Source organism: Pinus tabuliformis, chromosome 7 (genome assembly GCF_031772625.1).
Source record: "Pinus tabuliformis cultivar Carrire ecotype Pingquan chromosome 7, CPIR1, whole genome shotgun sequence".
In the NCBI taxonomy this organism is placed as follows: Eukaryota; Viridiplantae; Streptophyta; class Pinopsida; order Pinales; family Pinaceae; genus Pinus; species Pinus tabuliformis.
Genome location: NC_142293.1, coordinates 1,540,790,639 through 1,540,862,727, shown reverse-complemented (window position 1 = coordinate 1,540,862,727; position 72,089 = coordinate 1,540,790,639).

Genomic DNA, 72,089 nt, shown 5'->3' with positions numbered 1-72,089 from the left:
AACAAGTGTGCTACATGGGTGGCGTCACTGGTTTTCCTGCAAGGGATGAAGTGTGCCATCTTGGAGAAACGGTCCACCACCACCATGATGGAGTCAAAACCCCGATGTGTTTTCGGCAGACCTAAGACAAAGTCTAGACTGACTGAGTCCCACGGTCTGTTTGGAATAGGCAAGGGTGTATACAACCCCGTGTTCTAACTGTGCCCTTTCGCCAACTGACACATTTTACACCTGGTTACATATCGTTGCACGTCTCTTCGCATCTTCAGCCAGTAATAAAAATGACTGAGCTAATCCAAGGTCTTATCAATACCGAAATGTCCAGCTAGACCTCCACTATGTTTTTCCTGGATGATGTTCTCCCTCATCGAACATCTTGGAACACACAATTGTCCTCCCTTGAATAGCAGCTCCTCCTATAAGTTATAGTCCAGCCATGGACTATTATTCCTCAACAAAGGATTCTGGCAGGCTTCATAAGCCTCCTTGAAATCTGCATCGGTTTGATACAAGTCCTTCATGTGTTCAAAACCCAACACTTGTATCGTGCTCTCTTGTAAGAGAAAAACTCTTCTGCTTAGTGCATCTGCTACCTTGTTGGCTTGACCACTGATATGCTTCAATACAAATGTAAAACTATACAAGTACTCAACCCATTTTGCATGTTTATGATTCAACTTATGCTGCTACATAACATATTGTAATGCAGAATTATCAGAAAACAAGACAAATTCATTACCCAACAAATAATGTCTCCAATTCTTCAATGCTTGGACGACCTGTATTTTTGTCTGCTTTCATTTAATTTCTCACTGAAGTAAGCTACTGGTTTGTCTTCTTGGCTGAGTACGGCTCCAATGGCTGTACCACTGGCATCACAACGAACTTGGAAAAGTTTGTTAAAGTTGGGCAATCTCAAAATTGGCCTTTCAGTGATCTTCTTCTTCAATATCTGGAAACTTTTCTCTACAACTTCAGTCCAATGGAAAGGCTAACTTGCCTTTTTGATGGTATCCAACATGGGTGCACAAATTCCACTAAAATTCTTTATAAACTTGCGATAGAAACTTGCCAACCTTTGAAAAATCCAAACCTCGAACAGACTCTTAGGGGATGGCCAGCTGATTATAGCTGCAACTTTTTCTAGGTCCATTTTCTACAATCACAAAACCCAAATATACTAACTCCTTATGAAAGAAAGAACATTTTTTTAAATTTATCAGCAACTTATTTTGCTATAACTTCTCCAAAACATATCTAACGTGTCAAAAATGTTCTTCCTTGGTCTTACTGAAAATCAGTATATCGTCAAGATATACAATCACGAATTTTCCAATGAACTCCTTCAACAGCTCATTCATCCAGCGCATGAAAGTGCTAGGGGCGTTACTCAACCCAAATGGCATCACCAGCCATTCATACAGACCTTCATTGGTTTTGAAAGTTGTTTTCCATTCGTCCCCTTCTCTTATTCTAATCTGGTGGTATCCGCTCTTTAGATCTATCTTCGAAAAATATGCTGCTCCACTCAAGCAGTCCATCATGTCATCCATTCGTGGCAATGGAAACCTATACCTGATAGTAATTTTATTTATTTCTCTTAAATCTGTACACATCCGCCACTCGCCTCCTTTCTTGGGAGCTAAAACTGTCGGAAGTGCACAGGGACTTAAACTTTCTCGTATCAATCCTTTTGTCCAACAATTACTGTACCTACTTCTTGATCTCTTTGTTGTCCTTAGGACTCATCCGATAAGTAGCTTTGTTTGGTAAACTAGCTCTGGGGATGAAATCTATGTGGTGACTGATACTTCACTTTCGTGGTAACTTATCCGGTAAATCATCCACCACAATGTCACTAAATTCCTGTAACAAATCCTGGTTTCTTCAGGTAAGTCAGAAAATCCAGTATGCAACATCACTACTCTTGGTCTCCTTACAAAGACATACTTTATCTCATTGTCTTCAATCTGTTTTAAAAATTCTTTCCCCCCCATCAGCAACACTTTTGTCCCACTAGTCTCTGCTGTTTCTTCTTCCTTGATGGGTACTAGTGTATGCTTAATCCCATCCTTGACAAACTTTTAGCAGTTTGTTTTTTCATCATGAAAAAATTTTCATTCATACTGCCATGGTCTACCTAGTAGAACATGACACACATCCATGGGCATGATATCACAAATCACCTTGTCCCTATACTTGCCAGTATGGAATTACACCTCACACTGCTTGTCGACTAGCAGTTGATGTCCTTTCTGTAACCAAGACACCTTATAGGGAGTTGGGTGCTTTAACATTTTCAAACCCAATTTCTCCACCATCTATGTTGCAACCAGAATATCAGTGCTTCCACTGTCTATAATCAGCTTGCAGCATTTTCCATGTAACTTACACACAGTCCGGAATAATGCCTTCCTCTGGGTTTGGTCAATTGTCTTTTTTGTCGATTTCAGCAGTACATTATTTAAGACTAAGGCCTCTCCTGTCTCCGATACATTATCTTCCTCTTGGGGTGGTGCCTCTGCTTCCTCTGTTTGAGCAACATATGCTCCTCTTTGTCCAACTTGTTCACCTTCAGGACACTCAAAGGACCTGTGCCCCCACTTGTGGCACTTGTAACACTAGTAGGCAGCTCCTTTGCCTCTGCCATTACCTCTTCCTCGTTGGTATGGCCTTCCTCCCTTAGTGCTACCTTCCTTTTCTATTGTCACTGAGGTCTTGGAACTGCTACCTTCTTCACTGTTGTTGGTAGTCCTACCTTTGCCAAAGGATTGTCCTTCCCCTCTACCAAATCCACATCCTCTTCTGGCGTTCTGCTTCCTAGCGATCTTTTCTTCTGCCTTCAAGGCACTCTGGTATGCTTCCTCTATGGTTTTTGGAGAAAGAATACTTATCTTGTCCAATATATCCAACTTTAGGCCATTCACAAACCTTGCTATTTTTTCTGGGGTGTCTTCAACGTAACCTGCTCTCAGATTCACCCGGTAAAATTCTTTGGTATATTCTTTCACGGTCATTCCTCTCCGTTTCAAATTCTACACCTGTCGATACAGAGCAATCTGGTAATCTTTGGGAAAAAATTTACCCTTTATTTTGGCGACCATTCTGGTCCACTTTTTAATGGGTAGCTTACTTAATCTTCTCCTCTTTGCTTGGACACTGTACCACCATAAGGCCACATGTCCTTTCAACTTAGTGGCAGCAATTTTAACTTTTCTATCTTCGCTAATCTCCTCACATTCAAAGTATTTGTCTAACTCACTGATCCTGTCCAACAACACTTTTGTGGACAAACTACCATCATAGCTTGAAATCTCAGGCTTTGGCTGACTACTAGCCAATAAAACCAACCTTAACAATCTGATTTTAGGTCCTTCCTCATCTGATCCATCTCTCGTAGCTGCAGCTTCTTCCTCACTGTCATCCCCCCATTCTGGATCCCTTCTCCTTCCTACTTCTATTGCTACCAAATGGGCATTCAGGATCCTAATCTCTTCTCTCAATCCTTCATTTGCTACTCTTCGAATAGCTCTACCACGACCTCTTCTTCCGACTTCCATTTTGTAAAAAAAACAAATTAACCCTAACCTGCTCTGATACCAAAATTGATGGGACCAGCCCTGATCACTTAGGAATTATGATTTAATGTGTGATTGCATGGATGATTTTGTGATTGATTGGTTTTATTGCGCAGTATAGGTGAATTAGTGCTGTGAGGACAACCACCCTGTCCTCAGTTCTCGCTTCTCCCACCTCTTCACTATGCCAAAGTAACCCTAGTCTTGGTCATTCTGTTGATGTTCCGCTGCTCTGTTGCTCCGTCGAGGTGACGTCTCTGCTACTGGTTTCAGGCCACTGGTCCTTGAGGGATTCGGTTATCCTGTTCTCAGGATGGTTCTCCATGAAGGTTTTTGTCTGCAAGCTCTGGTTATGCTGATGGTTAGCTGTATGTTGGTCTCTACTTTTCCCCGGCCATATGGCTCAGCTGTGGCTGCGATGCTCCTCTGTTTCTTGGTTCTATGTGTCGATTTGAAGCATAGCTTCATGGGCATGAAACCCTCGGCTTCTATCCTGTGTTGGCCGACTGTCTTGTGGCTCTACGGGCGTTACTTCAACTATACTTTTGGGTTGCCTCAGCTCTGTAAATTTGTTTGTTGCTGTGTGGTTTCGATTATGCTTTTGCCTTTAAGGTCTTCATCTCGTTGTTTGACTGTAAGCTCGTCGTTCTGTTGCAGGTCATGGTCGTGGGGTGGCTCGACTCTCAGCTTTCATCTGGCATTTGAGCAGAGATAAGCTCTCCTCCCATGTTTTAATTTTCTGCTTCGTTTTCTACTGTTACTGATTATTCTTGCCCCTTGTGAGCAGTGGGCGCTCTGTGCCTGTGACCTTGGTTCGCGGCTTCTTTCCTCCGTTTGCAAGGCGCGACTCCTCTTATAAGTGAACTTGCCTTAAATCCTTGGCACTGTCTTCAATTTCTTTTCATGGCTCTATTACTTGGATTCTAATGGCCTTGTTTGGTGGCCACAGCAAGTGAATAGCTGGGCTCACCAGTTGCTGGTCTCGTGCCCTGACACCTACGCTCTTGTATTGAGTAGGGTCATGCCTTCTCATTTCTTTGGTTGTTTGTTTCGACGCGTTTGCTGCTAGTAGTCTTCTGTTGTAGAGGGTTGTGGCTTCGGTCTCACTGTTTTATGGTTCTATGTATTTATGCCTCCGAGTTTTTAACTTATGAAACTGTATTTATGTCAGCTCTATGGTGAACTCGTAGTTGTATTTGGCACTGTTACGGAGGACCTCTGTTTCGTAGCTTGTCTGTGTTTTTATAACTTTATCTTGGATTGTAAATTTTTGACATCTATATATACACAGAGATTTTTGAACAATAAATAGTAAATGGAAATGATACAAGTTCTGTTGGTACTTGTAGATATTTGTTGTATTTGATTCTTCTGCAAACCCTCTCTATTGTTCTATGGGACTCAACCATGTTTTCTTCTTGCCTTTGTGATAATGTCTGCTCTCTATCATTGTTAGGAAATGGGTAGATGAATTTAATTAAATAACTTTAGGCTGCAAAATATATTGGATCAGATTTTCTTGCTTCTCAAAACGATTGCATGCTTCTTTTTTATTCAATACTATGATGAATGATTACAGTGGCTTTTTCCTTTTCCTCTTAAAGATCACTGTACAATTATTTAAACTGTCAGTAGTTACATTTTAGTTATTCATTGATAACTGTTCATCCTTGTCTGTATTCTAAAGTAAATTTGAAACAAAAATAAATAGCCTTAAGCTTAACATAAGGTCCTAAATGTTGTTAACTAGAAATTTAAATAGAATTAAAAAAAAAACTAACTGAAACTCCTTTTGGTTTGCAAAGACAAATACTCCAGCCATGACCTCCCTCAGCTGGATGCTCCTGCATCATTGTTATTCTTGATTAGTAAGATAAATGTAAATTAGAGTGACCACTTACAAATTAAAAATTAGAGTACTTTCTGAGAAAATTTTATAATAATAATTTTAATAAAAAATATGTAATTTTTTTTTTAATTTTAATAATAATAATAATAGAAATAATTGATAGTTTTTAAAATTAATTATTTAAAAAAAATCTATAAAAAAATCAAGATAAAATATAATTTATTTATTATTTTAATAAAACATTTTTAATTTATTTATTATTTTAATAAAAAAATTTTATATTAATCTTTTTTAAGGTATTATTTTTAGAATAAATAGTATAAAGTAATTTATTAAACTCTAATCATATTTATGAATATAAGTTTCAATTAATTATATTTCTCTAATATAAAACTCAATTTTTCATTTTTATGAGCATTACCCCATACAAGAAATGATATATGAATTATTCAAAATAATATTTCAAAAATAATATCTAATACGTTAATTCAATCTTTTAAACTATTTAAAACTCTTAAACATCTTTTTAAATTTACTAAATTACATCTATGTGTGCTCAATGCTAACTCTCTCAATAATATTAGTTTTATATATATATATATATATATATATATAATTTAAAACTTATTATAGTACACCCTGTGTGCTTCCTATTAACTCCCTAAAGAAAAATCCACACATGCTTTTAGGAGAGAAGATTTGTGTGGTAATATATCAAATCAGTGATTTTTCAATAGAGAAGATTTGTGCAGTAATATATCAAATCAGTGATTTGAAATGGCTTTGAGAGAACATAGCCTTATTAATATTAATATTAAATTATATTAAATTTATATATATATTCCACACATGCTTTTAATAGAGAAGATTTGTGTGGTAATATATCAAATCAGTGATTTTTCAATAGAGAAGATTTGTGCAGTAATATATCAAATCACAGTGATTTGAAATGGCTTTGAGAGAACATAGCCTTATTAATATTAATATTAATATTAAATTATATTAAATTTATATATATATATATAATTTAATTAACTGAAATTTCAAAAACCTCGGAAAGAATAATAAAAACATTCTACTTGAATAGAATAAAAGGTTGAAAAGAAAATTCAACAAAATATTTTGGACGTTTACGTGCTTTTGGGAAGTATTTTTGGAGGTCTATGCATCTCTTAAACATTGAACCGATAAAGAGTTCTATTCATTTTGAAAAGCGTAATAGAATGATACATTAGTATTAATGAATTATTTTATTACTTTATTAACTAAGACACCAATATAAAGAAATTTGTAACCACATTACGCCATTGAATATCGCTAATGGATTTCATGCCACATTAAAACAGAAATGTAAATTTTGGGTATTACATATTTGTTCTTTAGAGAAGGGCTGAAGTTGTGCCCAAAACCTTAGGGTTCTAATGTCATAAGTTATGTCAAAGGAGGGATTGAAAAAAAAAGTAGCAAACCCTAGACTAAATTGTAATAGACAAGATGCTGTGAGTGGCCATGAAATCATGTAGGATAGAAAGATCCTTTAGACCCGCAACAGAGAAAATGGATAGAAAAAACCCCAATGGAAACTCAAATAATTGAAATAGAGTGTTTAATAAAATTGCAAGAACACAGTTTCTTTTAAAACATGAAAACCTTCGGTCGGACTAAAGGAATTGCTTGAAACATTGTTATATTCAAATTATCTATTCAACAGAATCTAAGGTTTAGAACCCCCATTCCTAAAGCCCTACACGCCGACTAGCCACAAGCAAGCAGAAAGGCACCTGGTGTTTAGGATATCATAATAAGATAGAACTTGGACAACCGCCAAAAGCACCCCTACAGTGTTGGGGGTCTGGGGAACCCCACTATTACAAGAACTGTCCTCATCACGCCAGAAATGGAATTACAACAAGTGTTCAGGAGGCTTCCACGATTGGAGATGTGGCCAGAAACATTCCCAAGATCAACATTGCCTTGGAGGATCATCAGGTAGAATATCAGCCTGCTATGGTGGAGTTTGAAGGTAAGATAGCTAACCAAATTGTGTCTATTTTGATTGACCCGAGATCCATTCTTAATTATGTTAGTCCAAAAATAGTCGAAAAATGTCAATTATCGAGTATGAAATTTAAAACCTCATGGCTGGTGAAATTAGCCACAGGGGAAAAACATAGAGTGACAACCAAGGTAGAAAACCACCCTGTGGAAATTTTAGGACAATCCACCAAAGTGAATTTAAATTTTTTACCTTTGGGTAACCACCATGTGGAAATTGCAGGACAATCCCCCAAAGTGAATTTAAATATATTATCTTTGGGTTCTTATGATGTATTAATCAGAATGGATTGGATGGAAGGACATTGGTCCTTAGTAAATTGTAAATATAAAACCATCATTTTCCTCACAGAGGAAGAAAACAGGGAGAAATACAGGGTATTAAAAGAAATATTAAATTACGGTCAATCACCGTTAACCAATTGAAGAAATGTGTCCGGAAGGGTTGTCAAGTATATGCGGTTCAGGTTGGATATGCCAACTCGAAGGATAAATTATCAACTTTGGGAGATATACCTGTGGTTCAAGAGTTTAGTGATGTATTTCCCGAAGACATACCTAGATTACCGCCAAAAAGAAGTATTGACTTCACCATAGAGCTTGTTCCTGGGGCTGCCTTGGTGTCAAAGACACCTTACCGCATGAGTATCCTTGAGTTGACTGAACTCAAAATGAAACTACAAGAATTACTGGATAAAGGGTACATCTGACCAAGTGTGTTGCCTTGGGGAGTGCTCATGTTGTTTGTTAAGAAGAAGGACAGGACGTTGAGATTTTGTATTGACTATAGACAATTAAACAAGTTAACTATCAAAACTAAATATCATCTATCTCAAATAGATGACTTGTTTGACCAGGTCAAAGGCGCCACTATATTCTCTAAGATCAATCTACGATTGGGGTACCATCAAATTTGCATCAAAGACGAGGATATATGTAAAACAATGTTTAGAACATGTTATGGTCACTATGAGTTTATTATGCTACCGTTTGGGTTAACTAATGCCTCAACAACTTTTATGAGTGTTAGATATAAGACTTTTGTGATCCATAATGTAGAAATAAGTCTTTTGGATTAACCACATTGTTAGAATTTGGCCGATATTTCAAACCAAGGTGGTTCATCCTCAAGATGAACCACATTAGTTGGTTCCAAACGTCGACCAAATCCTAACAATGTGATTAATCTGATAGACTTATTTCAACTTTTATGAGTTTAATGAATGGGATTTTTCATCCCTACTTGGACAAGTTTATTCTAATTTTTATTGATGATATTCTGATTTACTCAAAGAATGTAGCAGAACATGAGGAACATTTGAGGATTGTTCTCCAAACTTTAAGAGAAAATCAACTCTACACCAAATTCAACAAATGTGATTTCTTTAAGGAGCAGATACAATATATGGGAGATGTGATATCTTCTGCAAGAATTTTTTTTGACCCCGAAAAGATTAAAACCATTTTAGATTGGCCTATTCCTAAGAACATAGCAGACATTTGGTCCTTTATGGGCTTAGCAGGTTATTATCATAGATTTATCGAGGGGTTTTCTAGAATTGTGTACCCCATGCCATCCCTACAGAAAAAGGATGGAGATTTTAAATGGACAGCGGAATCTCAACTTAATTTTGAAACATTTTTTAACATATGCCCCTATCTTGAAAGTAGTTGATCCAGAAAAGGATTTTACTGTGTGTACAAATGCCTGTCGGCAAGGAGTTGGAGGAGTTCTGATGTAGGATGGTAAAGTGGTGGCTTATGAGTCAAGGAAGCTCAAGGAACATGAACAAAAATATTCAGCTTATGATCTAGAACTCACTGCAGTTGTGCATGCATTGAAGGTATGGTGCCATTACTTGTTGGGGAAGAAATTTGTACTTATGACAGACCATAGCAGTCTAACCAATTTCTTTAAGAAGTCCAATTTAAATGCACGCCAAGCTTAGTGGACAACATTCTTGAGCGAATTTGACTTTGATATAACAAACCTTAAAGGAAAGGAAAATCGAGTGGTCGATGCTTTAAGCATAAAGTTTCAATGCATGTACGAAATTTTCTATCACAACATAGAGTTTGATGTGACAGAATAGCTCAAGGAAGTTGCCCTTAAGGATCCCAAATATAAAATTTTATGGCAGAAAATTAAGCAAAAGTAGGATTTGGGAAAACAACTGAGTATGGAATAAATGATAGAAAAAATTTTATTTTTAAAGGAAGAGTGTATGTTCCCAATTAGGTAAGTTTCAAACAAATGTTATTAGATGAGTTTCACCGCAGTCCTTATGCCGCTGACCCAGGTTATCAGAATTTGTTCTCTGCAATTAGGAAAATATATGTTTGGCCTGGAATGAGTAAGGACATTATGTTACACTTGGAAAAGTGTTTTGAGTGCCAATAGGTTAAATTCGAGCATCAACACCCTACTGGACTGCTCCAATTACTCCCTATACTTAAGTGGAAATGCGAGATGATTACATCCAAGGAAAATTTTAAGGATGGGAATTTATTTTAAAGTTTGAAAACCTTGGCGAATCTTACTAATCCCTAATATGCAAACTATAAAATATTTGGTTATACTTTTGTAGAAATATTTAAATTTCTAATGATTTTATATAGGCTCTATAAAATTTGGGCGGTTTTTAAGGTAAAAAACAATTATACTATAAAATTTGGGCAATTTATTTCTAGAAAAAATGGAAATTTTCAAATCACTTTTTCGAAAAAAGCATAGAAAATTACGCAACTTGAGAATATTAGCCCCTAAAATTTTCCATGATTACATTGGACTTCATAATCGGACTTCACTCGGAAATAGCATGACTCCATCATGGTGGTGGTAGACAAGCTAAGCAAAGTTGCTCATTTTATTTCTATTAAGTCCACTTACAAAGTTGTGGAAATAGAAAACATGTTTATGAGGGAAATATTTTGATTGCAAGGAATGCCAAAAGTAGTAATATCCGATAGAGATGTAAAATTTACATCTGCATTCTGATAACTCTTTTTACAGGGCTAGGTACTCAGATCCAATTTAGCGCCACTTATCATCCTCAGACATATGGGAAAACAGAGTGGGTTAATCAAGTGCTAGAAGACATGTTGTGAATGGATGTGATGCAACAACCAACCAAATGGGAGGACTACCTCCATCTGGTTGAATTTTCCTATAACAATAGATACCATAAGTCGCTGAAGATGAGCCCTTATAAAGTGTTGTATTGAAGAAGGTGTAGGACTCCCGCTGGGTGGCATAAACTGAAGGATAAGATAATCCTCATACTTGAAATTTTAGCAGAAATGGAGCAGGAGGTGAATAAAGTTCGACAAAACTTGAAAGCGGCTCAAGACAAAAAAATAAAAATATGCAGATAAAAGGCGAAGTTTCAAGGAATATCAAGTCAGGATCATGTTTATGTCCATATAAAACCCAAGAAAATCACCTTGTAGTGGGGTACTTGTGCTAAATTGGCACCCTGTTACTATGGCCCTTTCCAAGTATTTGGAAGGATAGGACCAGTAGCTTATCAGTTTGTTCTTCCTCATCACATAAAAGTACACAGTGTATTTCACATATCACTATTAAAGAAATATGTGTATGACCCCAGGCATGTTATTAATTGGAAAGATATGCAAGTAAGTGTGTAGAAATTTGAGTTATGTTATACCCAACAAAAATAAATAACTAATAGCGATAATGATGTTTTGGCAGGTCGAACTAGATGAGGAATTCTTGGTAGAACCTCCGTGTATTCTCGATCAGAGAGAAACAACTTTACGGAAGTGAGTTATCACCCAAGTTAAAGTGCAATGGAAGTGATTTAGCCTGGAGGAAGCTATCTGGGAAGATGAAAGTATACTGAGACAAGCTTATCCTACTCTATTTCATGGGCTAGAGTAGAGAACGAGGATGGTGTTTTTCCTAGGGGGAAGATGTAACACCTCCTGGATAGTAGTCAGACTATTTATTTATTTTGGTTGGTAAATAGGACTCTGAAAAGAACAAAGACATTTTAGATGGACATTTAATGGTAATAATATTGTTTTTATTTTATGGAAATGTAGAATTCAAGAAGGCAGACTGCAAACGAATTCCAACCCGTTACACCTTTCTTTCCTGGAGAAAAAGAGATCTCAATGGGAAGAAAGGGTTTCAGTTTTGGATTTTTGGGAAAAAGCAGAAGTGGAATAATCAAGGAATATCCAGAGTTGGACTTGCTCCAGTGGATAACCTTGTTACGAGAAGGAATTAGAGGTTGGAAGTCTAGATTGTAGTCTTGAGGTCTGTTGCCTGATTCCATAATAAAGATAATTGTTGCCTGTTGTCTGGAGTGGAAGCTCGGGGGTAGAAGAGGACGTCATTTCCCTTCTTACAGTTGGGTGGAGAAGGTCTCACCTAGTTGAATTCGTGGATTTTCTATAGACAGATAAGTATTTCAGATTTGGTTAAGTTTGAATTATAAATTTATGAATGAATATATATATATATATATATATATATATATATATATATATATATATATATAGAGGGAGAGAGAGAGAGAGAAAGAAAGAGAGAGAGAAAGAGAGAGAGAGAGAGAGATTTATTGTACTTGTTAATTTAAGTATAGATTCAAGTATATATGTTCTACTTAACTGGGTAGTCTAAACATGTGATAAGTCTATGCTTTCTACTGTAAGTACTGTAATAAGAAAACACGATGAAATGTAAAAGAGAATATTGAAATAGTAAACCCTAAAGTTTTACTTCAAACTATGCATAAACTCATTGATTTCTTAATATATGATATTAATTCCAGTGTTTGTCTTAGTAGGTTTTGTGCTGTAAATGAATTGTGGACCTGAATAGGGAAGGGTAGAATGTATGCATTCCTAGGCAAAATCTAAAAAACGGGAAATGCAGTTTCTACTGTAGGAAAATATAGATGTGCGCCATGACTACGTTAATGCTGAAAACATTCTTGATTTATAAAAATAGAGGTTGATGTTAGGTAATCGAAAGGGTTAGGGTCGGGCTGCCACTTTCGAAGCTACCAAACCCAGTCCCCTATGAATTTGTTAAAGAAATGAATTGAATTCAGACACTAATGGATTTCATGCCACATTTAAACAAAAATCTAAAGTTTGGGTATTACATATTTGTTCTTTAAATAAGGGTCGAAGTCGTGCCCATAATCTTAGGGTTCTAATGTCATAAGTTATGCCAAAGAGGGATTGAACAAAAAAAGTAGCAAACCCTAGCCTAAATCGTAATAGACAAGATGTAGTGAGTGGCCATGAAACCGTGCAGGTTGGACAGGAAAAACCCCATTGGAAACTCAAATAACTGAAATAGAGTGTTTAATAAAATTACAAGAACAAAGTTTCTTTTAAAACATGAAAACCTTCGGTCAGGCAAAAGGAATTGCTTGAAACATTGTTATATTCAAATTATTCGTTCAACGAAATCTAAGGTTTAGAAACCCCATTCCTAAAACCCTACACGCCGACTAACTGCAAGCAAGCAAAAAGGCACCTGGTGTTTAGGATATCAAAACAGTGAAGCTGCCATCTGAAACCCTTCTGAAAGCTTGCCTTTAAGTTGAAAACCACGCAGAGGGTAAAAAACCTAAGCAAGTAATAGAATGCTTGTATATAAGTTATTAACTTAATGCGTATGATTATAAGGAAGGTGAAAGGGTGGTAGAAATTACCTATGACAAGAATTTCGGCTTTCCGAAACTTTGAGATTTCACCTACACATTAGATCTGAAAATGTTGTACACCCCCCAAAAGAAAGGTACTTAAACCGTAACATGCAACCATAGAAAAAAATTAGCAGACTATCAGAGATTCTGAGTTTTACAACAAATAAGAGAAAAATGACTCTACGCAAAGGTTACCTGTACAAGTGGGTATTTCAGAAAACTCCATCAAAATCCGAAGAGACCTTAAGAACGAAACCCTTTGCAGAACAGAGCAATTGGTGGATGAAATGATTACCCCGTGAGCCTTGCTAAAGATTAGGCCATAGAAATGAAGAATAATCTTGCAAGCGATACAAATCTCGCAGTAAAACACCTGGTATCTTGCGGAACGACCCTTAACAGTAGCTTCAATGGCCCTGGGTTGCAGAGCGTAGCCTCGGTGGAGTGCATGAGGCAAAGGACAAACTGAGGGCGCGGGTACCAGAGACCAGAACCCTAACCACTCGCAAATGGGTTCACGTCGTTGGAGTAGCCTTGGAGGGATCAACGCTTGCGAGATGTCTGCCATGGTGAACCCTATTTGTATCCCACCAAACCTCCCCGATGCTTCGATTAACCATTCTAAAGTTCGGGTTAAGGGATATGGGGGTTTAACGAGGTTTACCCATTAAATTGTATGCAAACATTATTATATTAGATCGTTGATCGCCCTAGTCAATTAAAACATTCTAATATGTTGCAACAATATGGTTATGAGGGTATGGTAATTATTGGGTAGGTGTTGCAATAGTTAGTTTAGGGTAAAGTAAATAATTTTTTTTATTTACTTGTATTACGTTATGGTTTAAATATTTACACAAGAATAATAGTGTTCAACAAATTGAATATCGATACAAAACTTCTATTAGTGTTCAACAAACTGAATAACCTCAAGTTTGTCAACATGCTGGACCGTCTTCTTTTCATAGACATTTAACTTCAAATGTGAATGCTGGACCAATTACCTTCCTCTAAAACCAATATTCCTATTATTTTATGTTTTTCTTAGACAACCTTCAATGTTGTTGTCAGTAACTCTTTCAATGGATATAATAATCTACAAAACTTCTCAATATATTTTTTGATGGTATAATAATAAATTATGTCATACCTAACCCTCACGCCGTAGACTACACATGGAGTCCAAATTAGTTCTACAGATAAAAAGTTAAAAACTATCCACACAATAAGTATTATCCAAATCAAATATCACATTTTTTTATATTAGTCCCTCACACACACATTTCTAACCGAGAGTTACATTCATTTCTATATTATTATCTTACATATATACATTTACAATATAGAGGTGGTCATGTCTATGGTATCACGTCACCACAACCATTTTTTTATTTGAGATTCATAAATATCTCAACATACTCTTGGAAAATCTATGCACATTTATGCATTATCTATAATGTGATAACATTATATATTTTAGAATTTATATTTTAATAGTAATTTATTTATTTATCATATTATATATGTGTAATTATATAGAGTAGATTTTTATATGTAATTTATTTTTACAAGAAAGATTCACACCATGCATATTTCATTGTATTTTATATTTTACTATTAGATTTATTTTGGTTAAAAAAAGTCATATATATGTGTAAAGTTTATAATGGAGAATTAAAAGAATTATTTAACCTTTGCTTTCAACTTTATAGTTGACTTTGTCAATTACAGTTTTTAGACACATGTACTTACTTGGTATGTGAAGAAACTACAACTTTCTAAATAAGTAGATATCAACATGCAAACATTGTGTCTCTCAATTCTAGTTGAGAAAAACCCAAGTCCTCATGTAATCAGTGGCTAATCAGTGGCTAAGTGCTTACTTTAGATATTAAATATTTATTTTAAGTTTATTTGATGATTTATTTTCTTATAATTAATATGTAAGTTAGTATTCTTACTAAACTTTTGGTAAAAATGTATTTTTTATTTTACTTATAAGTAATTTTACATAAAAATTAAAGATAAACTCATCTTAAAGAACATATCATTTACACACATCATAATCGCCTCAACAAATATGTGATTATTGAATTCTCTAACAACAGTGAACATCGTATTTGTCTTTATTACACCAAAGCCATGGGGTATGTTCCTAGACCTATATTGTTAGAAAAATCTTATAAAAATAAAAACATCCTAATAACTTTAATTAGGAATATATAAATTTAGTTCATCTTGGAAATATATTATTCAATGTCTCCACCCCTTTACCTAAATATCATTAATCATTCTTAATTTAATATATTATTTTTATATATTAATTACTTTTTACATAAGAGGCAAGTACTAAAGAGAAAAATTGTTGGAAGTAGTGCTTCCATGTCATGTGTAGTAGTCATTAGGAGTTACCCGGAGTGAGTCTAAAGTCTTTGTTTCCAATGTGTCACTTGTAATGGTGATGTAGTTGTTGTAATGGTGATCTAGTTGTGTTGAAGTTAGTGGGTTGTGTCTTATATATTTGTACCTGTGATGATCAATAAAAAAGTTGAAGAGTGTTTTGTGCTGTATGTAATCACTCTGTCGGCTGTCACTCAATGTTTCTAATATGGTATCAGAAGCAAAGGTCAAGACTGTAATTTTTGTGTAATGTTTTAGTGTGTATGGTTAGTGTGTGCAAGTGTGAGAGACATGATCTCTTAAACAGGACTGTGATCGCTGGCATCATGGTCATATGAAGGATGGTGGCCATTATTTCGTTTTTTTTTAGGGTATTGAAAGTCAGAGCACCTTGATTCCCTCGTGGTCCATGTGAAAGGAAGATATGAACAATGCAGACATTATTCTAGAGCATGAAACAGTTGATCTGTACAAGCGTGTAGCGGCCAGCAGCGGATTCTGTTGGAATGGTAATTCCAACTGCAGGTCGCAACACCGTGCAGGCGGATGTGGACAATACAGCAGCAACCCAAAAACCACGGAACGAAACCACAAAACCGCCCAGACCATATCGCACCGCCATCCGGGGAAAAGCAGTTTCCGTATGTTTGGCTCCGATGCGATTTGGTGAAGACGCGTGGCTCTCACCTGACATCAGCCGACGTCATTTTCTCGGAAGCTAAAGTCCTGCTGCAAACTACCTTCCGATATCCACTCCAGCCGTCCGATCTCCTTGCGTGTTGTCAGCCGTCGATCCTTGAAGGTGCACGGACCTGCGTCAATTCAATGCGTTGCGTGGAGTGAATGTCAAATTTTTGGTTGACCATACGTTTTTTCTTAATGCATTGTCATAGGAGTAGGTGAATACTTAAGTTTTACATACGGCAAGTGAGTTTTTTTTGTTGGCATTATGGCCAAAGTGTTGTCCTTGATGGCAACCCATTCAGGTGGTAGTTCACTATTCTTCAAGTCAGCAGCAGAAGTTGATGATCAGCTCTCATTTTATTGAAAAATTATGAAGGACGCAGGAAGCCAGTTCAGAAAGTGCGTCCCCGCAGGTATACCATGCAGAACCCGCGTCCAAGGACGCAGGCCAGCCGTTCAGGGGGTGCGTCCACCCAGTGCACACATTTCAAGGCAGAGAAAAGCACGTGGGGGTTTCTTGTGTAGTATCTAGCCGACGGTTTTATGTTTCTATGGTGTCGGCTCGTGGTATTGTTCCATGTTTTAAGGAGGAGCTTGCCTATATAAAGCAAAGGAGATCATTTGGATTTGGCAAGTCTTGGGTTGAATATCTTATGAGGGCTAGATCTGGTCTAGATCTAAACAAGGTGAATCTACTGATGGACCGAGATCTCTTCGGCGCATGTTCAGATCTATCTGGGTTACTTCTGAAGTCTTGAAATCATCTATGCCCGAAGGGACACAGGTGCAGTAAGGGTTCAGGTGCGTCCGGGACGCGGGAGCGAAGAGTTTCAGGTGTGCCGGACGCAGTCGCAGAAGGGTTCAGGTGCGCCGGGACGCAGGCAGTTCAGTAGACTCAGTGCGAGGGACGCAGGCTAGCAGTTGAGCAGAGTGCGTCCGGGACGCAGGCCAGCAGTTAAGCAGGGTGCGTCCAGGGACTCAGGCCAGCAGTTGAGCGGGGTGAGTCCGGGACTCAGGCTAGCAGTTGAGCAGGGTGAGTCCGGACTCAGGCTAGCAGTTGAGCAGGGTGCTTCCTTCTCTTAAAATCTTTGTTTATCATTGTTGTGTTCTGGGTTTGGTCCTATTATTGTTGATCTGGTTACTTCAGTTGATTGGGTGTTTCAGAAGGTTGTTTGAGCTTCAATGTTGTTGTTGGGTCCAGTATGAAAATTGGATGAAATGTGGCCTTTCAGTTTATGGGTTGTGCTTCAGTGTATCCAGTATGAAAATTGATGAAACGTGGTACTTGAAGGAGAGAAGATTGTAGGCCGACGCCTACGTACTAGTATCTAAGCTAGTACAAGAGCTAAAGGAAATCTTTGGAGCATTGTAGCAGGTAGTAGCCTGCGTACTAGTAAATGGATCGGCTAGTACAAGAGCAAAGGGGGTTGTAGCTCCCGTACTGGTATAAGGCTGCACCAGTACAAATATTGTAAAAGAATTTTCTTATTAAGAAGAAGATTGAGATGACTTGCAGCAGGTGGTTTTTCTCCCGCATTGGGTTTCCACCTTACATCATTGTGTTCATGTGTGTGCCTTATGTGTGATGATCTACTTTATGTTACTGCATCTGTTAACTGATAATATGGTTGATAATGTTCTAATGCACTCATTGAAGATCGATTAACTTAATCATAAGAAGTTGTGGAAGTAGCATATATGAATCTGATTATGGAAATGAAAAAGTTTTATTAATATGATAATACTGATTCACCCCCCCTCTCAGTATTATTTCCAACAATTGGTATCAGAGCAGGTCCTTTGATAGAAGCTTGATCGCTTGAAGGAGATCCGTGGAACAATGGGAAAGAAGCTTAAGAAGAAAGCTCATAAGAAAAAGAAGTCATCTCAGAAGAACTATGATAGTGGAAGAATCGATTGGGGATTAGGGATAAGAAGCTCTTCAGATTCAGAATCAGATTCAGAATCATTATCAGGTATGAATGTGTTATCATCTGATGTTCCAGCTATATTTCCTTGTGAAAGAGATGAAATTGATAGCGAAACTACTGAATTTGCTCTTATGGGTGAACAAGAAGGATATCAAATAGAGGCAGAATTTAAAAGGCTGACAGACAAAATTAGAGATCAATAAGATCTATTAAACAAAAAGGAATGTGATTTCAAAGAAGAAGCTACCAAACTAAGGGCACAACTAGAAGAAGGAAACAAGGTAAGAAAGCTACTCAAGGACAAGGAAGACCAATGTCAAAAATTGCAGCATGAAGTGACATCATTAAGAAAAGAAGTCAACGAAAGAATGACAACCATCAAGAAACTCAAAGATAGATCCAGCTACTATGAAAACCTTGAAGCTACAATACTCTCACTAAAAGGAGATCTTGAAGAATCAAAGAAGCAGAATACAGATCTACTCCAAGCTATTGCAAAACAAGAAAACGAAGTCACCAGCTTAAAATCTCAACTGGAATGTGCCTTCCGAGTTCGTCAAATGCAGCAGGATCTGTATGAAGAACAAGAAAAAGAAATTCTCAAACTAAGGGAACAAATGGAAGAAGGAAGGAACGCTGAAGAAGTTTTGAAAGAAAAATCTCTTGAAAAGGAAGAACAGCTTCAGGTTGAGGTAGATATCTTGAAAAGTAAACTAGAAGAAAAGGATAAGCTTTTACGATTTCAAGATAGCTCTAAAGTATTGGATGATATTCTTAGTAGTCAAAGGTCCCCTACTATAAAGACTGGTCTTGGTTTCCATGAATCTATTGAAGGTGAATCTAGTTCACAAGGTGAGGCAAGAAACTCTAAAAGGAAATCTAAAGTGATCAACGAAGAAGTAAAAGATCAATCTCATCATCAACCAAGGAAAGAGATTCCTCAAAGAAAATCCTTTACTCCTCCTATGAATAATGTTGAATGTTATGTATGTCATAATCTTGGACATGTTGCAGCTAGATGTAGAAGAAGAAGAGTTCAAGACCATTATGCAGAAAGGTCATCTCAATCAAGGTACTTTTATGGATATTGCTTTGCTTGCAATATGTTTGGTCACAAAGCTACTGATTGTTACAGGAGGAATATGAAACATGTAAGATGTTATGCATGTAACAAGCTTGGACATATAGCCAAGGAATGCAGGAACAAAGTTTGGGCACCATATCAAAAGGAGAAAATGTCATCATCACGCTTGAAGATATGGAGGAAAAAGGAAGTACAGTTAGGAAAGGATGGCACAGTACAATGTACAGACATACCAGAATCAAAGGAAGCTGAAAGTACAGGACGCAGTGCAGTAACAGGAGACCTGCGTGCGGACGCAGGCCAGACCAAGTCCAGGTGCGTCCAGGACGCAGTTCAGTAACTGAAGATCTGTGTGGGGACGCAGAGCGACTGAGGATCAGGTGCGTCCCTGAAGCAAAAGGACGCGGCGCGATAGTAATTTTGGGTGCGTCCCTGAGTAAAAGTACGCGGTGCGATAGTGTTTTTGGGTGTGTCCCTGCAGCAACAGGACGCAGCGCAGCAGAAGATGAAGTGTGTACCTGTCTCAAAGCATTTATTGGCTGATTCTTCTTGATATTCATGATCAGATTTAACAGATGGCACTGGTTCAGGGGGAGCATATGTCCTAAATTCATTGTTGGCATTATGGTCCTTGATGACAATGCTTATGATTCATCTTGCTATTATGAGTTGGTCACATGATCAGATGTATGGTTGATTCTCTAATGATGCTTGCATGAAGTCTTTATTATCCTTGGCACATATATGGATGAGGTTGGCTGATTTCGTGGATGATTATTCAAAGTCGCATTGTTGGAGACATGATGATGATGAGTTACTCATATGCATTTCATGATGATGTTGACATGAGCATGATGCATGATTTCTTTCTTGGCACAAATGGATAAGGATTGTTGGCTAGGTACAGGGATGATTATTCATACATATGTTGATTGATGATGATGCTTTCATTTGATGGCTCTTGATTCATGTAGATCTGGATGGTTATGAGTTGATGTTGACAGATACTATGGAGCAGATTATACAGTGCTGTTGTTTGTCATGATCTCTAGATGTTTGGAAGGTCGTAGCAAGACTCATGTTGTAATAGTCTATCTATTATCGTCATCTCTTCAGGTCATGTAACGGCCTATGTCCCCCCACTATGCATGGGATGAAGATGTAATGTATTTGGTACTCATATTTCTGATGTATTCCCACTTGGTTGGATGGATGATCTTTATTGTGATGAGTGATGGATGTATGTATTGAGTCTTTTGGTAATAGGAAGGTCATTTATGATATATAATAGAGTCATGTTCTTCTTGTAGAACACCTTTTTGCAGACCTTGCTTACAGTCAGGGGGAGCTTGACCATGAAAAAACACCATATAGCAGAGCAGACATCTCAGCTGGTTCTCAGAAAGACCATTATCAGATTGGAGCACCATGACATATACAAACGGGGAGCTCATTCAGAGACTTCAGCAGATCTGGTTCATAGTCAAAGGGAGCATGTTCTTAGGGGGAGCATACCCCTTTGCCCTTGATGTCAAAGGGGGAGAGTGATTTGGTGTTGTTGCCATCAAGTCCAAAGGGGGAGATTGTTGGCATTATGATGCATGTGTTGTACTTGATGGCAACCCCCCTCATAGAAGACCATCTCACTTATATACTTTCAGAAGAGATATCAGATGTAACATAATACATAGATGCAGGACAGCTCAAAGGAATCAAATGGCAAGTTCTTAGTAAGCTTTGCCATCAAGTCCAAAGGGGGAGATTGTTGGCATTATGGCTAAAGTGTTGTCCTTGATGGCAACCCATTCAGGTGGTAGTTCACTATTCTTCAAGTCAGCAACAGAAGTTGATGATCAGCTCTCATTTTATTGAAAAATTATGAAGGACGCAGGAAGCCAGTTCAGAAAGTGCGTCCCCGCAGGTATACCATGCAGAACCCGCGTCCAAGGACGCAGGCCAGCCGTTCAGGGGGTGCGTCCACCCAGTGCACACATTTCAAGGCAGAGAAAAGCACGTGGGGGTTTCTTGTGTGGTATCTAGCCGACGGTTTTATGTTTCTATGGTGTCGGCTCGTGGTATTGTTCCATGTTTTAAGGAGGAGCTTGCCTATATAAAGCAAAGGAGATCATTTGGATTTGGCAAGTCTTGGGTTGAATATCTTATGAGGGCTAGATCTGGTCTAGATCTAAACAAGGCGAATCTACTGATGGACCGAGATCTCTTCGGCGCATGTTCAGATCTGTCTGGGTTACTTCTGAAGTCTTGAAATCATCTATGCCCGGAGGGACGCAGGTGCAGTAAGGGTTCAGGTGCGTCCGGGACGCAGGAGCGAAGAGTTTCAGGTGCGCCGGACGCAGGCGCAGAAGGGTTCAGGTGCGCCGGGACGCAGGCAGTTCAGTAGACTCAGTGCGAGGGACGCAGGCTAGCAGTTGAGCAGAGTGCGTCCGGGATGCAGGCCAGCAGTTAAGCAGGGTGCGTCCAGGGACTCAGGCCAGCAGTTGAGCAGGGTGAGTCCGGGTCTCAGGCTAGCAGTTGAGCAGGGTGAGTCCGGACTCAGGCTAGCAGTTGAGCAGGGTGCTTCCTTCTCTTAAAATCTTTGTTTATCATTGTTGTGTTCTGGGTTTGGTCCTATTATTGTTGATCTGGTTACTTCAGTTGATTGGGTGTTTCAGAAGGTTGTTTGAGCTTCAATGTTGTTGTTGGGTCTAGTATGAAAATTGGATGAAATGTGGCCTTTCAGTTTATGGGTTGTGCTTCAGTGTATCCAGTATGAAAATTGATGAAACGTGGTACTTGAAGGAGAGAAGATTGTAGGCCGACGCCTACGTACTAGTATCTAAGCTAGTACAAGAGCTAAAGGAAATCTTTGGAGCATTGTAGCAGGTAGTAGCCTGCGTACTAGTAAATGGATCGGCTAGTACAAGAGCAAAGGGGGTTGTAGCTCCCGTACTGGTATAAGGCTGCACCAGTACAAATATTGTAAAAGAATTTTCTTATTAAGAAGAAGATTGAGATGACTTGCAGCAGGTGGTTTTTCTCCCGCATTGGGTTTCCACCTTACATCATTGTGTTCATGTGTGTGCCTTATGTGTGATGATCTACTTTATGTTACTGCATCTGTTAACTGATAATATGGTTGATAATGTTCTAATGCACTCATTGAAGATCGATTAACTTAATCATAAGAAGTTGTGGAAGTAGCATATATGAATCTGATTATGGATATGAAAAAGTTTTATTAATATGATAATACTGATTCACCCCCCCCCCTCTCAGTATTATTTCCAACATTTTTTATATATGTGTTAGTTGTATGTTTTAATACGTATGTTTTCGTATTATGTTTTTGACATATATATGAGCCATGTGAAATGCGCTCTAAGTGGTAGCGTTGACCATTGTAAAAAAGAACAATGGAGCAGTAAAAAAAAGAGTGTGCTCTGTATTGTGTTAATTACACATGGGAGGTATGTAAGTGTGAAGCAGTGAAAGAGCAGAGCGCAGCGAAAAACAATGTATTGAACGCACAGCAGTGCGAAGAAATTACAAGGAACAGATTGTAATGTTTTTGTGTTGTATTGTAAAAACAGAGGAGTAGCAAAAACCATGTGTGGTTTTGCACAGTAGTGCATGAAGAAAAGAAACGAAGTGGAGCGCATGTGTTTTGAGTAATTTTTTTTTATAGGTTGGATTTGCATTGAAATGCAAATGAAAAGAGTGCTCAGGTATTTTTTTTGAGATTGTGAATGTAATGTAAAGATTACTGTATGTGTAATATATTTTTACAGCAGTATGTGTAAAAATAGTTTTACACCAGCAAATGTAAGAATGGGTTTTACTGCAGTAAACCCAGCACAGTAATTTCTCAGGTGAAAACAGAGTTTTTGATGGGTGAATGTAAGTTTTGGTAAATCCCTCTCAGCAAAGAGGATGAATGTTGTTTCAGGCTTTATATGTTGATCAATAGAAATAATTTTTTTTTGGCTGTGTAATACTCTGTTATGAGTCATTTGGTTTTAAGAGGTTCCCTGTGCAAAGATCCTGGAACAGTGGAAACAGAGCATTGGCTCTGTGGTGTTTGTTTGTCTGGTTTTGGTATTTTCCCATTGAAAAATACCCAACAGTGGTATCAGAGCTAGTCCAGGCTCTTTGATGGTGACAGAGCTGGTTCAGGCTCTTTAAAAGTGTCAAAGAAGCTGAAGGAAAGATTCTTGTTGCAGCAGAGAAAGCTTCTCCAGCAGTGTGAAGTTTCAGCCAAAGGGATTCAGGTATTTCTCAAGTTTTTGAGTTATTATTAAAGACAGTCAGTTGTTTCAAAAAAAACACAGTCAAGTATTTGAAGCCTATATAAGAATGGCAAGGTCAAAGAAGAAAGCCTCCAAGCCTGTTAAAAATGTGTCTCTCCCCTCTATTAAACTAGAAGGCAATCCATTAGAATACATTCTATTTGAAACCCCAAAGTTTGATGGAAACTTTGATGTATGGGAAATAATGATGAGGGCTTTCCTAATGTCTGAGGGGATTGAAGTCTGGGAGTCAGTGATTGATGACAACAAATGGATAAAGAATCCATGGAGTATGATGCACAAGCAACAAAAACTATCTTGGATGGACTCCCTGATTCTGTGAAGAGGAATCTAGGAAAATATACATCAGCAAAAGATATATGGGACAGACTGCATGACCTTCATGCAAAGGGAGCACTGACCATGAAAATGAGTCAAGAAGAAAGTCATGAACCCATCATAGAAGCTGAAAATGAAAAGCTTGACCTCATCAAGCTTCAAGTAAAAGAAAGGGATGAAGAGCTTTCCAAGCTTAAGAAGGAGCTTGACCAATGCAAGAAGAAACATCATGAAGAAGTCATATCCATGACAAATCAGCTGAATGAAGCAAAGAAGCAGGTAGATGCCTTGACAAGTCAACTTGAACAAAGGCACAAGAGAGTGAACAAACTTGTAGAAGAGATTGGACAGTACAAGGTAGAGGTCTCCTCCCTTAAGTCCGAACTACAAGAAGCCAAGAAGCAGGCACAAGGAGCTGAAAAGAAAGTGAAGAGCAGTCAAGCAAAAGATGAAGAAATCTCCAAAATGAAGATTGACATTATCTCTCTCAAAATAGTAGCAGCTGAAGCTACTCGTAGTAAGGAAGAAACTGAGGGACAACTAGCAAAGAAAAATAATGAATGTGAAAAGCTAGAAGAAGAGATTGTCCTCCTCAAGAAGAAGGTTGAAGGGATGAACAAAATAATGAGGAGCTCTCAAGCATTGGATGACATGCTTAGCTATCACAGATCCCCATTTGATAAATCAGGACTTGGGTATGTAGGTGAATCCTCAAACAAGGATGAGGATGCTTTAAGCAAAGGAGATGTGAAGAAGCCAGAAAGAGATGGTGATGCTCCTAGTTCCAGCAAAGGCAAGGAGAAAAATGAAGGCTGCAATAGAAGAAATCCTGCTCCAAGTAGAAAACCAGCTCCAAGAAGAAATGTAGCTGATGTCAAAGAGGTAAGAGGTAATGGTTATCATCAAAGGATCTCAAGGCAACAAAGCTTCAGAAGTACATCAAGGAAACCTCTATCTCCCAGGTACCAAAGTTCATTTTATGGTTATTGTTACTCTTGTTCAAACTTTGGTCATATGGCAAGAGACTGTAGATCATTTCATGGAGATAGATGTTGTGGTCCCCGACAATCTCCAAGAAATAATTTCACAAGTAGAAATCATGAATTCTTATTCATGAATAAAGTTGAATGTTTCAAGTGTCATAACATTGGGCATATGGCACGAGACTGTAACTTAACATGGGCTCCTATGCAAGCTAGACCCATGCAAAAGAAGAAAGTTACACAAGTATGGAGAAGGAAGGAAAGACAATCTGAAAACCCCTTGAACTCCCGAGTGGATCTAAATTTGTTTTGAGAAAACTTGCCAAAAGAAGACAAGCATACATTAAAGGGGAGCTTGTAATTTTTGTTTGCTGAACTATATTAACAGTCATTTGTTGATGGAGGATGTATTGCAGCGCAGCAGTTGCAAATGAAATCTTTGTTAATCCCTCTAAAAGGTAATATGCAGCAGTGATGAAATCAGCAATGTTTTTGCTTTGTGTTTATGCAATATGCACAGAAATGCATAAAGAAGAAAAGATGGCAGCGCTGAAATGTAAAGAGCAGCAGCGAGATAAGAGAAAAATGCAAAGCATGGAAACCCTCACAGCAGTGGGAAGACAGAACATAAAACAACAGTTTGGAATTTTTTTTTGGAGCACATGGATTAGAATGAACAACAGTTTTGAAGTTTTGCATGGCAATGGAAGGTAGTTTCCTTCTATGTAATGTGAGAGAATATACTCACAGCAGAATGAGTGTAATGCACAGCAGATGAAATGTTTTGTATTGGGAATGAAAATGCAAAGCAGTGAGAAGAAAATGAGAAGAAGGCAAAACGCAGCAGAGCGTAAATGCCCAGTGGCTGAGAATGCAATGAAATTCTTTCACACAGCAGTAAAAAAAATGTAATGTTTTTTTTATGCAATGCAGCATGCAAAGAAATGCATAAAGAAAAACAAGGACAACAGATTTTTAATGCACACTGGATGTATAAGAATGTGTGTGGCAGCAGAAAGCCAAAGGAATTGCACAGTAGTGTATTGTGTAAAAAAAATGAAGACTAAGATTGTGTGAAGCAAGGGTGCATGAGAAAAGGCAGCAGCCTGTGTTATTTTTTGTGTGGAGAATGAAGTGCCAAGAGTATGGGCACAACAGTATGATGAAACAAAAGGCAGCGACAGTGCAAATTGCAGAGGCAATGCAGCAGCAAGAAGTTATGGACAGCAGCATGATGGCAAGAAGGAGAAGCAGACAACAATGCAAATAAGAAAATGCAGCAGCATGAAGTTTTGTTGAAGAAATGAAAGGTAATGGACAACAACACATGTAAAAGAATTTTTTTACAACAGTATATGTAACTGTAATGAATGTGTTGTTCATTGAATCGAAATGCAATATATGCAACAGCAGTGTAAATTTGTAAATTGGGACAGTGTAATTGTTCCAGAAAAGACAGAGTATTTGTCTTTGAAAAGTGCACAAGCAGTGCAGGTGTAGACACAGCAGTGTGGGGTAGACACAGTAAAGAAGAGGGCACAACAGTGCAGCAGAGAATATGGATCAGCATAAAAGAACAATGTAATGAGTTTGCACACACAGCGGTGCAATGAATGTTTTGTTTTGAAACTGCATCTAAAGCAGTGTTTGGCAGTAATCCCTCCATGAGAGGAAGTGAAGTTCTTGGAGAATCCCTCTATCAAGAGGATGATGCTTTTCAGCATAGTCACAGGTGAATCCCTCTGTCATGAGGAAGGTGCTCTTCAGCACATTGTTATGGTGAACCCCTCTGTCATGAGGAAGGTGCTCTTAAGCACAGTTTCAGGTTAATCCCTCTATCAAGAGGAAGACAACTTTGTTGTTTGTGGAACTGCATCAGAAGCAGTTGGTGAATCCCTCTATGTGAGGAAGTGTTTGGGTAAGATTGAATGCCTAGCAGTTGAAATTAAAGGGGAGTGTTGGAATGGTAATTCCAACTGCAGGTCGCAACACCGTGCAGGCGGACGTGGACAATACAGCAGCAACCCAAAAACCATGGAACGAAACCACAAAACCGCCCAGACCATATCGCACCGCCATCCGGGGAAAAGCAGTTTCCGTATGTTTGGCTCCGATGCGATTTGGTGAAGACGCGTGGCTCTCACCTGACATCAGCCGACGTCATTTTCTCGGAAGCTAAAGTCCTGCTGCAAACTGCCTTCCGATATCCACTCCAGCCGTCTGATCTCCTTGCGTGTTGTCAGCCGTCGATCCTTGAAGGTGCACGGACCTGCGTCAATTCAATGCGTTGCGTGGAGTGAATGTCAAATTTTTGGTTGACCATACGTTTTTTCTTAATGCATTGTCATAGGAGTAGGTGAATACTTAAGTTTTACATACGGCAAGTGAGTTTCTTTTTATATATGTGTTAGTTGTATGTTTTAATACGTATGTTTTCGTATTATGTTTTTGACATATATATGAGCCATGTGAAATGCGCTCTAAGTGGTAGCGTTGACCATTGTAAAAAAGAACGATGGAGCAGTAAAAAAAAGAGTGTGCTCTGTATTGTGTTAATTACACATGGGAGGTATGTAAGTGTGAAGCAGTGAAAGAGCAGAGCGCAGCGAAAAACAATGTATTGAACGCACAGCAGTGCGAAGAAATTACAAGGAACAGATTGTAATGTTTTTGTGTTGTATTGTAAAAACAGAGGAGTAGCAAAAACCATGTGTGGTTTTGCACAGTAGTGCATGAAGAAAAGAAACGAAGTGGAGCGCATGTGTTTTGAGTAAGTTTTTTTTATAGGTTGGATTTGCATTGAAATGCAAATGAAAAGAGCGCTCAGTTATTTTTTTTGAGATTGTGAATGTAATGTAAAGATTACTGTATGTGTAATATATTTTTACAGCAGTATGTGTAAAAATAATTTTACACCAACAAATGTAAGAATGGGTTTTACTGCAGTAAACCCAGCACAGTAATTTCTCAGGTGAAAACATAGTTTTTGATGGGTGAATGTAAGTTTTGGTAAATCCCTCTCAGCAAAGAGGATGAATGTTGTTTCAGGCTTTATATGTTAATCAATAGAAATAATTTTTTTTTGGCTGTGTAATACTCTGTTATGAGTCATTTGGTTTTAAGAGGTTCCCTGTGCAAAGATCCTGGAACAGTGGAAACAGAGCATTGGCTCTGTGGTGTTTGTTTGTCTGGTTTTGGTATTTTCCCATTGAAAAATACCCAACAGATTCACTGAAGTGAGATCTAGGTTTATTACTCTTGCCGCGTTGAGGAAAGACGAGAAGTGATTGGATCAGCGTATCTATTCAAGCGGGTAGCAGGGGGAAATAGATCCATTCTAGTGTGATCTGAATTTATTTCTCTGGTCGAGGTGTGCAATAGGACTTGCTTTCTATTTGCACGTGAAGGTTCATTGCAATTCACGTGAGTGTGAATTTACCCCACGTTGCTGCCTGAATATATATAGACAACATGCTATGCTTTGGGGATCAGATCTCGACGTGGGCAGCGTAGGAATTAAAAAAAAATCAAGAGTTTATTGTTGGGAGTCATTATCCCCCTTAAAGGCTCGTCTTGATCTCCTTTCTGAGATCTGAGCCACGTGAATCTCTTTGCACTACGTGAAGCTCTGTAGCGTGGAATCTAGATCTCGGTTCAAGACTCTGGAGCAACAGATCTATGTTGCGAATTTATTTTCCACAACAGATCCATTGAAATCTGAGAATAAGAGTACGAGTTGAGTTTTCCGATCTCTGCTCGGAAGAAATGCGATGAATGGTGATTCGGTGAGAAATTCTCCGTCCATGAAATCCGCTTCCAGCAAAGGAGAGAAATCAGAATCAGTAGCCCCTTCAAGCATTATTGTCTTCCTGCATTAAATTCTCTGGAAATTCAACTCCTCTAACATGATGACCTCCAGTACACAACGAGTCTATAATTTCGCTGCGACAACCAGATCAGGCCAACTTTCGGACTGCCACAGCCAGATCCAACTGCCTAAGGAATATCTTCCACCACAACTTCCTCCGCGTCAACAAGGCTCACAACCATTAGGAGTGAGACTGTTAATTATGAATCATAATTTAAAATGCTTTGGCATTGTCAGCTTGTGGAGGCTGATTGGTATAATTGATCGAGTCTATAATGTCGCTACCACAAACAGATCTGGCCAACTTTCGGACTGCCACAGCCATATCTAACTGCCTAAGGAATATCTTCGAGCACAACTTCCTCCGCGTCAACAAGGCTCACAACCATTAGGAGTGAGACTGTTAATTATGGATCATAATTTAAAATGCTTTGGCATTGTCAGCGTGTTGAACGCTGATTGGTATAATTGATTTTTTTTTTTTTTTTTTTTGGTTTGGGTGCGGTGTAAAATGAAAAATAAAATAAAAAATTAATTATAAGATATTGGGATGGTGTTTGTGTGTTTTTTATTGGTTATAAAATGGATTGATGGTTCTTAAACTGGGAGCTTCAGTATTTGAAACGTCAATTATTGTGTGTTAATAATTTCGGTTATAAAAAGGGTTGGTGGTTTTTAAAATGGAAGCACATTCAGTATCCAGACCTCCATCTTATCAATTGATGCGAAATATCTAACAGATGGTGGTTGGTCATAGCCCCGAGGAGCCGAGTTATCAATATTGTTGATCTTGCAAAGTTCATCAACGATGGTCAGAGGCGGTTACGTTTTAAACGGAGGTCAAGTGACAGGTCAAAGATGTGGTGGTGAAAGAGTGGAGTTTGAGAGATTCCAGAGTGGATGTGAGTGCTAATGACGTTTTAAATGGAGGTCAGGTGACAGGTCGAATATGTGGTGGTGAAAGAGTGGAGTTTGCGAGATTCCAGAGTGGATGTGAGTGCTACTGAAGACCAGTTAGAGAGATATCATATTGTTGTTGTAATATGTTTTCCTTGTAAGTATTAACGGAGGGTGTTGGAAGTAATGCTTCCATGTCATGTGCAGTTGTCATTAGGAATTAGGAGGAGTGAGTCTAGAAGTCAATGTTTCCAACGTGTGAGTTGTAATGGTGATCTAGTTGTGTCGAAGTCAGTGATTTGTGTCTTATATATTTGTACCTGTGATGACCAATAAAAAAATTTAAGAGTATTTTGTGTTGTGTGTAATCACTCTCTCGGCTCTCTCTCAATTTTTCTAATAAACACTCCATATTACACTTCTTTAATATTCTATATACATAAATATAATTAGCATAGATCCATATTAAGTACGGATCTAACATGAACCCAGAGGGATCAAATTTCTTCATGTGCCAACTTCTTTAGAGTGAAAAATACAATGTGTTATTTGTCATTGTTTAATCTGTATTTTTGAATGCTAAATAGAATATATATAATAACAAATAAATGTTTTGACCATAAAAACTTATTTTTTCATTATATATACATAATTTGTTTTAAATGATATATAATATCAACTTAATTTACATTAAAATATTTTACATCACATGTACACTGAGACATTGTATCACGCTGACATTATTGTTTTTTGTTTAGAACATATTTTTTTTTTTTGAGGGAACAGAGGGACAGACTTACACATCCTCCTCATATTGGGCTCTAGAATGAGCCTCTCAGTTCAATGATATATATAATATCAATGTGATTTACATTAAAATATTTTACATCACATTTACATCTAGACATTTTATCACGCAAATTAAAATGGTTTTTTATTATTAATATAGTTTTACTTCTATTTATTTATTTTTATTATAACTGAGATTATTTTTTTTAGAACATAAATTTTATTTTTTATTTTTATTTTAAAGGGAATAGACGAACCGAAGACTTACAGATACTTACACATCCTGCTCATATTGGGCTATATATATAATATCTCTTACATTAAAATATCTTACATCACATGTACATCTAGACAATTTATCATGCAAATTACAATGGTTTTTTTATTATTAATATAGTTTTAGTTCTATTTATTTATTTTTATTATAGCCAACATTATTTTTTTTAGAGCATAATTTTTATTTCTTATTTTTGTTTTAGAGGGAATGGACAAACATACTTACACATCCTCCTCATATTGGTTCGTAAAATGAGCCTCTCTGCTAAATTATAATGATTAGTATAGTATTAGTATTAAATATAAGCTAAAGTTACTTTTGACAAACTCACTCATAGGGTTTGAACCGGCTTCCTTTAAAACATAACAATCAATCACCAACAAACCCTTACCCTTACCCTTACCCCATGGGCATTAGTATTAAAATTTATATATTATATAAATGTGTAATAATATAATATAAAAGTTTTAAATTTAATAAATAAAATATAAATATTTATTAAGAGTTTGTAATGAGAAATTACTATTTTAGAGAATTAGTTTAAATATTTGTTAGTGGAAAAAAATTGACAATTTCTTATATTAATTATTGATATTTTATTTGTGTTATTACCAGCATAGATTCATTTTAATCACGGATCTACCAAGTGCCCGAAGGATTACATCTATTGATATGAAAACCTCTTTTAGAGTCTATAGATTTAATCTCTCTAAGCATGTGATACCCATATGAAAATAACTTAATATGATTTGTTTTATTGAAAGATAATAATGATGCAATCAATACTTGTTAATATAATAAATAAATAGATAAATAATTGGTTTGATAACTTCCTACCTAAATCACTTGTGGAAAAAAACACTTTATCTTATAAAACTATTATAGTGGTGACGTATTTTGAATAAATTATATGATAAATAAATAATTTATAATAGTGGTGACCTATTTTGAATAAATTATATAATAAATAAATAAATAATTGGTTTGATAACTTCCTACCTAAATCACTTGTGAAAAAAAACACTGCATGTTATAAAAATATTAGAGTGGTGACGTATTTTGAGGAAATTGCTTCCAGGATTAACTAGAATTTGAGAAAAGTATTAAAGTCTAATTTCCTCAATTACCATTGCATATAGTAGCATGAAAAAACCTTGGCCAACGTGCGAAATTAGAGAGTATTTTTGGGCAATTATTTGCTATGTGAAGGAAAAGAAACTAATTTTTCTAAATATAAATAAGGGCTACATGGTAGTGTATTTTTGGCAATTATTTGCTAGGTGGAGGAAAAGAAACTCATTTTTCTAAATATAAGTAAGGGTTACATGGTAGTGTAGTCTTTGTCTCACAAATTTGGAAAAATATATTACTTAATTATTAACCTGAATCAAGTCATTACAAAAACATTTATTTAAATTTATGTATGAATTTACATGAATTCAATCTTTATGGCCTTATCTTAATGATTTTTGGTAGTTGATTTACAAACAACTAAATGAACTTGAACCATGGATGACATAAAAACTGCTTATAAAATTATTATGATAGCATAGTGAAGCATGTAATCCAAATTTTTTCACCTAGATCCATGTATGACAAGTATTTTGAAAAAATGATTAATATGTTTTGTTATTCAAAGGTTTAGTTGTTGCATATTTGATTCTTACCTTTCACTTATATTTATTGCAAATTAAAAACTAAAAAATCAATTATATTTATTGTGAATTAAGAATTTTAGTATCAAATATGCTACTATGTTACCTATGCTTCCATGATATGTAGTTTCTATTACATTACATGTAGAGAATTTTTGACTTGATTCCATCAAATGATAAAAGAGTTTGTATTTATTTTATTAATTAAACAAAACACTGATTTAAAAAAGGAACATGTTTTACAAATAATTATTTTCCTTTTTAATAAATTATTACCTACACTTTGTAGATTCTTGAAAGTATATGGGATTAATAAAATCAAAATGGTGGTGAAGGTAAGTGATTTTAGATAACGATTACATAGTTGGAGGCCACAAAACTTAGCTAAATATCTGGTACAGTTCAGAGAGAACTTATAAATAATTGTCCATAAAATCTTTCTAAAGTCTATATGCTACTATAAAAAATCAAAATTTCATTTTATAAACCAACCATATTTTTAAAAATATATTTTTTATCAAATTAAAAAATAAACATATATCATTTTTAAAATGAAACCTTATATAAAGTAAAAGTCAAAGTTAAATTATTAATAATGAAAAGGAGCAATGGATCACTAAATAATATACCCTCTACTAATAGTAAGTTTCATTTGCTTCTCTCCAGCTAGCTTCCCTACAACCAATATTGTAGTCTGGTACTCAATTTAGAGGCTTAGGCACTTAAAGACCGACATACTGGAGAAATGGTAGAGAGTTTCCAAATATACTAGGTTTGAGAGAGTACAAGAAGAAGAGAAATATTAGCCAAATAAACTCAGCGATTCCGTTGACGATGACAGGTCTCATTACAAGTTCAAACTTCACAGCTTCTCTCTACGTGGGGAATTTTCTCAATTGTACAACTATTCTTTACCTTACACAATTTCATAATTAGCTTTCTAGCATGTCAATTAGCTAACAATTTTGGGCTAAATTGATATAATTAGGTACAATTTAAACTAATTTATTTGACAACTTTAGAGAGTTTGTTTCACTACATTAATCTTAACTATAGATGAGCATTCTCTAGTTTCATTTAGGGATAGTTAAGAATGACATTTGAACTAATCAAGTATTTCTTTTAGCATTTGCTTTAGTGAGACTACATTTGACACAAACAGATGTCTAAACTTGATTAAGGGTAATTATTTTTTTACAAAACCATTTAGGATAGGGTTATGTTGCACTATTCTAGAAGATATAATAATTAGTGTTATAGCTTCTACCACTAGAAGTGGAAAATCTATCTAGTCAGTAAAAAAAATGTATATATATAAAATTAACATGTACTACATTTAATACTCATAAGAATTCAATATTACATTTGTATTCAAAGCACAAGCAATTTGACAGACAATTATGAGTCAACGATTTAATCACTTTTTTTATAAATAAATATTTTTATTTTTCTTAAAAAGGAAAAACTAAGTTGAGAAGAAATAAACTAGGCAATGATTAACTTGGAAACTTTCTCAATGTGAATACTACTAGGTTTACTCAATTTAAAATTGAAAATACAAATAAAAAATTGAGTCAGTGACACATGAATGGAGAAAGTTGTCAATATTATTACAAAAAATCTAATGGAAATTTCTCATTTTTGGATTGTTGTAATCCTTTGGGATTTTTTTGTATATAGTTATGATTAGGTATATAGTTATGGATTAGGTATTTCCATTTTTTTTTATAGTTATGGAGACATAATTGTCCCTTTCAATTATAAATGTAACATTCGGTGATTAATAAGATAATGTAGAACACATCATTTTGGTCATGGAATTATCCACACTCTATAACAATGGTATCATACACTGTATCAAACTCCATTAGTGACCAAGAGAAACTGGTTTGAACGTTTTTTGAAGAGCAGTTGAGCGGTTTCATGTCATATTCAAATTTAATATTTGAATTGTTGACCAGCGGGTCATTGATTTAACATTGGATTTTCCAACACGGCGGAGTGTTTCAGCATTGAATCCGCGCATCGAATCTGACATCAAATCTGAGATCCCCTTTCCTGGTGGGTGATGCCCCTGACCAGTTCGTCTTCTTGAATCTCCCAGGTACTATCGATGGTGTCCTGAGGAGAGTCGATGGTGTGCAGAGGTGAAATTGCCATGATTGTGGAGCCTCTATGGTGTTGTGACAAAGAAAGATTGCCAGTGTTTGGAGTGTTGTAGAGAACCACCTAGACTTCCTTTTTTGCACTTATGGTTGATCAAACTCAGCACATAAATTGTGGCATTTTCATAGACTACCACAAGTCCAAGGGCCAACAACTGTGTTGAAGACCATGACATTGGAGAGAAATCATGTGAGGTTTCACCGAGGGTTACAACCGAGACCGAGATCTGAGGCATGCTCAGTGTAAACTCATCCAGTGTTGTGGTGTTGTGGCAAAGCATTGAACCCTGTGTAGAGGTGACTGCCTGTGTTTGCATTGCAGAGGTGACTTATTTCGTCTGTGTTGTAGAGGTGACCACCTGTGTCTATCTTGTAGAGGTGACTACCTATGTTTGGATTGGAACAATGTGATCAGGCTTTGGAGATGAGCCGGTGCAAAGGTGAAATTGCCAGTGGGAATATTTGGTTTTTCAAGATCATCAAGACCACCAATTGTTGTTTTTTTTTATTGGAGAGGACAGATGAATTAATCTGTAAGCTAAAAGAGAGTTTAAAAAAAATAAAAATGTGCCTATTTTTGTGTTTGAAACAAAAAAAAAAGTAAAAGAGTTATGTGCCTCTGACCAAAACATATTTTTTTCGTTGTTTTTCTATAAATTTATCTGCAAAATTTGAACTCTTTGGTATCTTTAATTGGGATTGTTTTTTCCGAAAAGGAAAATTACTAGGCATGTTTTAGGAATATCAAAAATGCACTTATTTTTAATGATCTATGGGATGGAGTCTGTGAAGGAAAAGAAGGGAATGCACCATATCAGCCTAATGAGGAGAAATAATTAACGATCTGGAAAAGTAAGGATAAGAAGGCTTATGCCTTAATTTCCACTTCAGTCTCAAAATTAAAAGAGCTTTATAATTCACATTCTGAATTGGAGATATTACAATTATTGTTGAGGTTATTTAATATGCAAATGAAAGATAACAATTTGTTAAAACTTTCTTCTGAAATTAAAGCCATCAATCATGGAATTGAATCTACTGCAGTTAAAGTTGATCTACAACCTACTACCTTTATAAAAGCTCTTTACCCTAATTATTCACACTACTTGGAATCTCTCCAAGCTAGTGGGAAATTAAAAGTTTTAGATTTTGAAAAATTTGTAGGGAAATTTGTAGAAAGAGAGAAGGATTTTGGAAAGAAAGAAACACTACATACTTCAAATATTGACACCTTATGTCTTGCTCAAAAAGACAAAAAACCTCAAGAAGAATCTGTCAGAAATACTAAGGTTAACATAGGTCACGATAGGAAGAATTATAGAGGCAAGGGGGATAGAAATGTTCAGGAAGATAGAGAACAGAATGATAAACAAAGAAATTTTTATGATAAAACAACTGTAAAATGCTTCGGATGTGGTAAAATTGGACATATTGCTGCAAATTGTAGAATTCCCTAGGAGAAAATTAATGAAATAAGAGAACAAATGCTTGAAAGAAAGATCAACTAATTCCAGAAAAAGGACAGTGTTCTGAGAATGCACATTATGTTGTTGCTCATTGTAATTTTCATATGGAAGATATATTTAGTACCTCTTTTTCTTCATGGCATGACAATTGGATTTCAGACGCAGGTGCCACCTGTCATATGACCTTTAGAAGATATTTATTTGAACAATTCAGTGATAATATTGATGGAGTAGTGTATTTTGTTGATAAGTCTCAAATAAAACCATCAGGGATTGGTTGTATTCAATTAAAAAATCCCGGACTTTCATATTATACTTTGAATGATCTTCTTTACATTCCACAGTTCCAAAGGAATTTATTGTCTCTTGTACAAATAAGACAACAGGGACATTCCTGTTATAGACATTTTTGTGCCTTACAGCATGGAGCATGAAATGTCAATAATCTAAGGGATCCAAAGTCCCTAAACATGTTGTTCCTACCCCTAGAGGAACAAGGTCAACAAACCACAGCACTACAGATCAGTTCTCCACTGAAAAACACTCAAAAACAGGTCAATTTTGGATCAAAGCAGCTGCTCCACTAAGCATCTGCGCTAAATGTCAAAAGCTCTATGGTGTACCTGCACTGCATAGCAAGTGCAACAAAGGCTACCTGCGCTGGGCGTACTTTGACATGTGGAGGAATCTTTTTTCAATGTGCCAGTGCCCAGGAAGCTTCCAAAATGACACTTGGATCAGAAGATTCGCCTAATGATGAGTCAAGAGGTTCTAAAACTCCAAGTGGAAGGTAGAAACTCCGAGTGGACTCAAGGACTGAAGAACAACTGGAGTTGAAGAGGACAACAAGTCACACATCAAGCTGACTTATCTTCACTCCAAAACTCTATATAAGGATCTCATCCCATGGGATCTGGAGGCCGGAATTTTGTGCAAAGAATTGTTGTTGGTTTACAGTTGTGAGTATTGGGTGATTGCTTGAGGGAGGTGAAGAGGAGATTTCTTTCCGTCGGGAAGGTGATGCTGGATTGGACCTCTCACGGTTGTATCACCGCCTGAACCTTACTTCCTTATATTAATAAAGCATTTGAGGTTCTTCTATTCGCATGTGTTTCAATGGTGTATTGTCTTACTTGCGTATTTGATTTATGCTAATCCTTGAATCAATTATGAATGCATGCTTCTTGTAGTTTCCTTTTCTTGTCTTGTTCGCAGGATCTTGTGTAGCTGGGCCCGTGAGAACACTTGGAGCTGGGAGCGAGCGGCAAATAGAGGAGATTGGATCGACCATTTGCGCAAGACATCGGTAAGTGGATCTCTTCCTTTCATCTCTTGCATGTCATAAAGAAGTAACTTTAGATAGCTTTGCTTCAGCTGTTGCTAAGGAACTATCACCCTTAGAGTGGGATAGGGTCATTTCGTGTTGGATACTTTTCCCCACAACAGACTGGCGACTCCACTAGGGATCGTGTCTTGTTGGTAGCTTGTGTTTCTTGCTATTCATTTCCTAAACAAAGGGAGTACCGAATCGAACTGCATTCGAATCCTTCGAATGCAAAGTAGAGGGCAGCTACTCTAGCTCAGTGCTGGGCATGTTTATGATTTGAAGAGCTGATCCACAAGGACTCTTTTTAGCTCTTTGTGATAGTGTTCATCTTCCTTAATCATCCTCTAGTGTATACTTGGCTGATAGCCTCTGATTTGGCCAAAAACCATTTATTTTTGAGCAAACTGTGACCCGGAATCTGAGAGAGACGAGAGTTGTCTCTTCAGTGCAGCTGCAGCAAAGGCTACCTGCGCTGCAACGCAGGTCCCGAAGGGGCTACCTGCGCTGCATGTTTGATTAACAGTGCAGTACCTGCGCTGATCCAGTTTTGCCTTGTGCAACTGGGGTTCCCTACTGTCTGTTGCCCAGTTTTCAATATTGTTTTTGCAGCCTGTTGTCAACCTGTATACCCAGCTGAAACTACCTTTCTTTGCCTTCATTCCGCCTCAGTTGTATGAAGAAACCGTGATTGTTCTTATTGTATTTCTTACTTTCATTCACAGTTTCCCGTAGCGAAAGTGAACTAGTCTTGCTGTGACCTCTTGGATCTAGGCCTGTAAGAAAGTGTCGTTGTGATTCTAAGAGCTAGTTTATTACTGTTCATAGCTGCTTGAACATTTGCTTTCGTTATATGGTTCGAATTTCAGTATTTCTTGTGTTGAAACGAGTGAATCTTAAGGTGTTCTTTTGATTATTGGACAAAAACTTGTTTTCTTTCACTTGAAATTGAATTCGAAATTGTACAACAGCTTTCTTTTTGTAATACATCAACATTAAGAAAGAAGAAAAGAAATACTTGCATTGTGCATGTGCATTTTGACAGTTTGCATGTCGATTTAGGAAAAGTGCATCAGTGTGTGCTCTATGATCTATTTGAAAAGATGATGTCTTTCTTTTCCCTCAGTAGTTAAGATTTTCATAAGTTGAAAGAATTGAAAAAGCTTGCTTATCATTCTTAGACTGCATTTAGGAGTTGTATCATACATCACGTGGTGATCCATAAAGGCGAACTGCTAAGCAAGATCAACCTAAAAAGAACTGAATTTATCTAACAACGCTTTGAAACATAACGAAACACAGTAGAGGTCTAGGTAGAGACGTGTTCCGGCGTCGTTAAACATAGTGACCGTCGATCTCTACGAAGGTGGGTGATTCCTCCTGAGGGACGATAGCACTAATACGGACTTGTGCCCCCGCGTACCGTCGCGTATATTGGGGGACCCCTATAGGAGCAAAGCCTTTATCCATAGGAAGCCGTGTCGGCCGCCCTACTGATCGCGATGCAGTGAACACAGCATTCACGAAGATCGACCACTCGTACCGTAAAACGTATTCTGTGGTTTCGCGAAAGGTTTGGCACACCCTCTGCCTAGAACTCCAGAGTAGTTTCTTTTGGCCTTTTTCAAACTCTATAACTGAAAAAGTCCATCCGAGCATTTGTCACTTCGGGCTCGTTAATACATCGAAGGAGACTAGAGTCATCTTTAGCTTTTTCTCGACTCTTAAAAAGTGAAAAAGCAAGTTGTGTCTAAAGCGTCGTCATATAAAATTCATTTTAAACGGAACATAATTACCCCTTATTCCTGCGTTGATCTTAAGGTTGAGAACATGGAACACACCAACCAAGGGATTCCACATGATGGGAACCCTAGCCCTTTCTCCTCTTGGGGAGAAGTTGGTGCGCCCTACATGGCCACGTTGTCGCTTCCAGGGCTGACGATTGGCCTGCCAGTTTGGCTATTCTCAACCACTGTAGTTCAGAACACCACAGTTCCTGAACAGTCGAATCAACAGTTAGACCAGTCTAGAGCTGCCCTCCAACCTTCCACTTCTTTTAAGTCTTCCTCCGATCCTTCCCCTTCGAAAGGTAGAGCCGCCGAAAGCAGAGCTCCCACGGAGAAGAAGGAGACCGATCTTCCCTCTTCGAAAGGTAGAGCCGCCAAAAGCAGAGCTCCCACGGAGAAGAAGGAGACCGATCTTCCCTCTTCTAAAGGTAGAGCCGCCGAAAGCAGAGCTCCCGTGGAGAAGAAGAAGGAGAAGAAGAAGAAGGAAAAGAAGTAGAAGGAGCCAAAGGCGCCTGAGGGCAAGCAAAAGGCATCTAACAAAAATCCACACACAGCACGGACCGGGCCCAAATCGCCATGTGTCATATGTAGAGGAGACCACTTCCACCGTGATTGTCCCAGTATTCCCCGGATACTAAGGGACTGGTCCCCTCGTTTGCACAGTTCGGAAGCGTCAACCTCTGACAGCCAGGTTGAATGCTTACCATCGACCAGCGAAAGTGAAGGTTCTAGACGACGAAGGGGAATGAGATTCCCTTGCAAACTGTGTGAAGGCAATCACACCCTCCGCCGTTGTCCCTTTTTAGACGAAGCAAAGAGAGTTTTGGAAGATCAACCGGTTGCACCGTTGCTACTTCCTCCTGGATACCAAAAACTCGTGCCAAGTCCTTCGTTGGTCGAAAATACGGCTGCCCCGCTCATAGGGCCAGCTGAAGTGTCAGTCACTGAAAATGAACCTACTGAATCCGGACTGGACGAAAGTCCAAAGGTCGAAACGGCAGTTGACCCGGTTCTCCCTTCAGAAGTTTCATCTTCAAATACCACAGTCACTGAGGATTCATCTTCAGCTGACACCCCTACCGAAGAGAGTAAGGATGACACCGTCCAGATTCTTTTCATCAACACCGATTCTGATGAACATCAGGGCAATGTGCCCACTCCTTTATCGCAGGAAGGAGCATCGTCAGGATCATACCCGGCCGTGTATTCGGTCCCACCACCAAGCAACCTGGTTGTGTCCTTTGATTGGAACCAACTAGGCAGACCCCGGTTACCAGCCAGTATACCATTTAGAATTATAGTCCAAATATACAAAATGGTGATGGCTGGGACTATCATTGATGAAGGGGCATCTGTGAGTATCCTGTCCTCTATTGCTTGGAAAGCACTGGGTTGCCCAGCGCTTTTGCCTGAGATAAGGAATCTCTCGGGTTTTGACAAAGGAACCAGTCGACCATTAGGGATTCTACCTAATGTGCCTATTACATTGAAAGGGAAGGCTGTCAAGATGAATTTGATGGTCATCCAAGGACCCTTGGATTATAACCTACTCCTTGGACGAGACTACATATATTGCATGGAAGCAATAGTCTCCTCACTCTTTCGAATAATGTGTTTTCCATACGAAGGAAGAATGGTCAAGCTCGTAGACCAACTTTCATTTCCGGGATCACGCATCGCAAATAGTCACATACCTATCCTCAATGGTCTTTTCGATCAAGAAAGGTCTCTACCTCCGGTTCTTCTTCCTGATGAGTGCGAGTGATTCGGGAAAGTAGGGCCGGAACCCAGGGGGCATGCATCCTGGTCTGCTGGGGTCAGAAAAAACTTTGGGTGTAAAGTAGAATTTCCGCGGGAGAATATGACTAGTCCGTACCCCGTCCCCTCCTTCATCTTCGTAAAACAGAAGAGCCGGCAAGAGCTCTCATGCAGAAGAAGGGGCAGTTAGGAATGGGGTTGTTCTGGAAAAGGATTCTTTTGTCAAGGTTACTTGTTTGACAAAGGTCATTCACCTTTGTCTAAAAAAGTAGGCTCTGCCAAAGAAGGGGATCCGTTTGCGGCAGCAAGTAGTAACCATCTTTGGATAAAAGGCAAGCCTCACCCATTAAAACAAATGATTTAAAGGATAAGTAGGGGCAGCCTCCAAAGAAAGAGATTCTATTGCTGCAACAAATTGTAACCATCTTTGTGTAACCTAATGATAGACATCGCCGAAGAAAGAGTTTCATTTGCGGCAGCAAACAAAACCATTCTTTGGGTAACCAGAAAGAGGTAAGCCTCACCTGTTGAAAACAAGGGTTTTTGACGGACAAGTAGGGGCGACCTTGAAATTAGACTTACACCTGGGGGCATGCAAACCTCTTGGAATGCAAGCACGGGCGGCTATTTTGTTTTTTAGTTTTTTAGGTCCCCCCTTTAAACCTGTAGGTCTAACCCGTTAAACTCGTAGGATTAGCCGATACCCAGCTTGCATAAAGAGAGGATATGGAGCAAAGCATAGCGAGATGAAGCTCCTTAAAAAATGGCGAGCAGCCTACCAGGAGACCTTCCTACTTTATGACTGGTAAAAACGAGCAGTTTTGGCAAAGTTCATGCTCGTTAAAAAATAAACGCAAGGAACGAGCAGTTTTGGCAAAGTTCATGCTCGTTAAAAAATAAACGCAAAACCGAGCAGTTTTAGCAAGAGTTCATGCTCATTAAAAAATAAATGCACATGTGAGCAAGCTTTCCCCAGAGTTCAAGCTCATCAAGAAAAAATGAACCGGTAAATAACCATTTGAGACCGTAAATTCATCAGCCATAAAAGCCTTGGTCGTGTTTGTGCACCGTCACCTCCACTTTTCATTTGGCCGATCATTCACATCCACTTGATTGTTTACCTATTTTGAGGAACAGCTGCGAAGAGTGACTTCACCTAGCCATCCTTGTGACACTGCCGTGATTGGAAAATTCCAACCTGTACCTGGAATCTGCTGCTATCCCTGTTTATCACTCGTTCCTTAGAATACGAGTCTTCTTTGAGCTCTTTTCACTGACTCGTAAAATATGAAAAGTTTGCCGAGTTTTGGCCTTCCAGCTCGTTAAAAGGACCGGAAGAGCTATCCCTCCTCTAGATTTTAATCTTTTTGGACCTGAGGGATTATTGCACAAAAAGATCGAGCGCTTGTCTAGTTCGGCTCGATAAAGATATCAAACATTCATCCCTTCTGTATTGTTTTATACTTTTTCGGACTTAAGGGATTAGATGACGAAAAAGGACCCCTGGAGTCCACTTTATGTACCCTTTTCAGACTCTCTAAAGATGAAAAGGACCGAGTTGTCTTTGTCGCTGGGCTCGTTAAAAATATTAGATAGCGACAAACTTGTCTTTAGACGAGAATGAGTTTCCCTATCGTTAAGCTCGTTAAAACATAGCGATGGGCTTGCCCGAAGGGCAGGTTATAGAACAAGCATATGTTATCCTCCTCAAGCTTGACAAAAATAAAGAGGTACTGGTCAGAAATGACTGGGGAAAAATTGGGAAGAACCTCAAAGCTTAATGGTAGCAAGTCGCTCTTGAACATGACACTTTTGCCTCCGTAAAAATCGGGTTGGGTTATTATCATTCACCGGTCCCTTCACCATGGTCTCGCCATACCATCCATACATGGGGTAATGCTACCGATCCATCACATCAGTGTCGTTATATGTTCAAGAGATGTCATTCAGAAAGTGTCAACCGGGTCCCATCCACTACCATACATCATCTTTCATCCTTCCATGACCGCCACCCTGAATCATATTTCACAGATCGTTTTCACCATCATCACTAGCTCCGTTCCGTGTCACTGATGTGGGATTCATTAAGGCCCTCCTTTGACGGATCACTTCTTGTCGACATCAGCTCACTATCCAAGAAGTTGATCTAGGAACACCCCCTCAGTACTTTGAAGCTTGCATGCCTCAATGGCAAGTTTCTCACTTCCGGTGATAGGTATACATTAATGACCTTCGACCGGGAGACTTTGCGTGGTGTTCGACGCCAGATCCTATATTCACGCCACGTGAATTGTGCTGCAGTACCTTGAGGGTCATCATCATTATCGGTGATTCCTCGCGCTTGTTAACAGTTTACATTATTGACTGGTAATCAAGCGATGTCTTTCCATGTTCGACTTCAGGAAATTCTCACATGGATCGACTTGTACTAGAGTGAAGATCGGACAAGTTTGAAGACCCCGGATCTAGTTTCATCCATCCGGGCTGCGATATATATTCAGGAGATAAAAACATAGACATGTGCAGCAGATGATCATCCTACTAAAAGGATGATAATTAAAAGCAGAGAATTATCAGTCTATTATCAGACGATCGTCTGTTTATGTACAACAAATGTATTTATAAAGCTGAGCATGGGAAATGCCCACATCAGCTAGATCATGAAAAGAAAGTATGAAAAGATAATGTATTGTATTGTATTTTGTTACAGGTCACCTCTCGACGATTGAATGAACTTCGGATCCTCCTAATAAAGCATTTCACCCGATAAACGACCTCATACTTTAGGGGGCAACTGTTATAGACATTTTTGTGCCTTACAGCATGGAGCATGAAATGGCAATAATCTGAGGGATCCAAAGTCCCTAAACATGTTGTTCCTACCCCTAGAGGAACAAGGTCAGCAAACCACAGCACTACAGATCAGTTCTCCACTGAAAAACACTCAAAAACAGGTTAATTTTGGATCAAAGCAGCTGCTCCACTAAGCATCTGCGCTGAATGTCAAAAGCTCTATGGTGTACCTGCGCTGCATAGCAAGTGCAACAAAGGCTACCTGCGCTGGGCGTACTTTGACATGTGGAGGAATCTTTTCTCAATGTGCCAGTGCCCAGGAAGCTTCCAAAATGACACTTGGATCAGAAGATTCGCCTAATGATGAGTCAAGAGGTTCTAAAACTCCAAGTGGAAGGTAGAAACTCCGAGTGGACTCAAGGACTGAAGAACAACTGGAGTTGAAGAGGACAACAAGTCACACATCAAGCTGACTTATCTTCACTCCAAAACTCTATATAAGGATCTCATCCCATGGGATCTGGAGGCCGGAATTTTGTGCAAAGAATTGCTGTTGGTTTACAGTTGTGAGTATTGGGTGATTGCTTGAGGGAGGTGAAGAGGAGATTTCTTTCCGTCGGGAAGGTGATGCTGGATTGGACCTCTCACGGTTGTATCACCGCCTGAACCTTACTTCCTTATATTAATAAAGCATTTGAGGTTCTTCTATTCGCATGTGTTTCAATGGTGTATTGTCTTACTTGCGTATTTGATTTATGCTAATCCTTGAATCAATTATGAATGCATGCTTCTTGTAGTTTCCTTTTCTTGTCTTGTTCGCAGGATCTCGTGTAGCTGGGCCCGTGAGAAGACTTGGAGCTGGGAGCGAGCGGCAAATAGAGGAGATTGGATCGACCATTTGCGCAAGACATCGGTAAGTGGATCTCTTCCTTTCATCTCTTGCATGTCATAAAGAAGTAACTTTAGATAGCTTTGCTTCAGCTGTTGCTAAGGAACTATCACCCTTAGAGTGGGATAGGGTCATTCCGTGTTGGATACTTTTCCCCACAACAATTCCATTCACATATTTGATGGTAAAGTGGAAATTCAAAGACCAACTGACAATAAAATTGTAATGACTGGTGTGGAAGAAGATAAATTGTTAAAGTTGAAAGGTATGTCTTTTGTTGCATTGAACACTAATTATTTGGTTCAACAAAATGATAATTTGTCATCATATTTATTGTGGCATACGCGTTTTGGTCATATTAATTATGAAAGTATTAGAATTATGAGACAACGGGGGATTAAAGGACTTCCCACAGTTCCAAGAAAATTGACCCCATGTAATAATTGTATATTGGGCAAGCATCAAAAACAGTCTTTTCAAAATTCTACTTCTAGAGCTACAAGGAAATTAAGTCTCATACACTCTAATTTATGTGAACCTATGCCTATACCTACTGCGAATGGAAATAAATACATACTGACTTTTATTGATGATTATTTGAGGATGTGTTGGGTTTATCTACTTAAAGAAAAATCACAAGTTTTTGATGTGTTTAAAAATTTTCATCTCTTGATCACAAATGAAGCTCAAATTAATATTGGTACTATAAGAAATTATAAAGGGGGAGAATATACTTCACATGTTTTGAAAAATATTTGCAAGAGAATGGCATCAAACACCAGACCATAATACCATATAATCCACAACAAAACGATGTTATAGAACAAATGAACAGAACATTTCTTAATATGGTAAGGTCAATGAGGTTTTTTAAGAATGTAAAATTGATGTTTTTGGGAGAAGAAGTGCTCTTTGTAGCTTATATTAGAAATTGGTGCGCTTCTTATGTCATCAATAACAAAACTCCATATGAAATGTGGTATAATTGTCTTCCTGCTATTAAAATTTTCATAATTTTTGGTTCTCAATATTATGTGTTGATTCCTAAACAACAAAGAAATAAGTTGAGTGAAAGAAGCAGAAAATGTATATTTTTGGGGTATTATATGACTTCTAAGGCATACTAATTGTATGATGAAGAGAACAAGAAGTTTATTTTGTCAAGAGATGTAATTTTTCTTGAATTTGATAAAGATTCCCTCACTACTCGTAGACAACTTAATCAGATAGAAAATTTGGTGACTCAAAAGTTTTATTATGAATCAGATAATATTCTTCCACATCCTGAAGGGAGGATTCCTATGTTAGATTAGTCTGAGGAATTTCCTTCTCTCAATGATGATAATTTTGTTTCTAAAGAGAAATTTGTTGATTCTACTGCTGAAGGAAAATTGGTTGATGCAAGTGTTTCTACAGAGATGATAGGGACAGAAATGGCAAGAACTGAGACAGATGAAGAATGTGAGAAACTTCCTACACAACCTTTGCAAAGATCAACTTGTATTAGAACATTTCCAAAGAAATACGATGAGTTTAAGATAGGAAATTCTCGAGGTAGATATTCTCATTGTGAATTTAATTTTTCTATGGATTGTGAACCTACTTGTGTTGAAGAAACTGCTAGTTATGATCATTGGAAAGATGCAATGCAAAAGGAATATGATGCTCTAATAAAAAATGGCACATGGAGCTTGGTGATCCTCTTGTTGGCATCAAACCCACTGGTTGCAAATGGATTTATAAAATTAAGTATAACGATGATTGTTCACTTGATAAGCACAAGGCAATACTTGTAGCAAAGGGATATGCACAGAAAGAGGGTATTGACTATATTGAGACATTTTCTCCTATAGCTAAATGGGGCACTATTAGATCTCTATTTTCCATTGCAGCTCAGAAAGAATGGAAAATTCATCATATGGATGTTAAAACTGCCTTTTTAAATGGATATTTGAAAGAAGATGTTTACATGTTTCAACTAGAAGGTTTTTTTGTTAAAGGGAAAGAACAAAAGGTATGCAAATTAATGAAGTCTTTATATGGCTTGAAACAAGCACCACGTGCATGGTATGAGAAACTAACTGAACATCTTCTTAAATTAAATTATAAGCATCTTCACCTAGATGATGTAACCCTTTTCGTTGAGAAAGTTGGAAGATCAGTTGTATATCTAGATGTATATGTTGGTGATTTGATGATCACAAGGAACAATGATGAATGTATATCAGCTATTAAAAAGGAATTGAAAAAGTTTTTTGATATGATAGATTTAGGTTTACTTCATTATTATCTTGGAATTGAAATCGATCAAAAACCACAACATATTTTCATCTCTTAGAAGAAATATGTTGGAAATTTATTAAACAGATATAGTACGATGGATTGTAATCATGTTGCTACTCCAATGGAGAAAAATTTGAAATTCACTTCAAAAGAAGGCAAACCATTTGAAGATCCAATAAAATACAAGCAACTTGTTGGAAGTTTGATTTATTTATCTATTACTTGTCTTGATATAACCTTGGTTGTTTGAATATTTTCCATATTTATGCATCATCCTTGTGAGGGGCATTGGGTAGCAGTAAAAAGAGTTTTGAAATATTTAAAAGGAACCCAAACTTACGGCATCAAATATTACAAAGTTTGAGACTTCCATCTTGCTGGTTATTCAGATTCTAATTTTGATGGAGATAAGGAGAATGGAGTCTCTACTTCTAGTTATTTGATGAATCTTGGATCAACAACCATCAGTTGGAAATCACACAAGAAATCTATTCCTGTTGATTCTAGCACCGAAGCCGAATATGTTGTAGTAGCTCAAGCCACTAAGGAAATCATTTGGATTCAGAAAATACTCGAAGATTTGCAGGAGAAACAAAGGGCTTCAACTCCTTTATTTGTCGACAACTCTTCTACATTTCAATCGGCCAAGAATCTAAAGTTTCATGATTGAACCAAACATATCAACACCAAGTATCATTTGATTCAACATCATGTAAAGGCCAAAACAATTCATCTGACACATTGTCCAACTTCTAAACAAATTACATATATCTTTACCAAAGCATTGGGGCATGAAAAGTTCGAAAAGTTTAGATATTTATTTGGTATGTCAAATGTCCCTTCAGATTAAGGGGGGAATTGTTGTAATCCTTCAGGATTTTTTGTATATAGTTATGATTTGGTATATAGTTATGGATTAGGTATTTCCAGTTTTTATGGAGACATAACTGTCTCTTTCAATTATAAATGTAATCTTTAATGATTAATAAGATAATGTAGAACACAAGATTTTGGTCATGGAATTCTCCAGACTCTATAACATGGATAATAAGTCATACTATTATACCATAATGGATTTGACCTTTTGTGTTGGTATTTGATGGACTTTCATCACCTGCACTTCTGAAAGGTGAGTAATAAGCATCTAGTTAAATGCTTTGTAAATGAGGATCATCATATGTAAAATTACAACCATGGATTCAATATTCTTTGCTATTTTTTGTCGAACCTGCATCCCCTACATCTGGGCAAGGTGATCAATAAGTATCACCATGAATTTAATGTTATTTATCACTTTTTAGTTGTAAATTCACTTATTAAAAATTATTAATATTTCAAATTTTAAATTTAATATGGCATTTCATATTTTGTAATTGAATTTCGTATTTAGAAAGTGATTTTTTGTTACTTGCATTTGTTAAAGTGCAAATGCTTTGATTTTCAGATAACTGGTATTATATAAGTACATTGAGATGGATTTTAGACCTTTTTATATGGTTTGAAAATCTAACTAATAGAATTGAAATTGTTTAATTTTAGTCATATTTTCAAAATATTTTAAAATTTATAAAATCAAATTAATTCAACGTAAAAAAAAATGAAATGCTTTAATTTTTTTAATTACAAATTTTCATTGGTTTAGATTACATAAACAGATGAAGTTATGAAAGCACATTCAATAATATACAATTTCAAATAACTAAAGATGAATGAAAGCATCACCTTCTATATATGATTGCACCATGGAACCAAAAAAGACTACAAGTGTTGATAAAGATCTTTGTAGCTATGTAGTGCTCGTTGCAGGAAAATTTTGTATCAAGCATCTCACGTACCAAGATATGGTTTTTTTTTTTCTAAATTTAAATTTATATGTATGACAAACCATGTGCATGTTTCGAAAACCACAATTTTCACTATTTTAATTACATTCCACATTCTCACCTATTTTACAAATTTATACTAATGGTATTTGCATAACAATGTGTAGGGAATACACCTATTACAAGTTTTTAGTTATAACGAAACTACAATGATGACATATGAAGTTATTGTTGTTGCATAAAAAATGGCTAAGAATTTCCATTCATAGCGATTGCATCTGGTTACCAGAATGTTGTACGGTTTCATGGTGGTCCGGGTCCAGATCCGCATGGAACTATTTAATGATATTGATTCTCAACCCATCTACCCTCAGAGGTTTTTTACCAGTCCTTTGTTGGCATTTTGCCTCTAGAAGGGAGGAACCAAAAGGTTGGTTAATTATTGTGCCATGCTTCATCTCTTTTTGATGGATTGATTGGACGTCGTCAGCTCTAAAATATTTTGGTTGTTCACTTTGGGCAGCCTGAAATTAGAAAAAATGCAGGCCAGTCTTATTATCATTATCATCAAAGAAAAGAAAGAAACAACCTGCAAATTATGTTAAATTTTTTAATATGAATGAAGAGAATGAACGTAAAATTAAATTTGGGTCTTACTTACTTGTAAAATCTTTTGGCTAGGCATGCATAATCTCAACAATATGCATGACAATATCTCTTTGCTTCCACACTCTAGGATACTAGCATGCCAAGAATTCTCAAGCTCGTATTAAGCTTGACAATGGTAAAGCAAATATTAGATGAACACTTTTCTTATGTTCATGCAATTTTGTTAGTTGGTTACTTTTTAATGTTGGTTGATGTTTGAATAGAAGTAGGTGAAAAGAATGATTATAGTAATGATAGTGATGGAAGTTACACAAACCTTGGGGGTGGCATAGAATTTGATTGAAAGAAATATAATTTCATTATGCTCCAATGCACCTGTCATGAAGGTGGAAATAAGGCCTTTAAAATATGAGCCAAACTGATAATGAAAAATTGATTTTTTTAATATTGTTAAAAAATACATATATTTTTTATAAAGTTAAAAATCAGATAATATATTGGTCAAATGTCAACTAATGGGTTGTCAAAAGCAAATTGATTGCTAGAGTCCTACCTTGGCGGGGACTAATAAGTGATACGTTCTTACCTGGGAGCACCTAAAGGTGGTATTAAGAAGAAGTATCAAGAAATGATGAATTCAAATTGAGAAAAGAGAAGTGAGGTAACATAGAAGTAGACTCAAGGGAAGCTAGCAAGAGATTACTAAAAGTTGGAATTGTGGGGAACATGGAAGGTAAAAATTATAATACCTATTTACACATATGTTTATTTTTCCTTATTACTATTAATTTATTTTATTCTTAAAAAAAATTATTGAAGAGTTTGATATTATGTTAGTGATGTATAATGTATCAAATAAATATTGTAATTGTAGAAATATGTATTTTAGTATTGGTTCAGGTGAAAAACATGGAAGAAACAATAAGTTTCAGAACCAATAGACCAAAAGATTGCAGATAATATGGAAGTAATTTCTTAAAAAACAATCAAAAGAAAGAAAAGAATCCTTTGCACTTTTATATATTATCTTATTAGGAAAAAATTGTTTCTTGTTGGATTCATAGAATTTCATGAGTAGAAAAAATTAGGAAAATAAATCATAATTGAAGACCATTACTGTTCTTTTATATATATATATTCCAGTAATCAATGAGTAAAACTATCAATGATGATTATATTTTAAAAAGAAAATAAAAACTAATATAAGAATAAATAAACACGTAAAAAAATAAGAACTTATGTTCTCTTCTTTACGTATACATTTTCATATATAAATCAATATAGTTGTTTGATAGAGATAAATTGTCCGTGTCACGATATATTGGTATTGGAATAAAGAAAATAATTCAAATATAATAAAATGTCATCTAAAGTTATTGGAGAGCTTATTGGTTAATATATATTTTTCTGGTCGGATAAAAGGAACATGAGAAATGATATTCAACTATGTGGTGTCCTTTATTTAATAAAGGAAAATGAATTAATTAACTGGTATTTAAATACAAACGTATATCACTGGTTTTTGTTTATCTATTTAATTTAAAAATAATTGAATATATGTGATTTTAAATAATTGAATATATCATAATAGTATATATAAACAATAATAGTATATATAAACAATAGGGTGAAATTTATTTTCAAATTACTTATTCCATTTTTTTCTTTTAAATTAAATTGTTTAATTAAGAAAATTAGCATATGAAATGAGTTATGGTTTTTGGGCATGTGGTACTGAAAATCCATAGTATTGGCCCATGGTATTGTAACAAAGCCTATTTACAAACTAAGAATATCAAAAGTGAATTATGTGTAAGTGGTTTAATGCTTAGTATGTATTGATGTGTATCAACCATTTAATTTATATGGTTGCACTACTTTTATGTTAGTCAACCTTATAAATTCACAAGAACCTTATCAATTTAAATATTAAATAATTATGTATATATATATATATATATATATATATATATGAACAATAGGAAATTTAAGCGTTAGATGATGGGTTTATTACAAATGTTATCAGAACATGGTTTAGAACACTAGGACTTTAGGACAAAATTAGTAATAAAAGAAATGAGACTATTTATGTAATATAATCAAAATATAAATTGTTCAATTTACACATAGAAAAGAAAACAAATAAGCTATGATGTAACAACCACCAGAACTGTCTGAACAAAATGGTTTATGGGTTTAGTTAGGAAGAAATTAACTACCTTCATAAATGCTTGAAACAGTGTAGAGTTTTAAAGCTAAGTTAGATAACGTCATGGAAGATAATGAATGTGTGTTAAAGGCTCCAGATGAACATGAGTAAATAAATGAAAAGATGATTAAAAAATTAACTACAATACAAAATCGTAGAAAATTCAAAACATCAAGCAATGTTGGAAAAGATCAAATAGTTAAAAGGAGAAAACAGAGAAGTTCTAGTGATATTGAACCTCTTGAACCCTTAGGAGAGGAAGAGTTAGACAATACTTCAAAAAAGGGACCCCCTTTAAAACAATATAGGAAAAATAAATTGAAAATGGAGTTATAAGGTGAATTCAAGAAGATTCGACCCCCAATGTTTGAAGAAGAATCAAAAGAGGGAGTTGAAGCATGGCTTCTAAATATGAGGAAATATTTTCAAGTGTATGAATATCACAGTAATCTAAAAGAACAATTGGCCACTTACCAACTACAGGGTAATGCCTCTATGGTGGGATGAAATTAAAATAGTCCATAGTATAAAGGTAAAGATTTGAAATGGAAAACATTTAAAAGGCATGTTAAGGAGAAAATTTTCATTGAAAGATATTATGGCGATAAGGTTAAGGAATTTCACGAGCAGAAACTTGATCAGATAACAATTGATGAAATCATTACCAAATTTACTAATCTCCTTAGGTATGTTCCTTACATTTAAGAATAAAAAACTAACGTGCAAAGATTCATTAGTTGTCTTTCTTTGTCATATAGAGAAACGATAGAATTTGATAATTCAAGATAGAAACTATGATTGAATATGGATGACACCATGATGAGTTGGTTTGTGCTTGGGTAAAATATAAGAAGTTGGTGTCATGTTTAAGAAACCATTAATGAAAAGATTATGTCTCAGTATGGTGAAATTGTTTCCCTAACTATCTCTTAATTAAAACTTTGATGAAGGTTGGGAAAGATTGAAAAAAAATATATCACTTTGTTCTAATGTCAATTATTTTTTACAAATAATATATACGCACTAGAATAAGAGTGTAATTTTTTTTTTCGAAATATATTCCTAATGGTGAAGAACTCCTAGTTTTTTGTAATTATGCAATGTGATATTGTTAGCTTGTGTTTTTCTTTGGATTATTGGGACTTACATGGATGCGTGGATATGGTGTGTCTCACATAGTGAAGCAAGTGGGATCAAATGATTGGTATGTGTTGGATGGTTGTGGAAAACATATAAAGGAAAGTGTCAAGGTTGTGTTTTTGCTACAATAATATATAGTGGGAAATGCAAACTATGTGTAGTTATGTGCAAGTAATTCCTTGGGTCTATGGAGATTTTGATAAAATATTATATGATATTTAAGATTGGTTGATTATATGTGTTGTGGGGGAAAGTATCCAACTCGGAATGACCCTAACCCACTCTAAGGGTGACAGTTCCTTAGCAACAGCTGAAAGCAAAGCTATCTAAAGTTTCTTCTTTATGACATGCAAGAGATAGAAGGAAGAGATCCACTTACCGATGTCTTGCGCAAATGGTCGATCCAATCTCCTTCGTTTGCCGCTTGCTCCCAGATCTAAGTCTTTTCACGGGCCCAGCTACACGAGATCCTGCAAATAAGAAAAGAAAAGGAAACTACAAGAGGCATGCATTCATAATCGATTCAAGGATTAACATAAATCAAAGACGCAAGTAAGACAATACACCATTGAAACACATGCGAATAGAAGAACCTCAAATGCTTTATTAATATATGGAAGTAAGGTTCAGGCGGTGATACAACCATGAGAGGTCCAATCCAGCATCACCTTCCCGACGGAGAGAAATCTCTTCTTCACCTCCCTCAAGCAATCACCCAATGCTCACAACTGTAAACCAACAACAATTCTTTGCACAAAATTCCGGCCTCCTAGATCCCATGGGATGAGATCCTTATATAGAGTTTTGGAGTGAAGATAAGTCAGCTTGATGTGTGACTTGTTGTCCTCTTCAACTCCTGTTGTTCTTCAGTTCTTCACTTGGAGTTTCTGTCTTCCACTTGGAGTTTTAGAAGCTCTTAACTCATCATTAGGTGAATCTTATCATCAAGTGTCTTTTTAGAAGCTTCCTGGGCACTGGCACTTTGAGAAAAAGATTCCTCCACATGTCCAAGTACGCCCAACGCAGGTAGCCTTTGTTCTACTTGCTATGCAACGCAGGTAGCCTTTGTTGTACCTGCTATGCAGCGCAGATGCCTACTGGAGCAGCTGCAATGATCCAAAACTGACCTGTTTTTGAGTGTTTTTCAGTGGAGAACTGACTTGCAGTGCTGTGGTTTGCTGACCTTGTTCCTCTAAGGGTAAGAACAACTTGTTTAGGGACTTTGGATCCCTTAGATTATTGACATTTCATGCTCTATGCTGTAATGCACAAAAATGTCTATAACAGTTGCCCCCTAAAGTATGAGGTCGTTTATCGGGTGAAATGCTTTATTAGGAGGATCCGAAGTTCATTCAATCGCCGGGAGGTGACCTGTAACAAAATACAATACAATACATTATCTTTTCATACTTTCTTTTCATGATCTAGCTGATGCGGGCATTTCCCATGCTCAGCTTTATAAATACATTTGCTGTACATAAACAGACGATCGTCTGATAGTAGACTGATAATTCTCTGCTTTTAATTATCATCCTTTTAGTAGGATGATCATCTGCTGCACATGTCTATGTTTTTATCTCCTGAATATATATCGCAGCCCGGATGGATGAAACTAGATCCGGGGTCTTCAAACTTCCGATCTTCACACTAAGTACAAGTCGATCCATGTGAGAATTTCTTGGAGTCGAACATGGAAAGACATCGCTTGATTACCAGTCAATAATGTAAACTGTTAACAAGCGCGAGAGGAATCACCGATAATGATGATGACCCTCAAGGTACTGCAGCATAATTCACGTGGCATGAATATAGGACCTGACGTCGAACACCACGCAAAGTCTCCCGGTCGAAGGTCATTAATGTATACCTATCGCCGGAAGTGAGAAACTTGCCATTGAGGCATGCAAGCTTCAAAGTACTGGGGGGGTGTTCCTAGATCAACTTCTTGGATAGTGAGCTGATGTCGACAAGAAGCGATCCGTCAAAGGAGGGCCTTAATGAATCCCACATCAGTGACACGGAACGGAACTAGTGATGATGGTGGAAACGATCTGTGAAATATGATCCAGGGTGGCGGTCATGGAAGGATGAAAGATGATGTATGGTAGTGGATGGGACCCGGTTGACACTTTCTGAATGACATCTCTTGAACATATCTCGACACTGATGTGATGGATCGGTAGCATTACCCCATTTGGATGGTATGGCAAGACCATGGTGAAGGGACCGGTGAATGATAATAACCCAACCCGATATTTACGGAGGCAAAAGTGTCATGTTCAAGAGCGACTTGCTAGCATTAAGCTTTGAGGTTCTTCCCAATTTTCCCCAGTCATTTCTGACCAGTACCTCTTTATTTTTGTCAAGCTTGAGGAGGATAACATATGCTTGTTCTATAACCTGCCCTTCGGGCAAGCCCATCGCTATGTTTTAACGAGCCTAACGATGGGGAAACTCGTTCTCGTCTAAAGACAAGTTTGTCGCTATCTAATATTTTTAACGAGCCCAGCGACAAAGACAACTCGGTCCTTTTCATTTTTAGAGAGTCTGAAAAGGGTACATAAAGTGGACTCCAGGGGTCCCTTTTCGTCATCTAATCCCTTAAGTCCGAAAAAGTATAAAACAATACAGAAGGGATGAATGTTCGATATCTTTATCGAGCCGAACCAGACAAGCGCTCGATCTTTTTGTGCAATAATCCCTCAGGTCCAAAAAGATTAAAATCTAGAGGAGGGATAGCTCTTCCGGTCCTTTTAACGAGCTGGAAGGCCAAAACTCGGTAAACTTTTCATTTTTTACGAGTCAGTGAAAAGAGCTCAAAGAAGACTCGTATTTTGAGGAACGAGTGATAAACAGGGATAGCAGTAGATTCCAGGTACAGGTTGGAATTTTCCAATCACGGCATTATTACAAGGATGGCTAAATGGGATCACTCTTCGCAGCTGTTCCTCAAAATAGGTAAACAATCAAGTGGATGTGAACGATCGGCCAAAGGAAAAGTGGAGGTGACGGTCCACAAACACGACCAAGGCTTTTATGGCTAATGAATTTACGGTCTCAAATGGTTATTTACCAGTTCATTTTTTCTGAATGAGCTTGAACACTGGGGGGAAGCCTGCTCACATGTGTGTTTATTTTTTAACGAGCATGAACTCTTGCGAAAACTGCTCGGTTTTGCGTTTATTTTTTAACGAGCATGAACTTTGCCAAAACTGCTCGTTTTACCAGTCATAAAGTAGGAAGGTCTCGTGTGAGATAGCTATTTTTTATGGAGCTTTATCTCACGAAGCTATGCTCCATATCCTCTCTTTATGCAAGTTGGGTATCAGCTAATCCTACGAGTTTAACGGGTTAGACCTACAGGTTTAAAGGGAGGACCTAAAAAACTAAAAAACAAAATAGCCGCCCGTGCTTGCATTCCAAGAGGTTTGCATGCCCCCAGGTATAAAGTATAATTTCAAGGTTGCCCCTCCTCTCCTCCACTTCTGTTTTTCTTTGGGTGTTCTCATCTACTTGTCGTCTTGTCAGTCCTAATGTTAACGATACTTGTCTTCTCGTTATTTTTAGCGGGTCTTACGCGGTACTTGTCTTCTCGTCAGCCCAGTTTTTAACTGATCTTTGCGACAAGAGAAGAAAACTTCTCAATAGACAAAACATTGGTGGGTTTGAGGGAGGCTTACCTCTTTCAGGTTACCCAAAGATTGGTTTTATTTGCTGGCGCAAAGGAAACTCTTTCTTCGGCGATGTCTATCATTAGGATACACCAAGATGGTTACAATTTGTTGCAGCAATAGAATCTCTTTCTTTGGAGGCTGCCCCTACTTATCCTCTAAAACATTTGTTTTAATGGGTGAGGCTTGCCTTTTATCCAAAGATGGTTACTACTTGCCGCCGCAAACGGATCCCCTTCTTTGGCAGAGCCTACTTATTTAGACAAAGGTGAGTAACGGGCCCCCGTCCTCCCACATAACTTTAACAAAAGAATCTTTTTCCAGAACAACCCCATTCCCAACAGCCCCTTCTTCCGCATGAGAGCTCTTCTCGGCTCTTCTGTTTTATGAAGAAGAAGGAGGGGACGGGGTACGGACTAGTCATATTCTCCCGCGGAAATTCTACTTTACACCCAAGGTTTTTTCTGCCTCCAGAGCAGACCAGGATGCATGCCCCCTGGGCTCCTGCGTTCCTTTCCCGAATCACTCGCATTCATCAGGAAGAAGAACTGGGGGAAGAGACCTTTCTTGATCGAAAAGACCATTGAGGATAGGTATGTGACTATTCGCGATGCGTGATCCCGGAAATAAAAGTTGGTCTACGAGCTTGACCATTCTTCCTTCGTGTGGAAAACACATTATTCGAAAGAGTGAGGAGACTATTGCTTCCATGCAATATATGTAGTCTCGTCCAAGGAGTAGGTTATAATCCAAGGGTCCTTGGACGACCATCAAATTCATCTTGACGGCCTTTCCCTTCAAGGTAATAGGCACATTAGGTAGAATCCCTAATGGTCGACTGGTTCCCCTGTCAAAACCCGAGAGACGCCTTGTCTCGGGCAAAAGCGCCGGGCAACCCAGTGCTTTCCAAGCAATAGAGGACAGGATACTCACAGATGCCCCTTCATCAATGATAGTTCCAGCCATCACCATTTTGTATATTTGGACTATAATTCTAAATGGTATACTGGCTGGTAACCGGGGTCTGCCTAGTTGGTTCCAATCAAAGGACGCAACTAGGTTGCTTGGTGGTGGGACCGAATATACGGCCGGATATGATCCTGACGATGCTCCTTCCTGCGATAAAGGAGTGGGCACATTGCCCTGATGTTCATCAGAATCGGTGTTGATGAAGAGAACCTGGACGGTGTCATCCTTACTCTCTTCGGTGAGGGTGTCGACTGAAGATGAATCCTCAGCGACTGTGGTATGTGAAGATGAAACTTCTGAAGGGAGAACCGGGTCAACTGCCGTTTCGACCTTTGGACTTTCGTCCGGTCCGGATTCAGTAGGTTCACTTTCAGCGACTGACACTTCAGCTGGCCCTATGAGCGGGGCAGCTGTATTTTCGACCAACGAAGGACTTGGCACGAGTTTTTGATATCCAGGAGGAAGTAGCACCGGTTGATCTTCCAAAACTCTCTTGGCTTCGTCTAAAAAGGGACAACGGCGAAGGGTGTGATTGCCTTCACACAGTTCGCAGGGGAATCTCATTCCCCTTCGTCGTCTAGGACCTTCACTTTCGCTGGTCGACGGTAAGCATTCAACCTGGTTGTCAGAGGTTGACGCTTCCGAATCGTGCAAACGAGGGGACCAGTCCCTTAGTATCTGGGGAATACTGGGACAATCACTGTGGAAGTGGTTCCCTCTACATATGACACATGGCGATTTGGGCCCGGTCCGTGCGGTGTGTGGGTTTTCGTTAGATACCTTCTGCTTGCCCCCAGGCGCCTTTGGCTCCTTCTACTTCTTTTCTTTCTTCTTCTTTTCCTTCTTCTTTTCTATGGGAGCTCCGCTTTTGGCGGCTTGACCTTTCGAAGAAGAAGGATCGGAGGAAGGCTCACAAGAAGTGGAAGGCTGGAGGGTAGCTCTAGACTGGTCTAACTGTTGAATCGACTGTTCAGGAACCGTGGTGGTCTGAACTACAGCGGTTGAGAATAGCCAAATTGGCAGGCCAATTGTCAGTCCTGGAAGCGACAATGTGGCCATGTGGGGCGCACCAACTTCTCCCCAAGAGGAGAAAGGGCTAGGGGTCCCATGCTGTGGAATCCCTTGGTTGGTGTGTTCCATGTTCTCAACCTTAAGATCAACGTAGGAATTAGGGGTGATTATGTTCCGTTTAGAATGAATTTTATATGACGACGCTTTTTAAGACACAACATGCTTTTTCACTTTTTAAGAGTCGAGAAAAAGCTAAAGATGACTCTAGTCTCCTTCGATGTATTAACGAGCCCGAAGTGACAAATGCTCGGATGGACTTTTTCAGTTATAGAGTTTGAAAAAGGCCAAAAGAAACTACTCTGGAGTTCTAGGCAAGGGTGTGCCAAACCTTTCGCGAAACCACAGAATACGTTTTACGGTACGAGTGGTCGATCTTCGTGAATGCTGTGTTCACTGCATCGCGATCAGTAGGGCGGCCGACACAGCTTCCTATGGATAAAGGCTTTGTTCCTATAGGGGTCCCCCAATATACGCGACGGTACGCTGGGGCACAAGTCCGTATTAGTGCTATCGTCCCTCAGGAGGAATCACCCACCTTCGTAGAGATCAACAGTCACTATGTTTAACGACGCCGGTTCACGTCTCTACCTAGACCTCTACTGTGTTTCGTTATGTTTCAAAGCGTTGTTAGATAAATTCAGTTCTTTTTAGGTTGATCTTGCTTAGCAGTTTGCCTTTACGGATCACCACGTGATGTATGATACAACTCCTAAATGCAGTCTAAGAATGATAAGCAAGCTTTTTCAATTCTTTCAACTTATGAAAACCTTAACTACTGAAGGAAAAGAAAGACATCATCTTTTCAAACAGATCATAGAGCACACACTGATGCACTTTTCCTAAATCGACATGCAAACTGTCAAAATGCACATGCACAATGCAAGTATTTCTTTTCTTCTTCCTTAATGTTGATGTATTACAAAAAGAAAGCTGTTGTATAATTTCGAATTCAATTTCAAGCGAACGCAACAAGTGTTTGTCCAACAATCAAAAGAACACCTTAAGATTCACTCGTTTCAACACAAGAAATACTGAAATTCGAACCATATAACGAAAGAAAATGCTCAAGCAGCTATGAACAGCAATAAACTAACTCTTAGAATCACAACGACACTTTCTCACAGGTCTAGATTCAAGAGGTCATAGCAAGACTAGTTCACTTTCGCTATGGGAAACTGTGAATGACAGCAAGAAATACAATAAGAACGATCACGGTTTCTTCATACAACTGAGGTAGAATGAAGGCAAAGAGAAGTGGTTTCAGCTGGGTATACAGGTTGACAACAGGCTGCAAAAACAATACTGAAAACTGGGCAACAGACAGTGGGGAATCCCAGTTGCACAAGGCAAAACTGGATCAGCGCAGGTGCTGCACTGTCAATCTGAGATGCAGCGCAGGTAGCCCCTTCGGGACCTGCGTTGCAGTGCAGGTAGCCTTTGTGGCAGCTGCACTGATGAGACAAGTCACGTCTCTCTCAGATTCCGGGTCACAGTTTGCTAAAAAATGAGCGGTTTTTGGCCAAATCAGAGGCTGTCAGTCAAGTATACACTAGAGGATGATTAAAGGAAGATGAACACTATCATAAAGAGCTAAAAAGAGTCCTTGTGGATCTGCTCTTTGAATCATAAACAGGCCCAGCACTGGGCTAGAGTAGCTGCCCTCTACTTTGCATTCGAAGGACTCGCATGCAGTTCGATTCGGTACTCTTGTTTAAGAAATGAATAGCAAGAAACACAAGCTACCAACAAGACACGATCCCCAGCGGAGTCGCCAGTCTGTTGTGGGGGAAAGTATCCAACTCGGAATGACCCTAACCCACTCTAAGGGTGACAGTTCCTTAGCAACAGCTGAAAGCAAAGCTATCTAAAGTTTCTTCTTTATGACATGCAAGAGATAGAAGGAAGAGATCCACTTACCGATGTCTTGCGCAAATGGTCGATCCAATCTCCTTCGTTTGCCGCTTGCTCCCAGATCCAAGTCTTTTCACGGGCCCAGCTACACGAGATCCTGCAAATAAGAAAAGAAAAGGAAACTACAAGAGGCATGCATTCATAATCGATTCAAGGATTAGCATAAATCAAAGACGCAAGTAAGACAATACACCATTGAAACACATGCGAATAGAAGAACCTCAAATGCTTTATTAATATATGGAAGTAAGGTTCAGGCAGTGATACAACCATGAGAGGTCCAATCCAGCATCACCTTCCCGACGGAGAGAAATCTCTTCTTCACCTCCCTCAAGCAATCACCCAATGCTCACAACTGTAAACCAACAACAATTCTTTGCACAAAATTCCGGCCTCCTAGATCCCATGGGATGAGATCCTTATATAGAGTTTTGGAGTGAAGATAAGTCAGCTTGATGTGTGACTTGTTGTCCTCTTCAACTCCAGTTGTTCTTCAATTCTTCACTTGGAGTTTTTGTCTTCCACTTGGAGTTTTAGAAGCTCTTAACTCATCATTAGGCGAATCTTATCATCAAGTGTCTTTTTAGAAGCTTCCTGGGCACTGACACTTTGAGAAAAAGATTCCTCCACATGTCCAAGTACGCCCAACGCAGGTAGCCTTTGTTCTACTTGCTATGCAACGCAGGTAGCCTTTGTTGTACCTGATATGCAGCGCAGATGCCTAGTGGAGCAGCTGCAATGATCCAAAACTGACCTGTTTTTGAGTGTTTTTCAGTGGAGAACTGACTTGCAGTGCTGTGGTTTGCTGACCTTGTTCCTCTAAGGGTAAGAACAACTTGTTTAGGGACTTTGGATCCCTTAGATTATTGACATTTCATGCTCTATGCTGTAAGGCACAAAAATGTCTATAACAATATGTTCTTGATAATCATATGAATTTGGTTTGATTTGGACTCTTTATAACTTTTATATCAAATAAAACTAGGAATTGGATAATGTCATTAAATGGTTGGGGCATGGTATATATGGCTTGATAATTGATAAGAAAAAGTTATCGCATAACAACTATTTGTGTTGTGTATGATTGACTGACATAATATTTAATTGTCTAAGAAATGTCTAAAATTTGTAGAAAATTTTGTAGCACAAGTTGATTACAAAATGAAACTAAGTACAATATATTGAGAATCATAGGTTGGAATCCTTGACAATTATATGGTTTTTTCGTCAATCATTTGACTCCAAGGGAATTTGAATGTCGATTGAGTAAGATGTCTGGTTTTTAATGTGATATTTTTTGAGAAGTTATAGATTGTGGTTAATATGTTCCACATTTCCCTAATGCATTATTACTATATTATTTCTAAAACACTAATCTTATGAGAGATGCAATTGGGATTTTTTTTAATGGGAAATTATTATTCTTGAATAGGTGTGTTAGCATGAAAAAAATAAATATTACATCTCTTAACTAAATCCTATGACTATGTTCATCTATTGAAAATAGTGCCCAATGAGGAGATTAGACATTATTTACTTGTTTCCCTAATGAACAATTTCTCCCTAAATACTTAGTAAATTAGTTGAGTTTTCTTGTTTCTTAACTCTCAAACGAAATTTTCATGATTTAATCCATTAGTGATCATGTGATGGATTGAATACTTCCTATTTCATATCAGTTTGACTTATGGCCTATTTTAAGCTTTGCAAACTTGTGATTGTCAAATAAATGTTATTTTTAGAGGTAACATATCTTGTGTGGATGGAAGTTTCATTTCAAATTAGATAATGGACATGAGATAGTACGCAAAGCTAAATTTTAGTTCTTGATAATTAATAAGAATGTGTAATTTAGAGATTCCTATAATGAGATATTAAACAAGGGTGAGAATCCCCTCTTGTTGAATTAGAGTTTCTATTCATGATACCATTTGGATGATTTTATAGGATGCATAATGAAAAATATAGCTTGATATTGGAATTTTTACTTATGACACATGACTGTATGAGCAACTTGTGGCCATGGAAGAATCCGGTAAGATTATGGAGACAATAATAAAGAGTTTTATTTACAATTGGGTAGAGTTGAAGCTTAACTTTGGGGTAGAAATTCTCGTTGTGATATCCTAAAACTTGTGTAAATAAAGGACAAGATTTGTATCTTTTGGATTTAGTCGTTTACATAGGTTGCTTGAAGTATTTGTGGGTGTATTGATGTTAAGAAGTAATACATGATATATGATCAACAATTGGAAAATCATGAATGATTTATATTTGAAAGTTTGATATATTTGTACTTCTCATGTCGAATATATTATTACTATTATTGATAACCTATTTAGCTATGCATACAACTTATACTAGATTGGTAGCTTGAAAATTGATATTTTTTTATCAAATCTGTTTAATTGATTATTCCTTACATGTGTGAGGTATTGAGGTATCACGTAAGAGAAGAAAATGAGACTAATAAATTTTATATTTAAAGAAAGTTCATAGTTTGGAAATGATCTGAATGAGGGTTGTCTACAACACTCCCTTCCTAAACCTAGAACTACAATTATGCTGAAACATTAAATATTTAGTAAAAGTGATGAAAGGAAAGGGTCAAGACAATGTGGGAAGGGTGAGTCGAGTGTGTAGATATAGAAAATGGAATCAGTACATGTGGGATAAGGGGTCAATGAGGAACCCACGTCACCCTGGAATATCCTTCTGAGAAGTTTCAGCAGGGGAACTCCAAAGGATGCTACTAGGATTCTATTCTTGAGGTGAGGTAGCATAGAGGGGCCTACATCCCCGAACCTTGCAAATATATATATATACATACTACGTGTTTGGCCTTGTGAACTATGGAAAGGGGATAATACGTGACACGACATGAATGGATCAACAGTTGGGGTAGGGTTGCCCTGTGTTGATTAGGTGGCTACAACTTTAGTAGCCACATGAGTGTCATGTGTGGTAGGCCAAAGTGATGTGGCACTATCTAATATGCCAAATATTAAAAGGTACATATGTTTTTATTTGGGATTAATTTTATATCCTTGAAAAGTTAGCGATGATACAAGTGCAATGATGCCATCAATTTTAAGTTTTGAAGAGTTTCAAAATGATTGAAAAATATAGACCCCATTTCCATAACATTACCATGGAGATCATATTAACAGAGTAACTACATCCTTCTACCCTTAGTCTAGGCTAGGGATAGTAGGGGGTGTGTTACACATTCATGCTCACCACAATTGTGAGGAACATAAATATAACATAAATGTCAGCAATGAGCCATTCTTTCTTCCTTTCTCAATGATGTTTCACTCAACCTAGAACCCATTGAATAATCTTGCTACATTACCTAATCATCGCAAATGCAAAATTTGCTTCCATGCCATTCACATGGTGATCATAGTTTTAGGGGTTTATCACTTATCATGATATTATGATGGTTTTCAACTAATGACTTGTCAAGCCACACAGTGCCATTATTCCTTACATATCCATGTTATATTAAAGTATAGGAAAACTTCCTTTTTTGTACTATTTCCATGGTTGTTACATTGTTTCCCATTTTATTTCAAATGTAATCAGTCAGGCCCATGTTAGTTGTTCTATCATCTTCTTTTTCCTTCTGACTTCCATTTATCTTACAAAAAAAGATTTAATGAAGATCTTGCCCTAATAGTTGGGTTTCCAAAGCTCCTCTTCTTTCCTTCCCCCACACTCAACAACCACCAAACCAAAACACAAAGACAAGAATAAATAAGAAGCAAGGGAAAATAAAAAGATAAAAAAAACAACACATACTAACAACACAAACAACATGCCCATGCTAAAGGTAAATAGTCAAAACAACAAAGAAAATATGAAGCCAATTAATAAAATACAAAACATATAAAACATACACTACAAGAAAAAAGGTCATTGGTGAGGGTCATGCCTATGACGGACCTTTAAGGTCCATCACCAATGTTGCATATGGTGACGGTCTTTAGAAAAGCGTTGTTCTAAATGTATATAGTGATGGTCCTTTAAGGTTTGTCAGCAAAGCCATTTTCAATGACACAGTTCGTGAGGGTCGCTAAATGCTTGTCACTAATTCTCTCTTTGGTGACACTTATGGTGAGGGTCGTTAAAGGCCCATCACTAATTCTCTCTTTGGTGACACTTCTAGTGACGATCTTTTATTAATCCTCACCAATGCTCTTTTTGGTTACTTTTGGTGACGGTAAAAAAATGTTCATCATCATTGATCATTCCAATGAGTTTTTGATGACTCTTCATGCCTGTGATGGACCTTTAAGGTCCATTACCAATGTCGCATATGGTGACGGTCTTTAAAAAAATGTTGTTGTAAGTGTATATAGTGATGGTCCTTTAAGGTTTGTCACCAAAGCCATTTTCAATGACACTTTTGGTGAGGGTCGTTAAAGGCCTGTCACTAATTCTCTCTTTGATGACACTTTTGGTGAGGGTCGTTAAAGGCCCATCACTAGTTCTCTCTTTGGTGACACTTCTAGTGACGATCTTTTACTGACCCTCACTAATGCTCTTTTTGGTTACCTTTGGTGATGGTCAAAAAATGTTCGTCATCATTGATCATTCCAATGAGTTTTTGATGATGCTATGTACCTGTTACTATAGTTTTTGTCAAAAGATAATGATTTAAGACCATTGTTGTGGAGTCTTTTTCATTATGTGTCCAAGGTCATAGTGGTTATATTCAGTCAATTTGTTAAGAACTAATTAGTGTGTATCATTTCTCTCAAGTCATAAGAATATAGTTTTCGTATGAGTCAACAAATGATTCATCTCTACTAGGTATATTATCTAGCAATTTTCCTTTAAATAAAGTTCCACTAGTGTGTGTAGGAACTATATTATTCAATACATAATCAAGCTCTGTCAATTATATTAATGAGAGATACCTAGCACTCCTTAACACTCATGGCACACCTTAACATTCTTTGGAACAATACACTAACATTCCTTGGCACCTCGCATGTCTTGGAATATCTTTGTACCTAGAACATATTTGTACCTATAACATATTTCCATGAGTAGAATGCCCAAGCACATGTTGGCATCCCTAGCATAGCATAGCACTCCCCTATCATGTGTTGGCATGCCCTGTAGTCCCTAACATGCCCTAGAACACCTTGGCATAATATTTCATTGACAAACATTAGCACTTGGCACAGATTGGCACTTGGCATGTATTGGAACATAATATTAGTGTGCCTAGCATGCCCCTTTTGAAAAGGATAATGTACCGACTTATTAACCCTCTTATTTGTTCATTTCCTTACATTTTAGCTTGGTTATTCCTCTTGTTTCCTTGAAACTCGTTGATGCATATTGGCATACTCTGGCACCCTGCACATCCTAGCATGTCTTAGCACTTGGAATGCCTTGGCATTATTTGGCACATGTTATCACACCCCAGAACTACTTAGCACACTCTAGCACTTCTTGACATGCCCTGATATTCCTTGACATGCCTTACCCATGCTTAGCATACATTGTCAGTCCCTCCTTGGCATGACATCTAGCACTCATTGACACTCCCCAACACACTCTCAACTAACACATCCTTGCACACATTGGAACGTCTTGGCTGCATGCTGCCTTAACACTCTAACATTCCTTAGCACTACCAAACATGTCTTGTCACTCCTCCTTAGCACACTTGGAATTCATTGACACTCCCTATCATACACTTTTATTCATTCATTTCCATGCATTATGATGTAGTGCTCCTTTGTGTTTCCTTAGCACTCCCTAACACTCCTTGGCACACATTGGCATACCTTGACACTTAGAACATATTGGCATGCTTTCCTAGCACTCTGTCATGCCTTGGCACTACCTAGCATACCTTGTCACTCCCTCCTTGGCACACATATAACTTGATAAAACTCCCTATCACACACTCTTATTCATTCATTTCCATGAAATTGAAACCAGTTCTCCCTTGTATTTCCCTAGCACTCCCCGGCATGTGTTGGCGCCACACCCTAGCATCTAACACATCTTAACACTTGGCATGTATTGGCTTGACTAACATGCCTTGAAAATATCTAACATGTGTTAGGACTTCTTGGAATTCATTGCACACCTTGGCACTCCCTAGTTGTCATGCCGTCATAGATAGCCTTACTCTTTTTGCGACTTGGGAACCCAACCAAGTCATTGAAAAAATAGTGTTGTGCCTAGTCCAAAGTCTCCCTTTATCTGAAACTGCTTTTTCCAACCCCTTATCACAATCGTAGGCCTACCTCCTGCAATTCTTATTCTTAAATTCTCCTAACACACTTCGTCCTTGGGACACCTAGAATTCACTAACATTCCCTAACAGACACTCTTATTCATTTGTTTCCATGCACTTTGACCTGATTCTCCCTTATGATGCCCTAGCAGCCCCCAAAACTCCTTAACATGCATTGAAATTTTCTGGCATGTGTTAGCACACCTTTTCATTCCTTCACGAACCCAAGCACTCCTTATCTATCATCCTCTCACAACTACCCTTATTTTTTTTTAGACTTGGGAACCCAACCAAGTCTTGCTTCGACTACAACAACTTGGCTAAGTTACAGGTACTACAACTACACTATGCCTTGTTTACCTAAGAATGACCTATAAATCATCTTAGGTTACTCATTTCCAATCTTAACTCATCCCATTTAACCAGTTACCAAGTCAAGGCTCACGTCCAACCGCGACCATAAAAATAACTAAGCAACATAGTTTACATCTTGACATGCCATAACACCTGGCATGTCTAACAATACCTTGCCACTATGTGGCACGTGTTAGCATCCCTTACATTCCTTGGCATTCTTTGGCACTCCCTAACACACCCTACCACTCCCTGACATGCCCTGGCACTCTAAGATGCCTTGACACTACCTATCACACCTTGTCACTCGTCCTTAGCACAACTAAAACTTTTTGACACTCCCTCCCACACACTCTTATTCATTCATTTCCATGCATTTGAAACTAGTGCTCAATTTCATTTCTCTGGCACTCCATAACACTCCTTGGCATGTATTGGCACACCCTAGCACTTGACACATCTTGGTTCGTTGCCGTAGCCTCTAGCATGCCTTAACAATGCCTAACATACCTTATCACTCCCTCCTTAGCACACCTGCAATTCACTGAAACTTCCTATCACAAACTCTTAATCATTCATTTGCATGCATTATTTTGACCTAGTTCTCCCTTGTGTTTCCCTAACACTCCCTAACACTCAGCACACATTGGCACTTAGCACATATTGGTATGCTTCCCTAACACTCTAGCATGCCTTGGAACTGTCTAACATATCTTGTCACTCCCTCCTTAACACACCTAGAACTCATTAACACTTCATTTCCATCAATTTGAAACTAGTGCTCCCTTGTGTTTCCCTAACACCTGGTCCTAACACTCCCTAGAATGTGTTCATGCCACACCCTGGCACTTGACACATCCTGGAAAGCCTTAGCACTTGGCACGTCTTGACATGCCTAACATGCCTTGGAACTATCTAGAATGTGTTAGTACTTCCTAGCATTCCCTGACACACCTTAGCACTTTTTTGCCATGCCCTCATAGACAACCTTACTTTTTTTGTGGCTTGGGAACCCAACCAAGGCATTGGAAAAATAGTGTTGTGCCCAACCCAAAGTCTCCCTTTGTTCGAAACTGCTTTGTCTAGCCCCTTATCGCAACCATAGGATTACCTCCTACAAGTCCTATTATGAACATCTCCTAGTACACTTCATCCTTGGGACACCTAGAATTCACTGACACTCCTTGGCACACACTCGTATTCATTCATTTCCATGCATTTTGACCTAGTTCTCCCTTGTGATGCCCTGACACTCCCTAACACTCCTTAGTATGAATTGACACTTTCTGGCATGTGTTAGCATGCTATTTCATTCCTTGGGATGCCTTTTCATTCATTAACATGCCCTGGCACTCCTTAGCTATCATGCCCTCACAACTACCCTTACTTTTTTTGGGACTTGGGAACCCATCCAAGTCCTTCCTCGACTACAACAACTTGACCAAGTTACAATTACTACAACTAGACTATGTCTTGTTCACCTAAGAACTAACTATAACTCATCTTAGGCTACTCATGTCCAATTTCAACTTATCCCACTTAACAAGTTACAAGTTACCAAGTCAAGGTTCACGTCATTATCGAACCTTTGCAACTATTAGTTTTCACTTCTATCTCATCGGGGAAGTAGCTTTCATTGATGAATGGTTACACAACAAGGACCCTATGAGCCAATCATTCATGTCATCGATGTGGTGCCCACACGAAAATGAACGTTCAATGGTTTATCATAGCCAGACACTCTATAATGGGTTTCATAGATACCCAATTTATAACAATGAGTTTCATTCTATTGTCGAAGCCTATAAGTAGTGGAAGAATTATATTCTGCCAAAGGAAATGGCCATCTACACTAGTTGTAGGCTTTTTCCTACTCTAGGTAATCCTTGGGAGTTAGTTCCCATGGATTTTATGTCATTTTTTTTGTCAGTCAAGCATGGTAATGAATGTGTTTTTGTTGTTGTTGATCACTTCCTTGGGATGGGAATTTTGAGACCCTCTAAGAAGAGTGTCACAACAAAATCCACTCATAAGCTCTTCTTCAAGCATGTTTTGGTTCATTTCAGGTTTCCAAAGACCATATTTCTTGATAGGGATAGTTGGTTCCTCAGTATTTTCTGGTTTAACCCTTGGTCCATGATTGACATCAAGCTTGACCAAATCCATTGCCTTCCATCCCTAGATCGATAAATAAAAATTAGTCAATATGATTATCGTAGATGTCCTTAGAATATACAATTGTGAGCATCCACATACACATGTTCAAAGCCTTCCATATTTTCAATAGAAATTTGACATAGCTCTTCATATTTCTATTAGCCACAAGCCTTTTCAGGTGTGCTTAGGGTCCCAACAATTGGCACAAATTAATGTAGCTATATTCATGGAATAACACATGAAGATACCTCCCATGCTTGGAATGAGGTAAGCAAAGCAACCAATTTTTAGGAACATATCCAACAAATTCAACATTGAGTTCATGATATTTTGTAGAAAGTTGCCAATGTCAAGTACAAGTAGATACACAATCCATTTGGTTTTGCATAAGTTTCAGGTTGGTGACAAGTTATGGTTGGACTCGCATTAAGAGAAATTTTAAAAATCCCATAAGAAGCTCATACCACTTTAATATGATCCTTACACTGTCACCAAGTCTATGGGTGAGAATTATTTTGAGGATAGTCATTGGACGATTTATATTACTTCAAAGATATATGTTAGGATGATTTATGCTTGATGGGGTGCATGTCTAGAAAGAGTTCCTTTAAGAGAATGAAAAATATGATCACACCATTACTAACATAAATAATTGGGATATTCTACTTGAATGATATTAGGTAACTACACAAGAGATTTTAAGAATGACATTTTTAGGGTTTGTTTTATATCAAGCTATACAGATCATTATGTTTTTTTTCCAAAGCAGTTACATATGACTAAATTTTTTAAATAGTACATCACTCTAATATTATTTCACTTACATTCTCCTAGGATATAATTCAAAACATCATAGGTACTAAACCTCATGAAACTCTTATTTTTTTCTCTAAATAGATATAACTCCCACTTGTGCTACTCCTAATATTCAACTTGCACTATTGTTAAGACTGCTTCCTCTAATTCCCATTTTTCCTCCATAAGTAAGCTGACTACTAGGTGGACTTGAACCATTATTAACAAGCTAGTGTAGTGTTACCTAATTTTATTTAAGAAGCATAAGGGGTGGGGTTGGTATGAGGCCAATGTTGCTAATGTCTAGTGCCATGCCCACTACTAGATTCCATCCTCCTTAGATAGAAGGGGAACATATGTTGGCCTTAGAACATGGTTTCCCATTAGTTCATTTGATTATTTCTCATCCACAATATCATTCTACATTGTAGTAAACCTATCACTTTCTAAGCACATATCTCTTGTAACCCCACTCCAGTGTATTCATCAAACCTCATTGAGGTGCCTTGACTACTACTCCTTATTGAGCTATATTTATCACCAAACATTTGTTTCGCAACCATTTACTGGCTAACTCACCTTTCCTATTCAAATTCTCCAAATATCTCATCCTCACTTCACTACTCCCTTCCTCACTAATCTCATTTTGTAACTCCTCGTGGCTTTCTTCATTTTCTCACATCTAGTTCAACCACCACTAGTTAGTTATCTCTACGTCCTCAAGGCTTGTTCAACTTTCTCTTTAGCTTTTGTGTCCTCCATTTGGTCCTTTGAGCTCTCATCTTTTCCAACCTCGTTGTAACCCATTCCTTAATGTAAGGTTTTACAACAACATGCTCAGTGGGTTAGTAGGAAACAACTTTTCCTTCACCAATAACATTTTTATCCTTGTAGGGTTTGTGTTCACCAATCTCTATCAAAAGCCATTCTAAAATTGGTCCTTAGATTTTGAGTACAACTAGTACAATTCTACTACAAACTAGATATAATGCATCCTTCCATTGTCTTCTCTCCCCAAAATTCTATTGCTTGATTAGCCAAGTGATCACAATGCTCCAAAGTTATTGGATTTAAGATTCAACTTACTTGTCTTCTTGTCTCCTCAATGGTGACGTGGGGCTTCATCAAGCATATGCAACCATTCACACACACTCACTAGAAAACTCTATACATAAAATTTCAAATATGTCTTCATACATGAATGTCTCCTTGAGTTTTTCCATTCTCAACAAAATAGTGGAGCTTCCTCATTAGAAAATATTTCGTTCTATCACAAAAACAATCTTCCACTTGTGGTTTAGCCAGTCGTTCCTTCATTTTGCTAAGGCCTCAAAATCATGTCGTGGTCCCAACAAAATAACCATTTATTGGCTTTAATTGGTAAACTAGGGTCCACTTAAGTGTCCAACAAACATTGTACTAGTCTAGCATTAACATTATCAATTCTTGAAGCAAGGAAGGCCTCACTTGAGGAGTGTTACCAAGGCATTAGATAGGTGGGGAGCTCTACATAGTGAAGTTGTCATGTTGTGATGGAGTTCTTTTAAGTAACATTCCATATACATTCGTTTAACACTATGCAATCCAACAACAACCATAATTTGTTGTTTGATTATGCTATGACATTAAATTAGATTGTTGTAATTGATATTAATAATGGAGAGAGATTCAAGAATTAATCTAAATGTAAATCATAACAACATAACATATATATAAATCATTGTGGAGCTTATGAATCCAAAGTTGAATATAGCTACTTAGAATGTGATTTAGAGTCAACTAGTTGTTAGGTTCGGCAACCAAAGCTTAAGAGTAGGAAGTGAGTTTAGATTACGATTTGATCTTTAACTGTGACTAGGATCATCTTTGAGCTCATGATCAAGAACATTTTTTTGAAATAAAAGTTTCAACCTATACCTCCTATTAAACTTGCAAAATAATTTTCTATCTCATTTATAATAATTGTCTAACAAATGGCAGCTATCAAATCTATTTTCAATCACATTTGTAATGGCCATTTTTAATATATGTTTTTGAATCTAAAATTATGCTTTTTATAAATAATTTTGACCTAGATTTTTGACATATATTATATTGGTTTTTTGGACAAAATACTTTTCAACTTTATTATCAACCTAATTTGCGACCCCTATTTAAAATATGGGTGGATCACAAAGTCACACAATAGGTTGAAAAAACCTTTTCGTAAGTAATTTCAAGGTGCATTTGAGGCATAAAAAAAGGCTTATGGTTGTAGTGCTTGCTAATTATCTTCTACTAATTAACCA